We start from the raw sequence: 69060 nt of genomic DNA, 5'->3' as shown, positions 1-69060 counted from the left end.
CCTAAAAATCCCGGGAGATCTCGGTTGAGGAGTTCGGTTTTTGATATATAGGAGATTGATTCAAAGGAAGCATGGAGACTCTTCCTCTCATCGACGTCTCCTCGGAGGACGATCTCCTCATCTCAGCGTCTTCCAATGCCGTTCCAGATCCACCCTCCCGAGGTACTTTCCCATTCCATTTCGATCTTGTTTTATTTTTTTTATATTTTTACTCCGGTTTTTTTTTTTATTATTTTTCTTGATTCTTTTGGATCAAAATGGGGGAGATTTGAGTTTTAGGTTTTCTTGGTTCCTTTTTGAACTTAGATTCGCACGATCCGTTTGTTCTTGCGTTATCGAAAGGCTGGTTTCTTTTTGATCCTTTTTGAAGTTGAAATCCCCAAATTTGTTGCGAAGGGAATCGATTTGGTTCTTGATGCGTGTTGTTATAGGTTTAATCAAAAATTTCTTTGCAAAATCTGACATCTATTGGAGGAGTAATGGACCCATGGAGTGTTTCTGGCGATAGGAAGTCATGATGGTTTTGTAACAATGTTTTGGAAGTTATTAGATCTTGAGCAAACAAAACTTATGATTATGATGTTCGATCTATTGTGAAGCAAACCCAATGGTGTCTGGTAAATCATAGGGGAATTGCATGCATCATGTCAGATGCTGCAAAATGCATGTTTGATGCTCAAAGATATGTTAATTTTTAGCTCGGTGAGTCAGATATGTGGCTCTTGCAGAGGCGAGTATAGCTTGTGCTCATTACTTCCATAGATCTTGCTAGGGAAGGACAAAGTGCAGTAGCTTTTGGTTTTGCACATAAGTGATTATATATCTAGTCTTTTGCCCATCCTTATTCTTTTAGTCTCCATATGATACTGGGAGCACATTGTATATCTAATGATTTGCGCATTGCATTTATACATGCACCACATGCGCTGATATACTCACAGGGCATGAGTTTTTTGAGCTATCAGCTGAACATATTTCTCATTTCAGCCTATCAAGCACAGCATTTTGCTCGTGCTAAACTTTTATTGTAGTCTGTAGAAAATTCAGAGAATCTTTGTGTGGGTATCTGTTACTAGAGATCATCACCGTTGTGTTGAACTGCTGAAACTCTCCTACAGTCAAGCCCTCTATGGGACTACCTCCCTTAGGTACTGTTATAGCATTAAGCTGAGTGGTGACTCCTTTTTTTTTGATCTTGGGCAGACTAGTTAATGAAATGCCCAGCCTTGCATATGGAAAAGTCTCGAAGTTATAGTACCATGCAAGGCAAAATTTTAGCATTTTGTACAACAGTTAAATTGTTGCATATTGACTAATTTTATATTTTATTTCCCAATTTATTTTTGAATATAACTTACATTTTCTATTAGGTTGTTCATTGCATAGATTTATCATTTTTTGGTTTTTATCTTGTGTAAAAATAAATTAGACAATGGAAATTTGAGCTTTATAAGGTCGATAAGCGTATGTTTTCCTTTAGTAAAATAAGATTCAAAACAAGGTTGTGCATGGTTGTTCCATTCTTTCTCATGTAACCAAGACTTGGAGTTTTCATGATCAGCTAACCAAACAATTGTTTTCTGCATAATATGTGAGTGAGGCACATAGATCCTGAAGTCCCTGTACCATCTGCATGTTTCAATTAGTAGAACTTTTATAGTCTTAGTCTATAAAACTTTCAGTATTAGTATGTAGTCTTTAATAACATGATACAACATAAAAGATAAACTTAGATTCCCAATGGCTTATGCTGGAATTGCTGTATCTGGTTTTGCTTTGCTAACATGTTCAAAGATCTGCTAGAATATATCTCATGCTAGCATGGATGACAAAGTACATACCCAGCGGTTCCCAGTGAAGTTTTTTTTCTTTTCTTTTTGATATCTAAGCAAGCCATCCGGCCTTTGTTTACTACCAATTAAATGTAGTCCTCTTTCAGCATTCTAGGAATTTATTAACAAATTTAATGAACATAAAGATCGATTGATGCTTAAACATTCATGTATTTAGATTCTAGGAATGCTGTCTTTACATGACTGATTTATAATCTTGTTCGGCACCACCTCTTAGATTCTGCTTACTTCCTCATTGATCACCAAGAGATTTGTTTTAGCAGTTGGTTGTTGTATGTTGAGCCACCTTTTTTGATTTTTCTTGTGAAGGCACTACTGATAATAGAATTTGTCTGGTTTTCTGTTTAGTCTATTATTTATCCAACATTTAACTTGCTAGATAATTTTTGATTATGTATTTCCCCCCAATAATCAATTGCCCATGATTCATCAACTTTAATATATGATAAGTATCCCCTGCTCGCAGCCATATACTTAATTTACATGGTAAACTAGCTTAAGCTCAATTAATGACATTGATATTCAGTACATAAAGTTCTCTGGCCTATCATTTGTAAGAATGTATTATTTCTTGAACATTGGTGCTCATATCTAGCAATACATACTCCAAAGTGCCCGTAACCTGCCTGCTAGCAGTCCCAAACAAGCCAAGGTGTAAAGTTGACTGTTTTAAATTTGTGCAACATATGCTAAAGTGCTGCATTAAAGTGTCACATAAATGTGGACAGCGCGAAGAGAGCTGATCAGCTGTTTTTTCAGTTTCAATTGTAGAAGATTCATGTAAGAGTAAGACAGATCTTAAGTGTGTGCATCTGTATGTGTGTGTTTGTAGACGCATGCAGACACAAGCAGTTACATATATAAACCAAGGGCTCAAAATCTAGTTATTGCCGCTCCATGGTGTCACATAAAACTCACCATTGCAATTTCATTAGCTGAACATAATATCTCTCCTAGAATATACTATTTAGTGTTACAAAATCTTTTCGTAGTCGATGCATTCACCTATATAAATGGGTCTTTTATGATATTTAATTTTTGTTAAATAGAATGTAAAAGTAACTATTGTGGTTCAAATTTGGCCTGAGGGTGACCATGCCAGAGGAGTCGGGGGAGCCGCCGGTCGGGATGGAGAAAAAACGTCACCTTTCGTGCGCCGGCGTACCTACACAAAGCCTCACCATTAATTTCAGTGAGGGCCCTCCGATGCTTAAGTTAGCGTGGAGTTTTTGTTGGCCAAAGATCCTTTAGGCGTTACTTAATGGGGCTACTTATAGTCCCGCCAGAGGTACTCAGATGGCGGAGGTATGGCCCGTTCTCATCATGGGAGGAGATAGCTTTGGCCAGATGGCGTGCAACCAGGACTTGCTTGAGGCACACGGTGTAGGCCGTTCTTATGATCAGTATGGCGTTGTCAGATGTGGCAGGGCATGGCCCTTGACAACAAGTATGATTGGGGCAGCATGGCGTGGCCAGCAAGCTAAGCATGGTGCGGCGAGGTTGTAATGTACGGCCGTGTGTGCGGGCATGGGTGCCCGCATAGGTGCGCACGTGGATGCGGCCGTAGGTGAGGTCGGGCTCGCTTGGAGGCCGCAGTGTATATTTGGCGAGGTCAGCTCAGTAGGCGTTAAGGTTGGGCCGACTTGGGGGCCGCGATATATGTTTGATGAGGTCGGCTCGGCGGGCCCTGAGGTCGGCCTAGCCTTTCTGACTCTAAGGTTTGCTTAGTAGGGCGCCCCGAGCTCGGGTCGGGGCGCATCGTCGCATAGGACACCCCGAACTTGGCCAGGGCGTGTCGTCGTATAGGGCGCTCCGGGCTCGGGCCAAGGCGCGTCGTTGCATATCCCTACAGTCGAGGGAGCTTTTTGGCTTGCAGTCGACGTAGTAGGGCGCCTCGAACTCAAGCCCGGGACGTTATTATAAGCACCACAAGATATTGCTACAGGTCGTAGCAGCGGAGAGATCCGAATGAGGTCGGCCGGACCTTTGGCAAAATCCGAGATCGGACTGGCTCTTAGCAGGACCGAGGTTTGGTCTGGTCGATGTTGAGGTCTGCTTGGCCGGAATGGGGTGGTACGATCCATTTTGCCCCCTATCAATAACTTTAACGTAATATTAGGAGAGAGGAAGATGAAAGCATTTTCATGTTGTCGCTTACTGGAAAGCCCAACATAATAAACTTATAAGGAACTAAATGTGTTAATTACCCAGAACTTGTATGAGATCCACTATATCCAAAAGCAAATAGGTAGAGAGATAAAAGGAAATTGCTAGAAAAGATTCATCTATATCAAGTGTGACAAAAAGTTCTTTGTTGTTCTTAGGCTCTCACAGTTCACAATCTGGTTTTTGCAATCTACGTTAAAATAACGATGGCTGATTAGAATCTCACCATAGGATTGGAATCAACATGGATCATGTTATTGGGGTACCACCCCATGTATAAAGTCATTTTCCCATGATTTGTTAGGCTCTGTCTTTTCGGATGTTCTTAACCAGATAGATGCTAATGCATGAAACTAGCAACGTCCATGAGGCATTGAATTTCTAAGAGTAAAGGAAAATAGATCTGAATGTTTTGGTATCTAAAATTTAGAGGTGAATATTTTAAATTCCTGCAATCATGTGTCAATCTTTGGGCATATATAAGTCTTAAACAGAAGTTGGATAAAAAACTTTGTTTATTCCTGGGGCCTAAAGACAAATGTCCTTGTGTTCCATATAATTTTGGATTCTGATCTTATTTCACATATACTTGCTTCATTTTGTTAAAGATTTTTTGTTTTCATATATTTAAAAAATTCTTAAAATTTTAGAGATAATCTCATAATTCATGAGATGAGTCATTCCAGGCTCCTCTAAGTTTATGGTATGGTCCCAATTTCATCATTGAAATATAAATTTCTAATCTACAAGAATCTAAAAATCTGCAAGTCATGACCTACATGAAACAATCAATCTGAAAGGTCCATAAAGTCAGCTTAAATTCATTGCTTCATGTGGATTAATAATAGTTGAATTTAAGAAACGAGCACGAGAGCTTTGTTAGTTATGATGTCGCAATGTTTCCAGGTGGTTCAAATTCGATTTTTTTATAGTCGTTATGTTGCTGTCTTAACAAGAAGGTTATGAAGGGGAGCATATGTCATAAAAAATTGGTTTGGAGTGCATATGTCAATCTTTTGAATAAAATTTTGTTATTGTAAATTGACAAAATTGAAATTTAACCAACAGAATAGTTAAGCAGGCAAAAAGAACCAGTAGTTAGATGACCTTGGCTCTTTTTTCTTAGTTAACCTCTTATTTGACAGTGGCCACTGCCCTGATTTTTGTCATTAATTTAATTGAGCAGGCCTTTCAGAAAATCATAATGAAAATATGATTGTCAGTGCTGAGGAAGGGGAGGGTCCGGTGAAAATGAGCAAGAAATTGGAACAAGTCCTTGAATTATCAGAGTCTCCAGAGCAACAGCGAGTAAACTCTCGCAAGTACAACTTGCGCAAAAGTTTAGCCTGGGATAATGCATTTTTTACAAGTGAAGGTATCTATCTCTGTGCTTGGCAAAATCACTTCTTTCTTATATTGTAAATGCATGATGCACTCATTATTGTTTTGGATCTTAAATACATGTATGCAGGTGTTCTCAACCCTGAAGAGTTGGCTATTGTAAATAGCACTTTTGGGAAGGCTGAAGAATCTTCATTACCTGGAATTCCGGAAGATATTAGGAAGTCCACAGAGTCAACATCTACCTTAGATAGTGATACCTTGGCATTAGAAAACCTTGAAGTAGAATTGTTTGAAAATGTACGGGCTTCCATTCAGAAATCTCTTGGAAAATATGAGAATGCTTCAAATGTGGTAGACTCCTGCAAGACAAAAGAACATGGGGAGCTCAATGCACCATTCCTTGGTTGTGAGATTTTTCCACCTGTAAAATTGATAAAATGCTCATGTCTGTTACTGTCTAGTTTACTCGAATGGTCTTTTGTTTTATTTTGCTTTGTAATACTGTTTTCCCTTTTGTATCTATTGGTTGACATTATTTTTGATGTGTATATGCTAATACTGTTTTGCAGCATCAAATACAGTTGAATTATTATCTCAGAACAAGGTACGCTCTGTTCACGACCGCCTTGCTATTGTTTATGTGTGAAAGTGCATAGTTAGGTAATAATTTCTGTTACTTTAGAAGAAGCCTCCTATTGGGATGAAAAGGCATGTTGTCACCAAGAAACTTTCAGACCATACTTCTGAGTGCCCACGTAGCATGAAAGGGGTATGCCCTAATTATATTGATAAATTTACCTTTTTGTTTCCTATGGTTTTGCATGTGGTTGATCTAACACTTTGTTCCTTACATTGCTTGTATATAGACAGGTTTTTGCATTGTGTTGCTAAACTAACATTGCTTATTATTTGAATAAAGGCTACAAATAAAAGTGCAGACTCAAAACCATCATTAAAGCCACCAAGAGTTGTATCTCGAACAACTTTGCCAACGGCGCCAAACAAGTCAGGTTTTGGTCCTGGGAACATCCAACCAAGGAGTAGCATTGGGAAACCTTTTCCTGGTACACATTTTGAAATAAACTCTGATATTTCATCAAATATTTGGGCATTCTCATTCTGATTTCTGATGAATACATGTATGTCCATTCTGTTTAGTGACTTAGATTTTATGTCCATGTGGTGGTTGCAGGCAATTTAATTAATCGGCAATCTATTATAGTTCCTAAAAAGATAAATGGAGACTCATCCATTGTCACTTCTAATTCTGTTCGATCACCAAGAGCTATTTATGGTTCACCCTTAGTCTATCCCTTATCAACTTCTTGTTCATCGCATAGTGGTTCTGTTAGTAGTTCATCTGATTCAACAGGTAAATCTCCTTCAAAGACTACAAGGAAAAGAGTTGCTTCTAGAATTACAAATCATTCTCCACCGGGGTCAACCACTAAGAAAACCCCTGTGAAAGCATCCAAAATTAAAACCATGTCCAGCAATGCAAGTAATCCCCCAATACATCCAAAATCTACATTCAAGTTCTCAGCAAACATGTCTCCAAATAGTTCGCTAGACAGCGTGGCTTCAGAGTCATCTTCATCAGCCTCCATTACTGCAAAGCCCGGTATTTTGAGGGATAGCCTTGACACTGGATCTTTGTCATTCTCCCCTGCCTTGGCAGGTCCTGAGAGTATCATCGTTCATTCATCAGGTTTACGGAAACTATCCGCTGGTCATCCATACGTCGGAAGTGAAAATTCTGCAACCATTTCTCATAGTCAGTGTATCAGCAAAGGTTCTTCAGAAATTCGTGTAATTTCTGAACCATCGATTGGGGAGAACTCTAAAAGATGTACTAATAATAGCTCTGGTACTAAAAGCATAAAACCATCAGGACTTCGAAAGCCAACACCCAAGATTGGATATTTTGATGCGGTCAGTCCACAAAACAGTTTTCTGTTCTATCTTTTTCCACCCCTTATTCTTTTGTAATTTATGCACTTTGCTTCTAACTTGGAAACTGTTTCTGATTTCCAGGAGAAGTCCCTTGGGCGCAATGTTGAAACATTTTCCCAGCCTGGCAAGTTACGGAACATAATTAGAAGTACTGGAAACAGGAACCCTGTCGGGGTAAACAAACCGAAACCCAGTAAGCTTCAATTAATAAGACCTGCAGCGAAGAATGCGTCCACAAAGTGTGATCCTCCACGCATCCAATTGACAGGTCCGTCTTCTACTCATAACATGAAACCTGCATCGCCTACATATCTGCAACAACTGTCAGAACCTTCTGAATTAGGTGGCACTATTAGGATGACAGAAAATCATTACTCGTGCTCTGATGTTAGCAAGGTTTTGCCTCCTTGTTTGAGTGAAGAAAGCCATTCCAAGGTTTCAAAAGTAGCAAATGGAGTGGTTGATACAGATGAATTTGGTCAGTTTTCTAACCCGAGCTCTGGAGGGCAAACCTGTCAGGAACATTCAGAGTTTGTAACTGCATTTCCAATTGAAAATGAATCTATGATGTCTAATGGTAAATATGGTGATTGTATCGGCAAAGTGAAGACATATGAGCAACCATCCTGTGGGTACATAAAGCAGAGCCATATGGAAAGTGACTTGCATTCAGTTACCAGAAGCATTGAGAAGGAGAATTTGTTTCCTGCTGATGAAACTGATGGCAGGAGCAAAGATTTGCTGGCTAAGAATTTGATGCTGCCAATGGTAGAAAGCATAGAGGAAAAGGTATCCTCCCTCTCTCTTTCCTGAACAAAGTACTTGACTGTTGGCAGGGATCTGGAATTTCTATTTGGCTATGCCATTGCTTTGGAACAGAACTTTCATGCTCTACAAAGTTCATGAAGGTGAGTTCCCTTTCTGTTTATCCAAGTCCACAGCATCCCATATTGAACACAAAAATTCTCTTGGCATTTGAGTTCATTCAACAGTACGAATGGATCAATAAATTCAGACCTTGTTCCTTGGGCTTGATAAATGTACCAATTGGCTATTCTACTACTGCTGTTAATCTCTGAATAAGTGGTGAGAGGAAGGTATTTTAGATGATTTAATTGTCAAAATGATGTCATATGATGCAACTGTTTTTCTTGGTCTGGAGGTGTACTTGCTTGTGCTCTTGAAAATAGTCCACTGGGCCGTTGTGTTGTCTTGAAACGTGGGTTGTGGATAATATGTGAAGATTTGGTCTCTACATGCTTAAGAAACTACCCAACTTTGAAGGTAACTCCATGTTTAAGCATGCCTTTGATTTGATTCAAAGAATTTTGCAACTTGCCCATGTTCATATTATGAAACTTAGGATTCTAGAGTCCAGGTGCTGCTCTCCCATTACAGCATCTTGTCTGAAGTACATCAGCACCGTGCTTCTGTTCAGAGATTTATGATATGACAATATTCATGCATAGGCAAAAAAACATATTTCTTGAGGATAGACTCACAATATGAGTGATTCTTTTTCCTGCTCACCCTCAAATTTTGCCGTGCAAAATGAATACTTTATTTGGACTGCCACTGTCTTCAATTTGCTTGTTTAGAATGGCAGATGGGGGGGATAAAAAATGCTGCTTAAGGTCTCAGAAGTGTTCATTTTAAGTTCATATCGTACATTCCTTGTTCAATATAAAAAATCCGCCAGTGCCATTTGACATAATACAACGCTAGTTTTGACTGTCCCAGACTTTCATGCGGATGAAGTTCTGAAAGAGGAAAAGCAAATTAATGGAACAGGTCTTTTTGGGGGGTTAATGATAAATCGAAGGTGTGTGGCTTGCTCTGTATTTATCCATATTTGCTTGGAAGATAATTATTAGAGTAAGAATTTGAACGCAATCTTTTTGTTTATAGCGAGGAAAGGGGGGCAAGTTGGATGTTCCACCGCATTGAAAGCTCCTCTGCTCTAGAGTTTGGGCGCAACTATAATCTGTACAGCGAATTTTTGAAATTGTGAATCTAGAAATATCAGCACTCTTCTTTTCATCCAACAAAATTATCGAACCATATTTTCTTTTCAAGTGTCGATCATTCTCCTGTGGTTCACAAATAGGAACGAAAAGAGTTAATTACACGCACAATTCGTTCATCCCAGAAATAAGAAAACCCAACCATCTCCATTATATTTTTGTATCAGCGGTATTCAATAGCACATTCTTAAAATAACAAAAACATTATGCCTACATCTTCTGTAAATGAAAAATGAAATAATGTCACATTTTGTTACTTAATCAAAAAGCAACAGATCTCAGTTCCTTGAAAACCAGACCAATTTTAGCAGATCCCAGTTCCTTGAAAAAATCTCCATATCTTAGACGAGGGTTGAGAATACCCTCCGGACCCCTGGTAGCAAAATCAAGGCATATTAGTGCTCTTTATTGAGATTCTTCTCACCTACACTCACTAGTTGGTCATTGTAGGAGCCGCACGGAAACCATTGTACGGTTTCTGTAAAAAGAATAAGGCGCAACACATGACATGAACAAATAATAAAAGCATGCCAACCAACCCCAGGCATCACGAAGTTGTTGCCACCCATAGAATGAAACAGAACACGCTCGGAGCAACCAGAGATTCTTATTTGTTACGTTTCTTAGCTTCACTGTAAAGAATGACACCAATGACTGTGAGGGTATAACCAAGCATCCCTATCAGAGATACTGGGTTCTTAAATATTAAAATTGAGACAACCACGGCCACAGCACCTTTGGCATTTCCCAGAACCTGGAAGAAAAAAAAATGTAACAGTTAATCATTAGTAAAAAAAATCCTGATGCCTTCTGAATAATGTAATTTAATGGGTTGCTAGAACATGATTATATTAAACCACTCTCATGAAGAGAAATATGATCACAATTTTTCCACCACCAATGTAATGACACCTCAACCATTAGTTTGTCAAGTCTCGGGGGAGACTCGATTGGCTTCATATATCTAGTCATTACCAGATTCGTTCTCCCATTGAAGGAGGCAATCTGGACCTATCTATCCTGTTTACCAATCCTCACCTGTTAGGTCCACATATTGGGTAAGGGTGGGTGGCTTTGACCTACTGAAGGGGTCAAGCCAGGGCCAAGTCCACGGTGTCACTTGGCTAAGTAATGGTTTGCTACAGACACTCCATTTTTTTCAGTAGAAGCACCCACTTTTCGTCAAGTTTTTGGTACAAGAGAAAGATCACCAAAATTATGAGACATGGGAGAGCATTTATCATTGATCTGAGTCATCAAAAATACAGAACTTTTAGCTGCCATCGATTACAGCCTTAAACCTATACCATATTCCATTTGCCTCTCATATTGCTGCTTATTCCACCACCACTTCTCCCATCCTCCCATCATCACCTCCTATCCTCTCCAATTCCCACCTCCTCCCCCTCTCCTCATCCCACTCCTTGATTCCCTTTCCGCTTCTCTCTCCCAACCTTCTCCACATTTTAGTCCACCTGAAAATGATCACCTCCATCATCTCGCCTCACCACTGTTCACCCCCATGACACCAAACGTCTAAATTCATGCTGCTACCTTGCTTTAATTAAGCAGCACATTACCTTGTTCCACCAATGCCATTGGGCCCCAAAATTGCATTACTAATGCAAGCCCTGAGAGCCTCATCAGGATCCATCATGATTTTTTACCTCCCTTTCCCTCGAACATTTCCCTGCATTATTCTTTTGCTCTTCCTATCTTCCCTGTGCTCCCTTGCTGGGTAAGTGGATTGGGTACAAGTCGACAAAGTTGACCTGCTTGTGGGTATGGGTCAGCTTTGTTCGATGCACATATGGATCAGGATAGGTTCATGTCAGGGCTAATATTGACTTGATAGTGAAGGCTGACCTGACCCAAACAGATAATATAGATCCATTGTCACCCTTATATCATCATATGGATATGCATCCAAGTTATAGTAACGAGATGGGCGAAAGAAACATGAACGCCATACCAATATTCACCTTTTTCATAGCACCAAACCATATATGAATGCTTCAATATAATGCAAAGTTTCAATTTACTAAAAGGTATAGCGGAGAATAAGGGAGAAAGAGAAAAATAAAACTAACTGAATTAGATAAGAATTCAAGAGTCTAAACCAATTTGAAGACAATGCAACAAAAACTAAATGTTCAGTGTGCGAACATAAGCAATTCAGTTGTCAATCTGTCCACTTCATGACAGCTTGTAAAACCATGACTACCATGCCTGAACCAATGAATTGTGCAATATGGAATTTTTGGATGTTTATGTTAACAGGGTGCAGCTAAGCACATTAATATTGGTAACTCGAGGGAAGAAAGCAGCCGGAAAGTCGAGGATGGTTGAATTCCTCCTCAGATGACTGGTAAGGAATATTTTTACCGGTCTAGAGCACACCTACTCTACGCATTTTCCACACCTACTCTACGCATTTTCCACCGTGACGTTTCAGAATTGGACTGAGTTACATAAGCTTCAATTGAAAAAGTTACAGCATTATGACCATATAATTCACATGTTTGCTTATTGGAAAATCAGAGTGAAGAATTGGAGTGTATAAAAATTACCCATGAGAAAAAAAGGGACTTGCATTCTACATTTCAACAAAAAAGAGGTACAGGGAAGAGCATGCAACTGCAATAAGTAACAGTAATTTGCCTATTTTTAATTTTTAGTCCCCCTCACCATTCCTTTTTATGAAACACAACCGTCAAAAGTGTCATCATCAAAATCCCAAATATGATGGCAAAGACACGACGACAACCAAGGTAATAGAAAGGATGGCAGTGCTGATAACGAATCAGACATCACTGGTGAGAAATTGATGCACAATCTGTTTCACTTTGGGTTTTGCTATGTAATATTTTATTTTTATTTTTCTATAGAAGTCAAAAAGAAATCCTAGTTATTTTTCAGGAAGGTATAGAAGGGAATTATGTTTTTTTTTTTTTTTTCTTCTGATGGCTGCCATTTGCCTCTCTTCTACCTCTCCCCTACTACCTAACCAAAGTCTGGAAACTCAATTCCACTGCCACCACTATACCTCCATCTTTTTCCCCTACCTCGATTGTCAACAACCGTTTCTCCAGTTCCAAGACAGCTTTTCTGCCCGAGATTGTCGGCAGCTCAGGAGATGGTTCAACAGAGAGTGGTGATGAGATTTCCGGGAATTCAAGATTTGGCGAAGGTCTTACTAGGAGGGCACTCAAGGCAGATGTGGTAGCGAAGGACATTGATGATGCCAACTACAAGTAGGTGAGGTCAAAGTAGAGAAGGCAGGGTCTGAGGCTCGCTGGTCTAATCACTAGCTAACAAGATGGAGATTCAAAATCTTTTCCCTTTTTCCCAGCAGAGATTAAATAATTAGAGAATTTTTCCTTTCTCTTTCAATACATTTATCGTGATTGTCCTGAGTACTAGCATCACAAACCATCTATTTTGACATGCTGTCCATTTCGTAATGGAAGGATATGATTGGAAAAACTTTCCTACACAAAACTGCAAACATATTGTAACAAGAACTATTCAACTTAAGCAGTGTATAGGAAAAATTGAAATGTTTTTTTATTGTTATGCTATTAAGATACTTGAAAGAAGTGCCATGAAAAAGGAGAATTAGCAGATTTTATCAAACTAGGAAGGAAAGTTTGCTTTCCATTGGTGGCACTACAAGTTTTTTTAATTGATCTTTCATTTTTTTTTTGGTTTGGAATACAATCAATGCATATGTCACTACTATAATGCTAGGATGACAGCTTCTGTCCAGTAACAACCCTCAAAAACTATCCCATATTGGAAGAGACATTACTTGTTGGTGGTCGCCACCTACTAAAATCTGATGTTCCTTCCTAAAAAGGGATTGCTTTTGAGATTTCTTTCACAAAGTTTGTTATCATAGCATTCCTTATTATGCAACAAAACAAATATAAGCAAGATTCTTGACACCATCAATACAGTGGACTTTCCCACCCTATGTCCTTCTAGGCTCAATGAACCACGAATCTTTGTGCCAGTTGTGTCCAATACAACATCTAGTCTATTATCCATCTTATCTTTCAAAATCTGTGGCAGTTCCATTCTCTATATTGTTCCTCATCCATTGAAGGGACAATATTTTTCTGTACATAATCTCCACATACACGGACTCAATGAACAGAATTAATACCACTTAAGGATCTCACTCCCAATCCTCCCTATCTCACATCCTAGTTGCACCACACAAACTCGATCCTCACGCCCTTGCCCTTTAAAGGAAAACTACTTCAATATTCTCCCCAATTTATTGACGACCACAATAAACAAAAAAAACGTAGAAAGGAAATAAAGGGAAAAAATCAGGGATGGTGAGAACCAACTTTATGTGAGTCAATTCCCATGAAGAATCTTTCTTCCTCTAGAATTGGGCAACTTGCTACATAAACTCTTAGGCTATGTTTAGTTGTCAAGGAAAAGCAAAGAAAAATCATTGGAAGTGATGAAAGAAGGAAATTGAGAATTTTATCTTGTTTGATTGAGTTCAGAAAATTACAGAGGAAATCTGCTAACGCGTCTGCTATTAGTGGCTAGAAACTTCTTCAAACAAAACTTGGTAGAGAACCCCTAATAGTAGCGCTTTCAAAAGTAAAGGAAACACTATATTTTTATGGCATTTCAATGATTAACTGTTTCCCTAGCATGTACACATAAGCTTATTCCATGATCATATTATAACAATTACATAAAATTTAGTACCACGTGGTTCGTACATGAGCAAATGAGCAATAGGCTATTACATAGACACTGCAGTTAGAGCCTGCAAGTGCTTTTCAAGGAAAGAAATATATATTAGAAGTTGTATCACATATCAGAATATCACCCATTTGCACGTTTTTGACTCCTTGTATTCACCTTGATGAGATATAAATGAGAATTTGTGTTTTCTAATAAAGAAAAATAAGTAATAAATTAATGCAGAAATGGAAAGTGGATTAGCAAGCATCTTCAAAGTTTATTTCATAATTTGATGGCACAGAATTGTAACCACCAATTAGAGGGAGATGGATGAAGTAAAAGATACTGATATCAGTAAACTAATAAGCCAGGGGGCAAATAACATGGATTGGAAATAAAATATACCTGTTAAGAACTCTTTCACCTATCTGTTTACATAACATTCCATAAAATAGTAAGGTAGCAGGAAAGAGTGGAATTATATCAGCAAACCATACCTGGAGAGTCAAGGCACTGGTATGTTTGGTGACCAAGAAATTGGTCAAATTCACAAAATATGCCAGAGAAGAATTAAATAGCAGATACCAAATAATTTTGAAATCTTTTCTGGCAAGCGCTAATAAGATGCCAACCACGTTTTCCTCCATAATAATTGTTGCTGGAAGCAGGAACACTACTGCTATCGGAGCCATGTACAGAAGGAGATTCATAGAATTAAGCTTTTCCCTGATAGGTCATAAATATTAACAAGAGAAAATAAGTTTAGTACTTTTGTTTCAGGTTAAAGAATGAATTCAACGATGATGAAAGCATATCTGAAGAATATAAACACAAATGAAATAACAGGTGTCCAATGACATAGCCATGCAAGCTTAAAATTTGAGATATCTCCAAAATTCTTTAACAAGAAATGTATTCCCTACCCTTCAGAGGATAATAAAATTCCTTGCAACACTGACTTAAGTGCCCTTGCAGCAGTTGCACCAATGCACATAATAAACCCAAACAAATGAAAACTTGGCTCTCCCTGTAAATTCAAGACATAAGAAAGTCAATTTTTTAATCATTTCAGTCTTGAAGTCTTGCTGAACAAGCATACTGGCTATATAACGAGATACTGTGGAATTCATTGAATAATTCGCCTTGCCACCATGCGGAGATACACATTACAATGAACTATAGATATACCTACATGTCTAAAATTAGCATTACTAATTAACACTTTGAAGTCCGAACCATACTGAGATTATAGCAGCCAACAATTAGAAGGGTTAAGAAAAAAACTTTTAAACATCAGCCTAAGTTCACAAGACCATGCCAGCTAGCTGCTTAAAATGAATTTCATGGTTAAAGAGAATCAAAGACAGTGTTAAAAAATAAAGGGGTAACAAAACAGGTTAAACCCATCAATTTTTCTATATGCAGCACTAAGAAAATGGAACCAATCAAAATGTACCCAGAAACTTTACGTTAAACCACAGATCCGATCAACATGAAGTTGGCTACATGCTCAAAACGTGATCAGTTAAATTTTACTAATGTTTTAAAACTAGCTCTTAATCTGACATCGACCCTCTATGGCGATGGTGCAATGGTCGTAACAAAAGTGATTTTTGAGCAATGCCTGCCAAAACAATGTAAAAGAACATCTGGTGGATATCAAGAACTGCATCCATATTGAGGCACATAATGATTATGAAATGAGAATCATATCTCAATCCAATTCCCTTAACCGAACGATGCCGAACAACAAACTGTTTATGTCAATAAAGGACAAGTTGAAACTGTATTCCGCTTTATGTTCATCCATTGATGCAAGTCCATCTGAAAGGAGCACGGATGCCTTAAATGATAGTTATGACAACAAGTAATTTAAGGAAAAGAAAAAGGTATTTCACAAACAGACAACCAACAAAGAAAATACGACGGAACCCAACAGCCAAAACTAACTCAATATACTGAGTATAAGAGGTTTCTTCGACAGCAGCGGCCTCATATGTCCAAAGCAAACCAACTCATTTTACATATGCATTTGCAAACTCGTACTGCATTGCCCAAACATCCCGGACATATAAAATGTACCAATTCTACATGCGAGAAAGGTTATGGTTCTAGACTTACCAACAGTCCCATGGCTCCAATTGCACTGGATTTAGCAAAAATCTCTGGTTTATCAATCAAAACTCACGTAATATTCTAAAATTATCATATTTAATTGCATGGTGAAATACAAAACTAAACCATGGAATAAGTCAACCTATAAGCATACGAATAAAGGAGCAATCTTGCACGTGTTCGGGCAAGTAACTCACCCCGCTAGCGATGATGACGCCGGTGACGACAGGAACAAGCGTGAGGTAAGTGATCCAGGCCTCCCGGCGGACGGTTATAACGTAGGCGAAGACCGCCGTGAAGAAGGGCGTCGTCGCGCCGACCGCCTGATTGAAGGAAACCGGGAGATAGCGAAGGGAGACATTGCCGCTGACGACCGAGCCGCAGAAGACAAGACTGAGCGCCGAGATCTTCAAGAACTGGATGCGGGATCTGACGGTCTGCATGGGTACGACCTTGAGCCAGGCGATGGCGACGTAGCTGAGCAGCGAGCAGGATGCCATGTGGCACATGGTGAGGAAGATCGGGTACTTGAATCCGTAGTTGCTCAGAAGGTATTTGTTCAAAAGAAGCACCCCGATGTTCGACGAATACCACGCCGCAACCAGCCCCAGCGTGAACAGCCGCCCGGTCGCCAGCGACGCCCCCGAGCCGCCCTTCGCGCTCATCTCTCCCCTTTACTCCTCTATGGATTCAAGATCCAGGAAGAAATATAGATGGGATCCACGGGTATAAATAGGATTTGGGCGCTTTTTTCTTCACTGGGAGATGATTTAGGGTTTGGAAAATTAGGGTTCGAATTTTAAGGGGGGAGGATCGAAGAGAAGGATTTAATGAGATCTGTCCGAACGGAAATTGGGGGAGGAACAAGAAGAAGAGAAAGCAAAGAAATAGAGAGAGACGGAGCTGAGAAAACGTAGACTTTGTCCGCGGAAGAGAGGAGGGAAGAAGCTTTCCGTGGATTCAGTAGTTGGATCGCAAGCGCGGAGATCTTGAAGCGCTCTCGCTCTCGCTCTTTGTCGCGCGCTCTCGCTCTCCGTTTCCTTTATTACTAATTTTGTTACTGGATATAGTTAATTTTCTTATTGGATATAGTTATCCGGTTCAGCTTAATTAGTTTGCATATGGAGCCAATCACCTGTAACGCTCCTCTTTCTTTTTCATATACATAAAACTAAATTATATTGCAATATGAAGGTTATACTGCAAAATAAAATATGCTTAGCTCGCATGATCACATTATTATCTAAATTATTAATAATTTCTTGTTTCCCTTGGTTGAGTGATTCTTTATTTTTTTTTTCTTGTAAGGGGAATTAATTAGATTATTTTTTCGATGATTCATGAATTTGTTTTCAACATATTTAAAAATTATTCAGTAGTTTACATACTAAAATAAAAATATTATTCTTACGGTTGTTGGCATTTATCATCGCTGTCATTTTTGTACTTGCTTTCCGAGCAAACAAAGCCTTGTTTTATAACCTTGTTTTGTTTCTTATTCTTAAATCGATGCGTTCGAAGTTGTTGAGAAGGTGGGAGGAGGGTTCATGAACGGTGGTGGGAGAGAACCAGTCTTGGTAGTTGACCATGGTGCCACGCGGGTTGTCGTATTGGATTCGGTCCCGAAAGTTAGGTCCTGGGCCCAACATTTGTAGACTCCCCGGCTTGGCTTTGGCTAAGGACCGGATCGCTAAGGTTAGATTTTGTGCATTTAGACCAAAATCTTTTCATATGGATGGATAACTAAAGAAACGTGTGTGATTCATGCAATGAGAGTAGGTATATAAGCACTAGTAATTGGACGCACGAAATACACAATTAAGAAATAAAATAAATGTTACGAATCATGATATAAATACAAGTATTTAATTTACTGAATAGCTAAATTGTTTTATTTTACTTTTGCTCTCAATATTTTTGAGCCCATTTTGCCAGAGACGAATACTTTTTGGTTGTAAATTCCGGTGATGAGCACCTAATTGTAAGAGTTGGCAGTAAGGTCGATAGAATTGGTATTGGGTATCGTACTGGTTGCCTAGAGGAACGAGTCGGTACGAGCTTGCATCATGCCGTGCTGGATCTGTACCAACACAATAGAAGAGGTGAGAGAGAGGGAGAACGAGAGAGAAAAAGAAAGAGAGAGAAGGAGCAAGCCGACGGAAAGCCAACAGAGAGCTGAAGAGCCCTCGCGCAGAGGAGGTGAAGGTCGGAAAGCCGTAGCGTAGAGGAGGTGGAGGTCGGAGAGCTGCTGGAAAGCTGCGGAAGAAGGGCTTCCTCTGGTCCTCTGTTTCGTTCAAAACAGAAGCCCAAACATGCCCTTTATTTTTTGAGTTTGTAAGTAAAAGTCGGCAAACCCATTGCCGACTTTCACTTAAAAACTCCAAAAATAAAAGGAGTCTCTCCGGCCCCGAAATAAAACAGAGGACCGGAGAGAGCCCCTCTTCTATGACTCCCTCCTCCGCGCGGCGGCTCTCCAGCCTCTACTGGCCAGCTTCGACCTTCCTCTCTCCTCTTTTCTCTCCCTCTCTCCCGTGCTCTCTCTTCCTTTTTTTTTTTTTCTTTATCTTCTCCCCCTCTGACGACCAATCTCGTTTTTGTCATTGGAACTATCCCGGTCCACGACCGGTATGCCTCGGGATGCTCCGAACCGGGCGTCTCAGGGACCTATGCGGTGACCTGCAACCCATTGTGGGTGTCTCAGGGACCTATGCGGATTGGTTGACAGGTTTTTGATCTTCTCGCTGAATGGCTTTCTTTTTGGGCTCTTGCAAATGCAACTTATTGCCAGCCCAGAGATTTTGGTGCGGATAGAAAGATAAGGCAACATCAATGCCTAATGAGCTGAATGCTTTGTCTATAAAAAGGTGCATTGTCCATCATTAGTTTCCACTGGCACTCAACTTTTGATGAATCAGAAGGGAAATCTTGTTGACCTCCAATCTTCACTCTTAGTCACATGATTTGACTACAGAATCTCTGTATTGGCATTCTACTAAAACAGTAACCCTGAAGAACAATATACTTGGGAGGAAGTTAATTAGGAGGCACCGGAATCGCAGAAATGGAATACATGTTATTCAGGGCAGATAAGAACCATGGACAATTCTGGCTGAAACTATTAAAAGTTTACCATAAAATACATTGGTAAACAGATGATGACTTTGTTACAAATGGTGCATCATGAGGATGCAGGTTAGGGGGAATAAAAGAATTCAATAGGTCTAATGGAATAAATGAAAGAACCCCTCATCAGATTTGCAGGTTTCTTTGACAAGCCCTTCCTCTTCGACTACTCAGCTGCATCCTGTGACCTGTTCCACTGCCAAACAGACTGTTTATACATTAGAAACTATAGTAGTATTGCAAACAAGGCATATTTTGCTCTTGGGATTCACTCTTAATGTCATTACATGCAAAAAAATAGCCATTCGGTTGTTTACAACATTGTAAAACATCATATATGCTAAGCGATGGTATCCATATGATGCATTATGAAACACTCCATTGAATGACTTCTTTCTGTTACCAGAAAAATCTGACTGCCTAAATGCCACTAGCAAGCGGCAATTGCACACGACCTCGCAACAGATTTAAAGACCTTGTTTGCAACATCTCCTTGCTGCATGTCATAGAATTGCTGCCTTGGAAGAATGATCTTAACACATGTGTGAGTTACTAGAGATAAAGAAGTGCCTTGTAATTACAAATATCTTGTAGTCCTTGCATATCGAGATTTCCCCTCACTATTGCCACATGATTCGCCCAGCTAAAGATGCTACTTATTATTTGAGGGGTCAGTGCTATCTATTTCAAAAGAGATAGCAGCTGATGTGATTGGATCCCTACTTTACTTTCTTTCACATTTATGATCCTTTGAAAGAAAAAAAAAATTGCAGAACATTAGGCAAATACTTGCGTCACTATCTGCATTTTTGCAGTGACTACAGGACAGTAGCAAACATAAAAGATCCATACATTAGAATTGATCAAGGCTTCGCAGTGCCAAACATATGCTAGAGGAACAGAACAAACAGTGTTTTTCAATCTGATCAAAGTAAACCATACAGGTTTTTCAGAAATTCATAGATAACCACTCACACTGTCAGAAAGAATGGATAATTAAACATAAAGAACAGATAAAGATATTGCAAGTGATTATGTACACACACTCGCTTTGACTCAGGGTAGGTTACCAAATAATTTCCTCGTATGAAAATATCATCTTTTAGTAATTCCTGTTAGGCGGATTACTACGCTTATTTACTAGAGATTTAGCTTACAAGTTTTTTCACAAGTTGGAAGTGATAAACAATATTAATTGCTTCATCATGCAAAAAAATCTGTATTTAGTTGAAGAAGAGGGAATGCTAGTTTGGAATTCAGACTGGACATCAATAAAGCATTCATGTGTGTTGGTTCGCACAGTTCTTATGAAAACTTTCCTAGTGTTGCAAGTGCCATCATTAAGAACATATATCTAATGCACATCTCTGTTCTTTCGCATTAAAACAGATGAGCGTGAGTTGTAATCAAACTGTATCTGCTTCTTCTCATGAAGATCCCTCAAGTTATCAGAGAAGTAAATCTTTGTATTTTAATTTATTGTGGCGCATCGATCAACAGACTTCTTTTTTTTTAAAAAAAAACGACATCAACTTGAGGAGAAACTTCAGAGAGAGAAGAATGAGAACGTTTTATTTGTTCTTATAAGATTCAGACAACAATCCTATATATTGAAGCCTCATACTAATGAAAATTTTCATAAAGTATTCCTATCAATATATTTTAGTGAGATCACTTCACTGTCGAGGAAAAAATGTATTTGAGCCGGCAGTGTGATCAACATGCATGCATATCCATGTGAAATGTTTATAACCACAAAGAAAATGTTTATAACCACCAAGTCTTACAAAGGTAAATGAACTGAGTGAAGGAACAGTGACTAACTGAGCTGCAGATAGGAAAAAAGAGATGTATCTAGTTGCCAGTACCTGTGGTGGGAGGAGTCATTGGAGTGGGCTTGGAGATGATGGTAGGAATGGTTGTCATGGTGCCAGCGACTGCGGCAGCCGTCGGAGGGAAGAAGCGGGCGGCGACTCCCAACCCCTGGGGCTGATGGGGGTGGAAGTGGTACAGTGGGTACACCGGGAGCATTCCATTAGGAGCAACCATCGCTCCTTGTGCCGGGTGAGAGAACTGGCCCTGAACGTAGGACCCTGCCCCGGCCGAATGGCTTAGCTTCTGTCGTCACGCACACAGGAAACAGTGCTAAACTTAGATTTTTTTTGTATTCCTTTAACATCTATTTTATATAGCAAGCTATCCCAATATCGAGAATATGTAGAAAATTCAACGATCTCAGGACATGAAGTTACCATGTTGTAGCCGATGTCCGTCATGTAAGTAGGAGAGTACCTATGCACAAATAATACATTAGAAAAAAAATTAGTAATGAATAACGGATGAAGACTGAGGTTCTGAACCCTCCGGCATTTTTTTTCCATCAATATTAATAGGTAGTAGTTTGGATGAGGAGGCGGCATGGCTAGCCTTTAGGGTGGTGGAGAAAATGTTCGAGGCACTGCAGAGGTGAGCATGATGCCATGGCCATATTCTGCCACCCAGGAGTGCTTGTGGCTCGGATGCAAGAAGTTTCTTGGGCTTGAGTCGAGTTAGGTTAGATTGTGGCGTTGCTCGAATTTCTTGGACTGTTAGAATCTCTCTCTTTTTTTTTCTTGAACGCATTCGCATCTTCTATTGTTTTGTTCCAAAAATATCCCAAATCTCTAAATGACATGGTCATAGGATAGGGATGCTAATGAAATATTGGACCAGAGTCCTATCGATGAATGCTCTAGCAATTCAACAAATAAGAAAATATCTCAATTAAGCATTATTGTTTGTCATACATAATATATTATTATTTAACAATATCTCTATTACATGCAAAATGAATTTTCTCACAAGATCGACATATTTTTATTTTATTTTTATCTTCACCACCCAACTTGACCTTTTTCTCTATTACTCCAAACTATTTTTTGTTACATGGTTACAAACAAGTTATTTTTCTTTTTTTTTTCTTTCTTTTTTTATCTAACTTATGTGCATGGCAAGCACCAGTAAATTTTAATTAATGTATTCTAGCTTAATCCAATTGAGCTCAATATGGTAACAAATTCTTATTATTAGGATATTATGTTGTTTAGGCAGGCCCTTATAGATAATCTACTGTACAACTTTAATGTAATAATATTTTTCATCCATGATTGATCTTCTAACATCATGCTAGTGGATTTGTTGCTAAAGAAAGAAAAGAAAAAAAAAAACCTAATGGAAATATGGAACACCATGGTTCACCGGCTCTCAACCCTGTACCTCCACAAGAAGTTGCCATTAATACTCATGATCTTCAAAGTTATTAGATGGACGAGGACCATCATGAGTCTATCATCCTACTGCATATTGCTGTTATACATATATGTAAAACAAAAAATAGAAAGAGGAGAAAGTTTCATTCATTTTATCCTAGATCCGGGCCCATCTAATAATTTCTGGCACGATTCAGATGAAGAGTGGACCGTACGCACGTGGAAGAGCAAACACTCCAGCCTGTCAAAGCACGCGCATCTTCCACGCTCCGCATTGTGATGCGTAACGGACCGACCACAATCACCACGTGTCGAGCCACAGCGCAATCAGCGTGCTTCAGCTCTCATGCGCGCCGCGGGGCCCACTGTCTTCAACCTCGGGCTGTCCGCCTCCCGGACCCACCAACCCGAGACGGACGGACGGACAGCCGGCCGCCGGCAGCGCGCCCGCTTCTCTTTATCGTTTCTATTTATTTATAGCTAATCCTTAGCGAGGAGAGGAAGAGCTTGCTTACCCGTAGGCGGCGGTGGCGTAGAAGGGGTGGACGCCGTGGTAGTGCTGCTGGTGGTGGGGGAACGGCGACGGCGGAGGTGGCGGCGTTCCGGTTGGGTGGTAGTACCACGTTGCCGCCGGTCTTGGCGACACACCTCTCGATCCGGCCGCCATCGCTTCAGTATATTTATATGTATAGTAGATCACAACCATCCGACAAAACAAAATTTTTATTCCTTTTTTTTTAACAAAAAAGAGGAACGACGTAAACGACAAACTTGAGGGCAAAAAGAAAAATGACGATGCATACCTGGCAGGCGGTGGGCGGGGGTGGCGGGAGGGGAGGGACGGAGGCGCTTGGCGCCGAGGGAGGCCAGGTTGCAGTTGGCTCGCCGGCCGTTGATGACCGGCGTCGGGTCCTCGCATGCCTTCTTCGCCGCCTCGGCCTCCTTGAACGTCACCTGGTTGGTATAGTAAGTGGGGTTACAGCAAACAACGAACACTCCGTTATGTTCCAATAATGATCTTGATTTGATGCGATCTACTGACTAATAATACCAACTAGAGGAAACACGTACGAAGCCGTAGCCCTTGGATCGGCCGGTGAGCTTGTCGGCGATGATGACGGCCTCAAGGATCTCGCCGTACTTATCGAAGTGCTCGCGGAGCGCCTCCTTCTGCATCTCCCACGCCAGGCCCCCCACGAACACCTTCCTCAGCGTCGTGTCCCCGAACTGTGGCTGCTGCCCCATCTCTGTATCTCTCTTCTTCAACCAACCCTCCTTCTTGTCAACCTCTCTCTCACTCTTTTTGATCCTTTCTAGTTACAGAGAGAGGAGGGCAGAGGGGGAGGAACATGAGAGGTTGGTGAGAAGGGAGGCCGATATATAAGGAAGGTGGTAGGCAAAGGAGGGGATCGAATGGGGACAGGGTGTGCAGCTGTTACAGCTTTGGGAGTGTAATTGGAAAGAACTTAGTATACGCGTCATATGATGAAAAAAAAGGAAGTGGAAAAAAAGACAGACATAGCAAGGGAGAACAGCTTGGCTCGGCCTTGCCATCAACGTGAGTGCCCCTCCTTTTCATACTCAGTCGGTTCGTCCATATGACACGTGAGCATCTGAAGTCGTGTGCATCGTGATCTGCCGTAGGATATGCTTCGTAAGTTCATATCTGACGGCAGGAATCGATCTTAGGTCGGTGCAGTATTTGGTAGGCCGGTGGGAATACGCTGGCGTGGAAAATACAAGGATTCTATATTCTTTTTGTCATTATCCTCCTTGTCTCATAGCGTTACGTAAGAAAAATGGACGTTAGAGTTCTTGGGGCGACGGCCGTCGTTTTCCATATGGAAACGTTGTCGCCACCAACGGTTCTATAAATGCAGAGCCCCCTGCATGCAGGATCTCATGACGGCGTTAACTTTTCTCGTTGGATGCGAGGAAATAAAATTTCTGATTCAGTTATAATTTATTTATTTATTTATTTTAATACAACTGTATTTACACACAACAAATATAAATACGGCCAACAAAATTAAATAATAATAGCTCACTAAAAAGCTCCAATAAAAATCCTCATCAGAATGATGGGCGACAAAAAATGCAACCTTACCAGCCGCACTATTTGCCTTACTATTTAATTTATTAGCCATGCTGGTTGCAACACCAAAATTATTATGTTTAGGACAGTTTAAGAGCATTGTATTTGAAGCATCTAATAGTGATATTTTATCATGAGAAAATAAAAACATACAAACAACTGTAATATATGTAAAATTTCAGTAAAAAAAAAAAAGAAGAAAAACCGTGGTCATGTAAAAGAAATTAGTTGGTTGTGCTTTTGTATAATAAATTCCATGCCTCTTTAATTAAGGCAGAGTTCTCATTTCTCTCCCTTGATCAGAAGGAGAAGAACTTTTTGGGACATCCTTTTATCAAATAGAGAATATGGAACTCTAAATCATAATATTCCTTTTTATTATGTAGTATCTGTACATCAACATATAATAATTGGTTTATAATTCATAAAGTTGATAATGCAACTAAGGTACGGGGTTCATAGTTTTGTACTAAACCATATGTGGTGGAAATTTCTACCATGCCCTTTTATACCATTTCACTGTTGAAAGTTTAGAGTATTATGAAATCCAAATTGATCACTTTTAGCAACATATTTGGCCTATCAATATATATAGCAGCTAATCCACTTCAAGGTACCCTTTCACCAACCGGTCGGGGGTGCATTTTTGTTGCAGAACAAAAATTCATCTTTCTTTCTATGAATTCACCATTCCATCATCCACTGATTGCTTCAAAATCTGTGCAGATGGATGAATGATCAAGTTTAAAGTGCGTTGAGATCCATATGGTGGGTGATTCAAGGGTGGATTTACACGAAAGAAGGCAGGATTTCTTTCTCAACCATGAGACCACCGCAACCTTTCCAACATGGGATCAAATGGTCCCACGATCCCTGTGCAAGCGAATTGATAATTGCAACACCACCTCCGCCGAACACCACCCCAAAACAATTTCTTTGGAAACCTCAATCATCCGAAACAATAAATAAACGAAAGAAAAACATTGACAAGCATATACGACCAAGTTTGCATACAACTATGCAGCGTGCAGACAAACATTATCTCCACCAAGAGCTATCAGTTATTATGTAGGAATAACTATCAGTTATAAGTGGCCAAATCTAACAGCTAGCTAAGCTCGAGCGGGCCACATGCAGTCCCACGCAGGGGAATCCCATTTGTTTTCCTCCCTAACGCCAGCCCTCGTAGTGGTTTTAACGTGGGAAGCAACAAAACTAACACACACACACACACACACACACACACACACAGAAGGTTTATTATGTGAGGGAGTGGTCAGTTTGTAAGGTCCGACTGAGAGGAAAGAGAGGAAGACCGGGACCTTTGCATGGCTGTTAGTTAGCTGGAAGCCCAGAGACTTGAGCTGGCTCAGATGATAAAATAGAGGCCAGAGGAGACAGCTGCAGGTCGCAGTGCCTTTTGGAAGGCTATGGACCAAAAGCCAGCCTTTATGTTATGTGATGTTCTTTGTCTAAAAATAATGAGATTGCTATACGTAGATATGTCCTCTGTTATGATATCTTTATTCCTCGTGGGTGGGTGGAAGAAGGTTGGAGGTTGGGCCGCGGGGAGGTGAGCTGGCCGGCGGACATGAAATGATGGCCACGCCATGGGCTCTGCCTTTCTTTCCTTGTGTCGAGGATTCTTTCCGAATCCCATGGCGAAGCTTTTGAGATGTGCGTGCCTGTTTGGGATAGAGTGATGCTTTCATAATAAAAGACGCAGTAAAGAAGGCACATAAATGAACACCAACTCCTTGGAGGGGTCGCGGTTGAATTTAGATGGTCTTGTAATATAAGATAATAAAATAAAATGCTGTGTGATCTCTGCGATTGTGCGAGCACTTGCGCGACATGTGCCATGAATGGTAGATCTGGTTGTGCTTATATATCCGTCTTTCTTTATTATTTCTTTCCGATCAGACTGGCGTTCTTTAATGGCAGGAAACTGGGAGCAGGATCGATCTAGTTGTTTGGATTGTGAATGAGTCAGCGTCGTACTTCATATTTAAGCGCAAAGGTTTGGTCGTTATGAAGCTGGGCTGGAACCAACTCAAAAAGCCATGCATGTTACGTATCATGATTTAAGTAACCATGCCTGTGGCTTGGTTCCATTCGTCGAGCTTTGAACTCGAGTATTTGAGAAGCCAAAAGATGGCAAACAATGAACATTCCTGGGTCGTGATTGGGCTGGAAAGGTTTCTTGTGGGACTCTTCATTAGCATGTGTGTGCTGTACGATCTTCTTCAGATCATATGTCATGGAACATCCAATTGTTAGGGTATTCTCCTATGGCTTGAAAGCTAGCTAGCTTTTCACCAAAAAAAAAAGAAAAAGAAAAAGCTAGCTAGCTAGTCTTGTGCTCTTGTTTGGTTAAAGCGGAAGAATCCATTCTAAATAGAATAGAATCCTGTGTGCAGGATTATTAATTTGGATCAACAACCTGAACTCAGTCACGCAACTGCCACCGTGCATGAACTGAGATATGGGCATGAGCCAATTAGCTAGCCACCTCTAGAAGCAAACAGGGAGTGAGAAGACCCTAAACCAATCTAGTTTGTGCTTAATTTATATCAGGGCATGCTTGGTTGCCTGCAAATGGATGGACAAGAACTTAATTATCTGATATGGACAATAGGAATAAGCTTCTCACAATTTTTTTAACTCAAAAGTTTTTCTTAGTGAACTTGCTTTAGGTCATTTCAAGTCACTTTGGGATAACCTTTTTTTTAAAAAAAAAAAAAAAAAAAAAACTGACTTCCCACATAGTTGAAATTACTTCTTAGTGAACTTTGCCATGTTTCTTTCTCTCTCAAAAAGAAAAAAAAAAAACAGTCTGACGAGGTTGGATATACTTCTCTTAGAATTAAAACAACACTCTGACGAAAATAAAAGAACCCGCCGAGGGATTAAGAGCTGAAATTTGCATCGATCCGACCCAACGGCCTTGCAAAACTTAATCATGGAAGAACGACAGGAGACCGTGCCTTCCATTTTACAACCAACACCCACTGAGAGCCCCTAGTTCCATGAATTCGCTTATCCCAACACGTCATGGCCTGAATCCCAACAATGTGAAGGACACTGCTGGTTTTGGCGTGGTTCCTCCAACTTGAAATGCTCAAAATAAAAAAAGAGCAGTCCTTTCTCCTACAATGCCAGCTCCATGTCCATGAAGCACAGACCCTAATAGTAGCATTCGACATCATCAGTTGTCCACCATGAGAACTGGTGATTCTGTCACTCACCAACTGAAGTGGGAGCCATGCATGGTGGGCCTCGAGCCATCTGCCGGCATTTTAGAGCCTCAGGCTCCTTACTTTGGTGACTGTTGATACATGCCTCCTTCCAGCTATAGGTGCCACTGTCGCCAGCTAGATTCCCTAGGTTTGAGCACATAACCAAGGTTACTGTTGATCACGATGTCCCTGTGATTCCTAGCCAACTCGCAAGATTAGATTCTTTTCCATGTGCCAACTTTGCTTGAAGTTGAATGAGAGAGAGAGAGAGAATGGGATTGGCCGAATGCCTACGGATGGAAGGGGTTGGGGATGCAGTTTAGATCATCCCCATGCTGTTTCCATGTGAATTGAGCTGAATCCAACCCAACCTGCTTGTCAGTAAACAAGATCTGATTTAGTTTCTTTTAGGATGTGCCACAATTTATTTTTTTAATAATACAAGATGTGCCGCCCAGTTGGCTACTTTGTTGCTAGAATATGACCCTCGATCTCATTTCCAAATCAGCTTGTACTCTCCTGCAGTTCTCCACCATTCCTGCTATGATATGTCATGGGCTTCCCTTCTGCAAGTTGAAAAGCTTTATAATTAAGATGAAGGCAATCACTCACCATTATGTTGTAAAGATATAACTCAAAGACTGTCGTGACTTGTATGCTGTAAATATATAGGAACTACGAGTATCCAAGTGATTGAGAGGATACACATGTAGAATGCCATCTATGAACCGAGATGCTCGATGGATTCCTGTGATCAAGGGAGGGAAGCCCATCCATATATATATGAGAATCCTTTGTGACCTTAATCGCAGGAAATTCTGAGACTTGCACATGGAAAGTTTTTGTTGGTTGTGCAAAGCTTATAACTAAATTCAATGATGTTGTTGTAAAGATATAAGCTTAAATGTTATAGCTTTAGTTATAACTAAAGTTTATAACTAAGTTGTAAGATCCTGGAATCGTCATGCCCCACAAATAAACCTCAGCTGACCTGCGGTGCTTCTTTGGTAATTGGGTAGCCCAATGATTAAAAGGATGGATTTCTTCTCCCAGGCAGCTGCATAAGTATTGGAAGAAGTATGGATCAGGATGGATGGCCTGCTGAAAGGTCCACACCAAGACCAAGTTGTCAATCTCAGCCCAACTTAGCCCAGTCCCAAGGGATATATAAAACGGAAAGAAAACTTATCGCCACGGAGTAATGGGAAAGAAAAGAATAAAAAATAACAAATTCTATTGACACGGTTACTTAGCATCAATACTGATATTTTGATATGAAAAATTATCATGGCAAAATCTAATGGTTTAGAGGCATATCGCTGCATCATTATATATATCGGTGATGAAAAATCTAAATTGATTACCAGTAAATCAGATCAACATTAGTCATATACCATAATCTTTCTGCAGCAATTTGCTTATCATATTTGTACAGTGCATGTAGCAACCAAAAGGCCTTTATTTTGCCCATGTTTTACTTGAAATTAACCACCACTGCTTGTTTGAACGAAATATAAAAAGAAAATAATGTGATAATGTCAGTTTTATGTGTTCTTTCAAATAAAATCCTCCCTTAATTATAACATATAACCCCATAAACAAATATAATATTGTTAATTTGTACCTTCTGCTATCACAAAATGCATTTATGCCCACCTCAATATGAGAAAATCATAACAAGCAACGTTTCAGAACTAGTTCAAACATAAGATTTTCGTGAAAAATGAGTATCTTAATGCTTGAACTAGAACCAGTGCCCGGCATGCCAGGACTACTTCAAACTTAAAATTACACACACACACACACACAGAGACACATATAGTATACATATACATATATAATCTTTTATTTTGATGAGTGATGTACTCTTATGTTACAACCTGCAGAGAAACACAATCAAGGTTCTTGCAAAACCTCCTGAGCCACTAAAAATTGTAGAATTCCATTACCGGTCATCGAGTTGCAAAGACCAATGCTAACTGTGCTAAATCAGTTAAAAAACTAAATCCAACACGCCAAACAACATCTTACCATCTCAATTCAAGATCATTCCACACAAAGCATTGAATTTTTACTAACAAAATTACTATACACACCAGCAAATCAATAGTTGAACGATACTTGAGGGTCGGAGCAAAGAGCGATGTAATCTTCCACATCAGGAAGACATGCATATTCGTTTTCAAGGGAACTTTTGAATTGAAAGTAGAAAGTAAATGCATAAGCATAAAAACAACAAAGCCTGACATCATAAAGTATGGTTTGGCCAAATATTTCATACATATAGCTAGTCCTATATAGTCTTAAGTAATGATCATCCCAAAATAATCTTGTTACTTGAGCACAATATGATGATCAAAATTACTGCACAGCAACAATAAACAAGGACAGACAGGTTTAATGTTCCAGGGCTTAAATGAAGCAGTGACGCCTGAACAAAATTCAAGCAGATTAAACTTTGTCCCAACCATAGACAAAACAAAACAAATTATTTACATTGTTCAGGAAAACTATTCATCTTGCGATCACTAGATGCAGAGTGCAGATTAACATTTCGAGTGGCCCACCATGTGTTTTGATACCATGACATAATGAAACAAATCGTTTGCATTATTTGGGAAAACCATTCATCTAGTGACCGCTGTATGCAACAGATGCAGATAACCATTCTGAATGGCCCACCATGTGTTTGGTACCATGACATAACTCTGCTAGTTGTACCCGACAAACATGAAAACCATTGCATGCAGATATACATATGCATTTGCTCATTCATACATACAATATGTGTGTATGTTGCATGTGCACATACATGCACGTACAATTATATAGAAAATGAAGCACTTGCATGACAAACACCATAGATGAGGTCAGGATCTAGGTTGGTGCAGGATATGGCCTCCAAACAGGCATAATTAACCAAAATGCAACATGGTTATACGTTATAGATTTTCTGCCTCAAATTCATTGGGGAATTTGAAAACATATCTTTACAAAAAGTCCACAAAGTATAAAACCTTTCAATCAGGACAGGGACAAAGAAAAGCCATGCTCAATGAAAATCATTAAAATAATCAACAACAGGGCACAAGCTACAAAAAATTCATAAACAATCTCCTCACCAAACATATTCACGAGTACATAAAAAGGCAAAAATATGATACACTTCATGACAACACAAATAACCACCATATTTTACAAGCAATAAACAACATCACTTGGATAAAGTCAAGCACATTTGGCATTTTTCTTTTCAAAAAAAAAAGCCCTCTACATAACTTTTAAAACCACAAACAACTTTTGTAGAAAAGTGTCTTTGGCTATGTTCAAAAGTGATTAGCAAGCACAAGCCAAAAAAACAGCTTTCAGGAGAAGTTTTATAGTTTATTTTAGAAGGGAAACATTTGACTTACACTTATAAACTAGTATATCATTTCTGGAACATATCGAGCTTGATTCACTCAAAGGCAAAAGCATGGAGGAACAATCGAATCAAGTAAACCCAAATAAAATCTGACTCATCACAAACTCAACTTGAACCTATAGCTTGAACATGTGGCTAGGATCCCAGTCCTTAATGTAGACTGAAGAATAAACAAATTGATAGCAACAGAATAGGATCACCATTATCTTAATCAATTAGACTTGATATTGCTTTGTTTCTGTGTATGTGCTAAAATCCATATGACCATATCTAACTTATGTGAGACACAAAATCAACTTGTTGCACCTTTTCTTTTCCAATGCTTTATATCTTTCTTTCTCCACTCTGTTATTAGAAAATGCTTTGACATTATGCTTTTCCCAAATGACAAATATGCAAAGAAGTGTTACATTTTAAAAACGATTCTATCCAAGTGCTGACTTACCCTTGTAAAATTGTAAATGCAATACCAAACAAGCCCTCAGAACAAAGATAAGAGGCTACATTATACTTCTTCAAAGAGCATTTGACATCAATCATTCTCTTTTTTTTTCAAATTAACAAACGTAAACATATAAGACAACCTACAAATATCTCTAATGTAATATAATAAACAAAATGTATCTTTACTAACAAGAAAATATTTCAGCAACCAACCACAAAAGATTAATCATCATAAGAAATTAGCCAAGTACAATTTGTCCCGTGAGAACCATAGGCTAGTAAATTGTGCAAAACTTTGCACCTAGGCTATTGATTCAATAGCATAGGTCCGCAAAAAACTACAGTCATGCATCCAAGGTGTACTTAAATGCACCAATGGGGTCAAGTACCTTGAGCAGCTACTATGTAAAAATGGGTTCAAGTTGCTCAGCTTTGACGGCAAAACTCAACTCCTTCAAGCAATATAGTCCACAGTAAAATGCTAAAGATGATTAAAATAAACCACAATGATGGCCGGAAACATGTACAAGCCATAAAGATACAGGTTCCCCGCAATCCTAATTCCTGATCATAGTTTCACATATTGACATGAAAACCAAAGAAAATCCTTCAAGACAGCCTTTGATATCCTTTAACTAGAATTAAAACCATACAACTTCAGTCAAGATGTAAATATCTGAACATAAAACAGAGTCGACCAATGAACTAATACTATAATTTTCCATCAAGAGTTGGATTACTTTAGTTCCTACACCTTGCACCTTCAGAGTAGCATTCAACTTCTTCAATCAATGCTCACCTTCAAGTACAGAAATCAAGGTTCAGAGAAGCACTGGCAGAAAGTAACATTTTCAAAACTTGGCAAGTCGAGAAAGGTAAATCTTATAAATGAAAAGATCAGTTTACATCTATACAAAATAAACACCTGTATTACCCTTAAAGCACAAAAGTATTCTTAGACCAAAAAACAAGTTAATTGTTGTCACTCTATAAAGCAGAAAAACATTTTGACCATAATCCTAGCAGTTTCCCCACCAAGTTTCAACAGCTCACTCAGACATTCCATTGCCCTGCAGTTCAACATGCATGTCATCAACCACCATGGAATCTTCTTGACCTGAAACAAAATAACATTCTGATGAGCATAAATTTTATGAGGTTAATTTATATTCCCAGTAAAAAGCAACTGAGACATGAGATGGACATACCTGAAACTTCTAGACTGACACCTTCAACGGGTGAGGCATCTTTTTTGCCTTATGGAGTGCTATTTGGGGATGTTTTTGGCATTGATGGCAAGTACCTAAGCCGATAGCTGACATGTGCCGGCCCAAAGATGCTGGATTTTCCTGCACTATTGAAAGCTACTTCTGCATCAGCACGCCTCTTGAAGACAACTTTAGCACAGTTTGCCTTTTTCAGAACTTCAATCTCTGCTTCCCTGAGAGGTCCATAGCGACCAAAAATACTGATGAGGTCACTTTCAGAAGGAAGCGCATTCGACTCATTAAAATTCAAAACCAGTGCAGTGGGCATGCACTCCTCAATAATTTCCTCCGAATTGTTCATTGGTCTTTCAGCTGCCACTTCTTGTCCATTGTCAATGCTTGCAGAACCGACTTGCAAATGTTGCGGAGTGTCCAACACAGGACAGGGAACAGAGAATGATATCTCCTCTGCAGGCTTCTTTTTCTTTTGCCTCTTCATCTGAGATTCTCGTTTTCTTTTCCGGTCACTAGATACCAGTTCTTTTTCAGGCATTTCTCTAAATACAATATCGGGCCAATAAGAATCCTGCACAAAGTCAGGCTGGGACATCTCCGAAGAGGCTGACATAGAGCTGGTCGATTTTCTCCTACCCCTTTTAGCCCCCAACACCTCCACAAACTTCTTATTTTTGAAAGAAATAGACGCAAGTGAGTCCCTAAAATCAGTGAAGAAACTGACTATCATGGACAGAAAACTGTATTCCTGTATGGGATCCCTAGCAGCCAAGCAGAGCTGTGACAGCATTTCACTATGGGAGGGGATGTCCTTTGAAGCACCTCTTTTTACTTTTCGAGTCTCCACATGTGTATGAGGGTCATTCACAGCATCACCTCCTCTACCGTTCACCTTGGCCAGGCTCTTCTGGAATGTTTCACCCTTGCACTTAAGAAGGATAGGGGGTGATCCTGTCATCAGGTCAGCAACTCGACGCATGCAATCTCCAACCTTGGAATATTTTTTACGAGCTGGAGATCGTGATTTTGTTTCTAAATCCCCTAATGAGTCGAGCCTTTTCTTCTTACTCTTCCCAGGGCCGGTAGAATCAGAATCAACAACTTTATGTTTCCTACCTGATGAACGTGAAGATGCTCTAGCTCCAGATCCGCATCTACCACTATCTCCATAATGAGGAACATTTTTCTCTTCCATCAGTTCAGACAGGCTCTTCTGCTTTCTACCATCCTCCAAAATATTTTTCTGCTTAGGAGGTCTCCCTCTACCTCTTGATTTTCCCTTCCCAGAAATAGAGTATGAAGAAACTGGAGCTGAGAAATCAGCAACATCGTTATCCAATTTTCTTTTCCTAGCTGGTGAAGCTTCCACAACATTCTCCAGCCCTCCACCAATAACAAATAAAGGAAGTTCAGTGTAACCTTTAGAACGATAAAAGGACTTCAACTGAGCCTTTGCTATCAGGAACTCAAATCTATCAGCTCCTCCATTCGGGAACTGAGCTAATGCTCGAATATAATCAAGGAACTTAGCAGGTTGAAACGAGCTTGCAATCAAAGAACTGTCAATGGCAGGGCTACATGTCCCTTCCCGTATCCCAGCATTCTCGACCTTCTGGTGCTTCATATCAGCACAGGCTTCATCAGTTAAACAGTGGCAAGTCATCCCCAACTCTATCCGCTTTGAGACTTCCCCCAGGGCATCATTAACAGCAGTCACAAAGGCATCCAAACTGCTTTGCTTTTCCATCTGCATGAAGTATGTCTGGAAAGGCTTCAGGTGGGATTCATCACACCAAGCAAAAGTTTTGTCTCCAAAATATGTTACCAGATAGTGGTCCATCTTCTCATGCTTCAATGCCATCTCTGATGCATCCGAGGGATCAAAGATCTGTCCAGGCCACCATGGGTGGCCCCTCACTTTACCCCAGACCATATCCGAAACCCAAAAATCATCCTTCTTTTCATCTTGAAATGCATAGTAACACATGACATGCTGATTGTTCTCTGCATCAGATGCTCGCTGCCTTTGTTTCTCTCTGCTTTTTGACATTTCTCGTTCCCTGGCTTGCACATTCTGGACCCCACAGGTACCCATGTCCATAATAAAACCTTCCATATTATCCTCCACTTTAGGAACCTTTTCGTCAACTTCCAACCTTTGAACCACCTCAGTCTTTTGGCAGCCGCCATTATTATCAGGAGAAGCATCTTCGAGTACATTGGACAGAGAAGCAGAAGCAGTGGCCACCTCTACCGCCTTAGATGCACCAATTTCCACTCCCAACTTTGAATCCCCTTCAGCATTCTCATCACCGATCACCACATCGAATCTTACATCAGCCGTAACAACATCCTTATCATTCACCTTCCCATCAACCAGAGGCACCTCTGGGCTCTTTGCTTCCGCTGCGTTAACACCCTTCGCGACAACCACATCAGCTGCAACACAGTCTCCAATTCCACCGTTTCTTCCCGCATTTTCCTCTACTGAACTCCCATCCAGACACTCTGCCTCGACAAAAGGAACAGCCAAGTCCAAATCTTTCTTAACAACATCCATCTCTGCCATCAAAGCCTCACCAGCACGTCGCGAATCGGCTTCCTGTACTCCTTTCCCAGCACGACCATTGCCTTCCCCCTCAAAATCAGGTTTTGCATCCACAAAGGAATCCTTCGCCTGCGCGCTCTGATAGAAACCTTGGTCTCCACCACCCAAAACCCCATCTCTATCTCCACCGCTCGATGTTTTCGAACCATCCGCCCCGGTTAGGGTTTCTGGAACGGATCCACCGGAGGCATCAACGATGGGAACAGACGACGACGCCGAAGAGGGTTCTTGGTGCTCAACCGCGGTGGCGGCAGAGTTGAGGTCGATGCCACGGGCGGCAACCACCTCGTCCGCCGAGGTATTCGAAAACATGAATCCAAAACTTCTGCAACCTTTCACGCGGGATTTAGAGATAGAGAATCTGTTCAACTAAAACCCCAAAATTTTCTCATTTTTTCCCCAAGCGATAGGAGATTGGAGGAAAAAAAATAGAAGAATAAGAACCCTAGATATTTTTTGAAACACAAAAAATGAATTCAAGAGAACGCAAAAAAAAAAAAGAAAAAAGAAAAAAAGAGCAGGGGTAAAGGAGTAACGTTTGTGCGTACCTGGTATCAGGTTTGCCGCTCGGAGGAGAACAAGTTCATTTCCGAGCGAGCTTTGAACCATGTCCAAAACCAAGAAGGGTCCGTGTCTTTTCAAGAATGGGTCTTTTTCCTTTTCTTGTACCAAAACAAAAAGAAAAAGAAATGGGTCTTTTTCTGGTCCTCCAATCTATCACGTTACAGCATGGGTGCAGCAGCGGATTTGATCGATTTATTTCACTTGATGGTTTATGTGGTCTTTTGTACGTGAAGTTTGACCAACGAGATTTGATCCGATCGGTCTTTATTCTTTAAGAAGATACGCGAGTTCCATCTTTAGATCGCGGCACACTTCCGCTATTAAGTTGGTGCTGTGTTACTTTGTGGAGATATTATTAATGCTTCTGGCAGCAGCATGGAGATGAGCTCCTTTAGCAGTTTTGCATCGGTAAATTTTTAGTAATAACTAAAAAAAAAATAATGATAGGATTGCCCGTATGAGATGATACTGAATGACTAAACATCAAGCTTTTGTCCACCGAAAAATTGTCTACATAATATTATGATTAATTTTAATTAATATAGATGGCGGGCTCTCTATGCCCCGCATTTTGTCTTTAAAAAAAAGGATAGACTAGTCAAAAAAAAAAAAAAAAAAAAAAGCAAGCTGCAAACCCGTGTTGATATGGCGATTCGGCTACAATTATTGATTGTATTCAGTAGGATGTAGAAGAGGTGGATAAGCACCACCCGCTGCTTTCAGACTATGATCAGTGGTGGAATGTTCTTGCAGGCAAAGCACATGTATTATGAGACGAACGGAGCAGTAGACTGAATATCCTCGTATGTAGCTAACCATTTTGGAGAGACCCTCTGGCTAGAAGAGAGGGGATTCTTTGGCGCACTCAGGGGTGGCCCAATACATTCGGAGGCCTAAGGCGAATCTAATGAACAAGGTCTCTTTTTTTTAATAATTAATTTTTTAATAAATATAAAATATTTAAAAAAATGATATGAAAATAGATAGCGATCAAGTATACTATTTCAACAAAAATATATGAATCTAATAAAAATAGACAAAAAGTCATTTTAATTTAATATAATTCTTGAATGAAAGCATATAAAAGCAATTACTCTAAATAAAGGACCATGAAACTGATTAAATAACTGAGATAATGCTTGGCAATACTCTTTACCGTGTCAAGTAAGAGCCGAATAGGAAAAGGTCATCCTATGGCACTTCATGGTCAAGATAAAGAAAAGAATTTATCCATAAAGAAACCTCTCTATGAAAAAAAATAGGGTCATTATGGAAAATTCACTCCATTTAATTAATAAAAGTCCCATCCCACCATCTCCCCTTCAAGTGAGTACCCAAGCAGCAACTGCAACATCACAGCACAGCAGCCATTCAACCCCCTCCCTCCTTTTCTCTCTCTACCACCCAAGAGGGGAGAAGAAACCGAGAGGAGAAAACTAAAAGAATCTCCACCCTCCAAGAAGTCCATCTCCAATCCCCCTGTCTTTCTTCCGGATGGCCCAGCTGGAACAGGAGTAATGTGAGGGAAGGAAAACCAAGACCAAAACCAAAAAAGAGAAGGGATGAAAGATAAGAGTGGCTTCAGGCCTCTATCAAGCCAACCAAATCCCTCCTCTCTCTCTCTCTCTCTCTCTCTCTCTCTCTCTCCACCCAAAACAAAACTACTGTCCCCAACTTTCCAAATTGACCCTCTGCAGGCCAGGAAACTCTCCACCGCCCTTCCATCAAGAGGGAAGACTCGTAGCCAGCTCCTATTCCCGTTTTATATAGAGCCTTTGCTTCCTTTTGGTCAGCCTCCGAGGGCTTCCATTAGCCCGGGGCCTTAGGCGACTGAGACGGTCGCCTAGAGCTCGGACCGACCCTGGGCGCACTCTGAGACTTATTATTTTCTTAATTTTTTTGGTATACTTGTATCTGACATGTACGAGATATCCGCTTTAGCGCAAAAAAAAAAAAGAAAAAAACATCAAAGACTTTGTGGTATTTGAAGATTGGGTTTTTAGTGCAAACCCATTTGGTTTAGAATATTTTTTTAAAAAATACAAAATAGTATTTTTATAGAAATAAAAATTTTATATTTCATAAAAAATATAAAAATTATGAGCTACTTTTCTACTCATTAGAAATTGATATTTTTTCCATAATGCATCAAAATTTATGAATATAATAAATATTTAATACAATTTCTTTAAAAAGTTATATACTCAACTAAATATAATCCATTTTTAAATATATTATTTTTTATGGTCAACTAAAGATGCTAAAATTATTTTTTAAGCATTATATTTTTAAAAATTATTTGTTTAGAAAAATATTTTAATATATTTTTTGTGAACCAAATAAGTTTTTAATTAATTTAAAGAGTTAAGTAATGCAAAGGCTTACTCCATGGTTAGGAAAGGAAGTTGGGACAAGGGATTCTGGGGAACTTCCTGGTTGGTAAGCTCACGGAAAGGTCATAAGAACTCGACTCGCAGCCCAAACACACCACCAGCATTGCTAATATACGACACAACCAGCGGCCCGTGGCGGAGCTCGGAGCACTACCGGTGAGCCGGAGAGCAACGGTCGCAGGGCAAAATTCTAACTTGGTTAACTCTCGCTCGGGGAGTGGCGACAAAACCCACCACCTCGTTGGCTCCAACCTCAAGCTTTACTGCTTTGGCTCGAGACAGGCCCTGGTGCTCCACACAAATCCCGTATCAGTTTAGTCCCCTTAGCTCGCTCCGGGAAACGAGGAAGAGTGGGTGGATGGATGGATGAGGCATCGGGAACTGCGAGACGGGCATCAGAAGAAGGCGCAGGAGGAGAAGAAGGGGAATGAGAAGAGAAACTCCCGTGTTTCTATCTCAAAACGAAGGAAAACCGTGAGTTCTTGCTTGGTTTTTCGTCATCTTCTCACTTGCTCGGCTCCCAAACTGCCTCCTTTCTTGGCATTCTCTCTGTGAGATGAGAGGAAACAGAAGAAATGTGGGAAAAATGCGAGCTTTTTCCACGCGGATATTTTGCGGCGAGCTCATCTATATCGTATAGGAAGCTCGAAAGCCTCCCCTGTTTTTTCCGTCTCCTTTTCTTAGTCGGAACAAAGGTGCAGCAACAGGGGAACTGTGGGAAAAATTCCGAGTTTTTTTTTGAGCAATTCCAATACAAGAGAAGTCATCCAGAATGTATGGAAAGTCTTTCTTTCTCTTTTATCTCTTTGATATTTTTTAAAGTTTGTTCTGTTTGGGCTTCGTCCCCGAAAAGGGATTTTTTTTTCTGCACCAGAAATGATAATGCCGGCTCTTCTGATCTCCGCATTCTTCTTTTTGTAGGCTTTTTGAGGATTTCCTGATCGAAAAGTAAACTGTATAAAAGAGAAACGAAAACCATAAAAGAAACGTCTTTGTTAAGTTCTTATATATGTTTTTCTTTTAATTCGTCATTTGATCAACCTTTTCTCTCTGGTCTCCTCTTAGTTGTCGAGTTCTTATGTTGGCTTCTCTTCTCCTTCTCCTCTCCGTTTTCTTCTTCTCCTCTGCTTTTGTCAATGCTTTTTATCTTTTTTATTTTTTTCTAATTTATCTTCTATTTGAATATTGAACTATTGGAACAGCTATTTTTATTTTAAAGGGAAAAAAGCCCTCCCTTCTTTCATCCATTCAGTAAGCAACAAGGGTTAATGAATTCAAAGAAAGTTCATTTATTTTAATATTTTCTTGGAAATTTTCCTTGTTTACTATCTGTTGATACTTATTTATCATTATTTTTTCAAAAGAAATGCTATTTTATTGGATGCAAAAGAAAAGAAATGTTCTATGGGAGCTGAAATGTTTGGAAAAAATGAAGATATCCTTGTAATCCTCTTTGTGAGATGGTAAAGGAAAACAGGAAAAAATGAAGATATCCTTGTAATCCTCTTTCTGAGATGGTAAAGGAAAACAGGCTACAGTATTTATTTGTTTCGTTGGTTCTTTGGATATACTTGCTATCCGATGGGCTGCACGAGGCATTTCTTTTGTTCCTGTGCAATAAGCTTACCTGATAAAAGCTCTCTTTATGATTTGCTATGTTTTTTTGTGGTTGCAGGTCTTGGCTCGTGAAAGGGAATAGACTGAGTGGAATAGCATGCAGACACCCAAGCTCAGGTCTGATCTGCACTTAAAGACTTTGTTTTTTAACACTTGGATGCTGGTTTCTGAACAGTTTAGCTTGGTAGTAGCAATGGGATCCAAGATGTGCTTGTTTGTATCAACTTGAGTGGACAGTGTCAAGTGGCCCCTCTGTTTCTTTCTTAATATTTTTCATTTGGGAGATTCAACCCACCCCATATGTGTGTAACTGCAGACGGGTCTGTTGGATTTGTCTGATTGTGAGTTAGGGTGGTGGCCAATGCATAGGAAAGCTTACCGCATTTACTTAACATGGGTGCTTGAATATGCTCAAGTAATGGCTTCTTACCTTTCTTTTATATGAGATTCTTCTGCTCTTCTTTATTTGTTTTGCTTGCCAGCAACTGTGGTTCCTTCCCTCACAATGATGTCTTTTTCTTTTTCTATCCCTTTGTGAGGACCCATGCGAGCGCGTGTTTAATTCTACATCGGTTATTCGCTGGAGAGATTTTGGATACTTATACAGGACTAAATAACCAAAAAAATTTCTTCCGGCTAACCTTTTTGGGTGAGGCCCTAGGTTGTTGCAAATCGTATCAGAGCGGATTTGGCCCATAGTCCATGTGGGCTAGGGACACTGCAGTATGGGCTCATTGAGTTTGACCATGTGCCGATCGTGATGCTTGTGCTTAGATTTTAATGGATTTAGATTCTTAGCTCGACGAGGATGTTAGGGCTTAAACGTGGGAGTATGTGAAGACCCATGCGAGTGTGTGTTTAGTTCCACATCAGTAATTCGCCGGAGAGATCTTGGGTACTTATACAAGACTAAAGAGCCTAAAAAATACTTTCCGATTAACCTTTTTGGGTGAAGTCCTAGATTGTTATGCCCTTGTTTAGAGTTCAATAACTCCTGTTGAGATCGACAAGTCTGCTCATGATTAGTTGAGATACGAGAGTTCTTTCATCCTCTTTTAACTTTGAGACTTTCATGTTGCATTTGTCGCTAGCATGAGTTGGTATATGGATCTATAAAAGTCAGTAAACCAACATGAACTTTCTAGTTAGGTCTGCACAAGCATTAGGCTTTTGTTATCTGACAAATTGTGATCAGCATCTGTAAATATGGGGTTTTAAAGTGAGTTTCTGTAAACGGTCGTGGTATCTAATAGCAAGCTCTTAATTATCTATGAGGGAGAAGGGGTTTGATGAAGGGTTATCAATCAACCATTGGCTCACTATGATGTGATGGAACAGGAGTTTTAACTTGTGACAAATCAGATGATTTTGGAATGTGGGGCCTAAATTCATGGCAGGTACGATGGGTACACTCCATTTTATGCTTGATGCAATACTGTTGTGTCCGTCTCCTGTGCATATTATAAAGTGAGACCAAAGGCCAAGCACATATTTGAATTGTAGGCACTGTACTTGCCCATTCCTTTTGTCCATTCACTCGAGCATGGCTTGCAATAGTCAGTCCATACCCCTACCTGAAGAATCCATCTGGATACTGGATTTGATTTCAGGATTGAGTCAGCACCATCCAATCTTTATCTTTTATGCTTGAAATTGGTCTCCACTTCTATGGGTTATGTAGAATCACAATTTTACTGGGGTTTTCTGCTACGATGGAATGACTGATTGATGGAAGAGAGGAGGTTGTTGATCAGTAAACTTTACTGGTAGACCTAGGTGAAATTACCCTATTTGCTGGTTCACTTATATCTGTGTTGCTTTTTCTGAAAACACTTGTATGTAAGTTGCCACCCTCAACACTGAATCATGTATAATAGTATATAAAGCATATAATTTGTCTTCGGCACAAATGGATCCTAGAAGCATCTATGTCCAAATGTTTCAATTGTGCCAACGGACCTGCAATTATATTTTCACTTGTTACATATGAACTCTGTTTTTTTCTTTTTTTTTTTGAACTGCAGCAATTTTGCTTCTCGCAATCCCCAAATTATTGCTCCAAAAAATTAGACAAATGTGCTGCAGGAATTTTCTTCAATTTTCCCAACAAAAATTTTTGTTTGTTGCCGATGACAAGCATTTATAGGTGTTTTCTGAAAAACTGACTTCTTTTTTGCTTGAAGCGGGAGCGGGTCATCAGAAGTTCCTCAAAGAACTTCTCCAGCCACTCCTAGATCAACTTGTGCAACCAAGGCAGGAGGACATGAATCCAACTCTTCTGCTTCTGCTTGCACTCCTACAAAGCCCCCAACTGAAAGAAGTCTTAAAGTTGCAGAGCACTGGTCACCCAGGACTCCCGTAGCTGAGGTAATGACTAAGTGAAGCTGCCTATTTCCTGAACAGTCTGTAGGATATCTTCCACGGTCATTGTGTCTGAACACTGCATGCAAGCTTGCAACATTTTATCCTGATGGAAACTTGAATCTACTGCTCAGGTTTCTGAATGGCAATCTCAATTGCATATTAGATGCTTTGAGCACGTTATCTTATGATGTCCCCAAAAATGATACTGTAGCTTGGAAAGGTAGATGACATTCTATGAACTTACTGCATCGATTTTGGCTTTCTAAATACTACATATACACGAGTCTGTTTTGAGAGCTGATCGATGCCTAGATGGATGATATCATTAGGGTTTATCACCATTATTTTGAGGTTTAGCACCAATTTTTTAAGGCTATAAATTTGTCGGATTGACTTGCAACAGACTTGACCATCCCATTCAGTTGCAATTAAACCCAAAATTGGATTCCTAAGTTGCACAATGCCTGGCCAAGTTACAAGAATAATGTGCCTTACGACGCTGCTAGCAGCAATATGTTGCTTTCACTGGGATAGGATAAATCAACCTCAGATACACACAGGATAATGTAATGATTTTAAATGTGACATTCAGCACTTTGCATTTGTAGAGTTATGGATCCTTAGCTTCACTGATCTTTTTTCTTTCCTACTGCTGTCTTCTCTCCTCTTTCTAGCTGTAGTGTATGTTGCCATTTATTTTCTACTTAGGGAGTTGATATCTCTGCATGCCATACCTCTGTAGCACAACAGGCGACCAGACACCAACTAAATGTTCATATCATAGAAGTCGTTTTGAGGTCAGTCATCTTTGATTTCTTTTGGTGAGGATTATTAACTTCTTCCACTTCTGTTCTGAGGTCCAGAAGAAGCGTCTGAGTAGGATATCTGAGCTGGAGTTTCAAATTGCTCAGCTCCAAGAGGATCTGAAAAAGACAAGGGATCGGCTAAGTTCATCTGAAGAAGTGAAGAGACAAGCCAAGCGGGATGCAGAAGAAGCCAACAAACAGATACAAGACATATCCGCAAAGCTTGAGGATTCCCAACGCCAGCTTGTTGAGTTCTCCACAGCAGAAGAAACTCGGCTCCAGGAACTACGGGAAATTTCTCAGGAGCGCGATTGTGCATGGCTGTCTGAACTTGAAGCCATCAAGAAGCAGCACTCTGTTGACTCTGCAGCTTTAACCTCTGCCATGAGCGAATCCAGAGGTTGAAACAGCAGCTTGAAATGGCTATTAAATCTGAGGCTGTCCAAGCAAAGCAATCTGCAGAAGCTCATGGTAAGCTTCTGGCCTTGAAGCAAGACATGGCAGAAACAGTTGCTACCCTTGAGAACCTGAAGATTCAGCTTAGTAATACTGAGAAGACAGAGGCTGAAGCGCAAGCAATGGTCAGTGAGGCTCAACAGCAACTGGAAATGGCTAAGATGGACGTTGAGACTCTTAATTGTGAAAGAATGAAACTTGGAGAATATCTGAGCTCTGTGATATTTGAGCTTGAAGAATCCAGATCTCAAGTTAATTCACTGGAGGAAATTGTGAAAAATTTGCAGGCTGATAAGCTTGCTGGGGAAGTTGATCGCAATGAACTTGTTGGCAAATCTGGGGGTGGTTGTTGGGAGTCAGAAGTAGAAAAATTGAGTTCTGCACTCGAAGCAGCTGAGATCAAGTACCAAGAAGAACGTATTCAAAATACAGTGCAGATGCAGTCTGCTTATGAACAGTTGGAGCGCATGAAGACTGATTGTGGACTGAGAGAAGCTGACCAAGAACTGGTGCTGAAGAACTTGAAGACAAAGATTGCTGAGTTGAATGGAGCTCTTGTTGACAAGGAATCTGGACTTCAGAAATTAGCAACCATGAACAAGGAACTGAATGCAGAAATAGAGAAGGCTCAGGTAAGACAAATGGATTCAGAGTTGGAAGCAAAGTTAATGAAGTCAATTACTGACATCGCTGAGTTGAAGGCAGACCTCATGGATAAGGAGACAGAGCTGCAGGGTATTTCGGCGGAGAATGAGATCCTGAAATCCGAAATGGAAAAGAAAGAGGCAGAGAGCCATAAGAGTTATGAAGCAGTTACTGCTGCGCTTGAGTCAGCCAAAGCTGCAGAGCAGGAGGCGACAATGAGGCTTGGATATGTTACCGAGGAGGCTGTCAGAAACGGTAGGAGAGCGGCAAGGGTGGCCGATCAGCTGGAAGCAGCTCGAGCAGTGAATTCAGAAATGGAGGCTGAACTGAGGAGGCTGAGAGTGCAGTCCCATCAGTGGAAGAAGGCAGCTGAAGCAGCGGCAGCTGTTCTTACTACTGGCAACCAGGGGAGGTTCATGGAGAGCAGAGGCCCATTGGACTCCGGGAACAATACTGCTGCTGGGAAGCTGAACTCCCCGTTTTCTGATGGCTCGGATGAGGAATCACCAAAGAAGGAGAAAAATATGCTGAGGAAGATTGGTGGGTTGTGGAAGAAAAGCCCAAAGTGAAATGCTTACTGTCTACGCATTGGCACGTAAATTACTTCCATTTGGTTCTTATGGCTGTTGTTACAATGATCAGTTGTTTCATTGTGCTTTCTTTTTTGTCCTTTGCGACCTGGCAATCGTGGAGAAGTGATGCTGAGGAAAAGTTCACTGCTAATAATGGATGGATGATACAAAAAGCTTAGGTGATAAAACTGCTGGCGGAAACTCTTATTCCTCCAATTTACCTTCCGAAAAAAAGGGCTTTGGCTTTAATTTGCTGTTCTTTCCACCAGCTGCAAACTTTTAGTATTTATGCCACCAAGGTAGTAGCCTGGTGGTAAGGGGGCGATAATTCCGCCCAAGTTGTCCGGGTTCGAAACGCGCGGGCGTCGATTAAATTAGGGGACCGGATGCCCTACGCCCGGCTGGCTTGTTGGCGGTTATGCTTTCCTTCCACTTGTACCAAGGTGGCGCTGGGGTGACGTACCCACACGTGAGGCGGTGAACCCAGTGGGGTGAGCCCACGGGTCGGGGAAGGCACGCGAAAACCTGCGACCTGTATCGAACATTCCCTGGTGGAAGGGGGGCCCAGTAATGGGGCTGCTACGCGGGTGGGCTGGTCCCTCCCCCTCCCCTCCTATTTTTGACCAAAAAAAAAAAAAAAAAAAAAAAAACTTTTAGTATTTATCCTTATGGTACTTCAAACAAAAAGCTAAGGATAGCGGAATTTGTGTGCAAATGTTAATATATTTAACATCAACCTCCATGGGACATTTCAATAGTTTGTAAAGAAAAAAAAAGAAGCAAAAACATAAAAAACAACCACCATGCCAGACAAGCTCGCAGCCAAGACTGTAAATATTTAAGCATGATTTAGATTGAATAATGGCTTTGGCAAGCTTGAGATTATTTATCAAGCGATACTGCATGCCTTGATGGAAATTAATCGTCCAGGCTACTCTCCAGGTTCTCCAAATCTTCTCAACTGTCTTCATGTCCATCAGATGCATCAATGTTTCTTGTGTGCGAATGCTGGAATTCGTGATCTTGTGATTGAGATATCAGCAACTTCTTTAATCACCAGTTGATCAACCAAAGAAGAGATTATTACAGCGATGAGTCGTGGGAAGACAAATTAGTTTTAGGTCGAGGAGAAAATTATTGTCGTAAAGATGGTTGCCGTCCACGCGACCCTTCATCTCTTTCCATATTAATCAGGTGCTTGCCAAAAAATTATGTTAGGTTATTAAAGAACAAAGGTTTCATGCATTTGAAACGTGGAAAGCGTCGCCAAGCTTTATTTTAAAGGGCAATTCAATCATTTAAAAATAACATGATAAACGACGTATTATTAAAAAGAGAACAGATCATGGAATGTTCAATAGGTGCACTACTCGACGTAACAACATTTCCATCTACATAGCATCCATCCACTCATAACATTATCCTACCAACACATATATGGCATATATAATACCCGGTATATACCCCAATATGGTCAGCAAAAGGTCTATCCAAAACTCCACCTGCAAAAGTCAGTCATCCAAAAAAAAAACGACATCAACGTCCAAAAATACACTAAAGTATTATGTCAAAGAAACACTAGAATCTATATATAAGTATACTGTTTCTTTTCATGACTCAAGACTCAATAAAATGATTTGATCTACTATATAAAGAGCAGTAGAACCATAGAGGTGACGTACTGAGCCTATGATGCAAAAGATGCTGACAAACTTACACCACATCCATAGCGGAGGAAGACTCCCACGGGCGGCAAAAGTATGGCCAGTAATACTTCAAGAAACGTCTCGGATCCCATCTCTTTGAACCTATCCTTGCTGCGTTGTACCTGACAGCGAGATAAGAATGAGGATAGGAGTTCTGGTGAAGGAGAAGAGGAAATGGGAAGGGGGATTCTGGGAGTTTTCGAAGCATGGAGTTTCAACGGAGTTTGTTTATGGAACTGGAACGTGGCAGGTGAAGGTAGTCTTTGAATGACACGTGTGCCACTTGTGCGACACGTAGCCACTTTAGATCGGGAGCGGAGGAGGGTCGGTTGATTGCGCTTTGGGTCGAATCGGAAAAATGGAGTATTGGCTGGATTGAAAAATTAGTATCGTACCATACTGATATTTTGCTAGTGTGGCACCTGTATGGAATTTGATACTAAGACGGCAAATCTTAACTTTAATTTTTTTTTCATTTTTATTATGCAGTGGGTCAAAAAACTTTTTGGTTTCTTATGAGATTATATGGCTAGAAGTGGTAGGTTAGCTTAATACTCCAAGATCTTCAGCCAAAATTGGCCATGCATTCCCACTTTATTTGACTTTTTGATCTTGTAAGCCTATCGACGGAAGTTTCTCACTTTATCCATATTTCATCACGATCGAAAAGAAAAAGAAAATCTTGTAAGCTGCTCTACTATAGATTGTCCATATAAAGTCACAATGTCACAATCTCGATCACTTTTTTCTGGTACAAAGTTGGGCAGCTTAACCGGGCCTAAAGTCCTAAAGAGTATGGAATATCAGCATAGCTTTCTATTACAAAGTCTCCTTTTATAGCTTCAGTTGCAATTCAATCTGCCCGTTGTCTTCTCAACAAATATGATTAACTTGAAATGCAAAGCACGTACTTTTCCATAACATAATTGTATTAGATCTAGTCTCCCTCAAGCCATATTCGAGTCATCTGGTATTGAAGATAGGCACGTCTCAATCCAGCCCATGCTGCCATTATTTCAGCAAAGTTTACGGAGCTTGCTGGAAGTAACGTGCCTTCTGATGGTCCTTTAGAACATTTCCTGCTTTGGAGCCTCTAACTACTACCACATCAAAGTTAATTTTAATAACACCAAGGGGAGGAGGGGGTTGCCAATACACATACCTGCTGCAACTTTGATCCATAGATCTGAGCAGAATTATTAGCGTAAGAAGAAATAATTTCTGCCATATAACAGTATGCAACTCTTGCAGCCATCTGAACTAGCTTTGGGTTTAGTTGTTGATAAACTCTTTCATTCCTTGCTGTCCCAACTTTCAGGCCATGTTAGCTGATGTGGGGTCGGAACCCCGACACCAGCCCGCACACCGAACGAGCAGGGAAAGCATCCGCGTCCTCCCCGAGGTATTGTCCGCTCTGGGATTGCCGCTTCGGGTCTGCGGGAGGTCGCCCAGGGCCGGAGCCCAATGACAGTCCCAATGACAGTCCCGAGCCCTGCCGGCGCGGGGGTCCGCGGAGGTTGCCACCTACCCTCACGGTTTTGTCCCGCAAAAGGGCCCTCGGTGAGAAGAGGTGTTTGCACCCCCCATTTAAGGCACAGACCTTTCCGCTGATTATCCGATGTGGGACTAAACTGGGAACCCCATCCCACAACACAGCCCCCTCAGTGGGAAGGTCTGTGCGTGGCCGAGGCCCTTCCTCTAGCGCCATCTGATGTGGGGTCGGAACCCCGACACCAGCCCGCACACCGGACGAGCAGGGAAAGCATCCGCGTCCTCCCCGAGGTATTGTCCGCTCTGGGATTGCCGCTTCGGGTCTGCGGGAGGTCGCCCAGGGCCGGAGCCCAATGACAGTCCCAATGACAGTCCCGAGCCCTGCCGGCGCGGGGGTCCGCGGAGGTTGTCCCCTACCCTCACGGTTTTGTCCCGCAAAAGGGCCCTTGGTGAGAAGAGGTGTTTGCACCCCCCATTTAAGGCACAGACCTTTCCGCTGATTATCCGATGTGGGACTAAACTGGGAACCCCATCCCACAACATTAGCCATTAAGGATCTCGGCTTCCTCTCGACCGGGGTGTCTGCTAAGATGTTTAGCCACATCAACAAAGAGGAAGGTTGAATTTGTTGGCTTAACAATACTGAAAGATACTACCAACATTGGCTAGGAAATTAACATTCTACCACGTACCATATGGTTGCAATTTTCATGCCTAAGCACAAGATTGCTACGCTCTAAAATTACCAAGATGATTTTTTGGTGGATTTAAGTGATGCCCGGATTGGGCTTCTCTGAACGTGTAATCTCACCTACAAGGAAACTGCGTTGCAGGAGAACTTCTCGAGGATGCTCCGGAGACCGTTGACCCCCAAAAGAAATAGTAAAATTATGGTTTGAGATGGTTAAGTGCATTCGCCACCAAAAGAAATAATTGAATTAAGAATGCTTTGAGTTGGTCACCAGGGGACGGAACATTCATAAAGAACTCTGAGGAAAATTACTTTTGTGGGAAGCAAATTGGTTGGAAACTTCGGTGCCTTTAGGTTAAAAGAAAAGGTGAAGCATCAATACTTTTCTCAACATGATTTTGCCGAGGATCGCCATGAATCTTTTACTTCTCATTACTCTTCACTCTATTTTTCCTTCTTTTTTTTTTTAATGTATAATAGCAATAATTTTATTTTAGATCTACAGTGAATCTAGTCCACTTAATAATCTTTTTATTTCGACTGACACATAACGCATAGGCTATACATGGATTTGGATAAAATTTAATAAGGAATAAGATAAGAGGAGGGCGGTGTTTGATGTTCATTTTTTCAACTCCCCCATCCTGCTTTATTATTTAGTAGACTTTTCCTGGAAACAAGAAGACATAAGGGAGGCAAGGAGGGATTCGGCCCACGTGGGTGTGGTCACCCCCCTACTTGCACCGGGAGGGGGAAAGGTCACTCGCGTGGTCCCCCTCCGCCACCCCCTCCGCCATCCCTTTTTTTTATTCCTTTCTTTGAATACCCTCGTTCAACTACTCTTCCAACTCGAACTTGGCTGCAGGCTCTCCAAAGATTGCGTGGTTTCTTTACCTCACCGACCAACACGAGATTCGGGTTCTTTGGATCTGGTCAGTGGCAGTATTTTTCAGAATTCTCAGCCAAGTGATACGTTAATCAAGGCTTAAGAAAAGGTTAAAGAGGATAAGGATGTAGAAAACCGAGGGAATGTATGAAGAAAAAGCTGTCCAGCTCTATCGACAGTGTTCCTGGAGGAAGAGTGAACGAAACAAAAATAAACAAATAAGATGAGTTTCTTCTAAGCTGCAATTCTCATTAAAGACATTTTGAGCGTGTCTGGTTTTCTCGGACCTCAAAGTTCTAAGTCATATATTGCATTCATTTCAAGAATAGAAACTCTTTCCACTTTTTCCAGTTCATAGCCCGACACTTCTCTAGTCCAAGTAGCTAATTGATCAATACCCCCACTCTTATTTGCTCAATTGTTTTAGGCTGTCAATTTTCGGGTACCAGCAAATTAGAACGGTTTCCATTGAAAAATCTCATGAGACTGTCCCCAAGCTACAACTTCAAAAGAGATTGTTGAATGTGAGACTGTCCCTCCCCAGCGACCAGAATGCACTTCGACTCATAGTTTGACACAGTATAAGACTAAGGACAAACAGAAGCACTGTCAAAAGCTGTTGTCAACTGTAACAATGTGGTTCCTCCAATTGACCTATGCGCAATCATTTGAGAGAACAGCTCCAGGCACCTGGTTACCTCTTAATTCTGATTAAAGCTTAGAACAAACTCACCTATCAAAGTAAAACACCTATTAGTATTAAAAGAAGACCAACATTTCATTCGTCAGTCAGAAATACAATACAATGGACACCAACTCTGGCCTCTCATAGATAAAGGATGACCTATAATTATTAGCTCATTTGTGAGTGTGTAAACTTAAAAGCATCGTCTGAACTCCATTAACCTGTCAAGTTCCAAAAACGCCAGAGAAAACATACTACTCCCCAAAGGCCTCAACCCCACCTAACCATGCTCCACCCTCGCCCATTGATAATATAAATACTTATCTTTACGGCGGCTGTAGCCCTCATCCTTCCGCCCTCTCTCTTGCAGTCTTGCGATAGATTTTCCCCACCCAAAGCTAGCACTTGCTCACCCCCACGCTCCCCATTGCTCCATTTGGCATCCCCTCTGCATCTCATATTAATACAAAGAAAAACAGGAAGAAAAGAACGAAGGAAAGAGAGAGAGAGAGAGAGAGAGAGAGAGAGAGAGAGAGAGAGAGAGAGAGATCTAAAGATAGACCAAAAAAGACTCGCTGTTGTTAGTACTAGAAGTATCAGCAGAGATGTTGAGGGGGAGCACAGGGATCATAGGAGTGGTGAACTTTATAACGTTTCTGGTGTCGATTCCGATACTGGGAGGAGGGATATGGCTGAGCGCGAGGGCCAACAGCACGGACTGCCTCCGGTTCCTCCAGTGGCCTATCATCATCATAGGGGTGACCATCATGGTGATCTCCCTGATGGGCTTCGCAGGCGCCTGCTACCGCATTTCCTGGCTCCTCCGCCTCTACCTCTTCGCCATGTTCTTCGTCATCGCAGCCCTCCTGGGGTTCATCGTCTTCGCCTTCGCCGTCACCGACCGCGGCCACGGCCAGGTCATCATGAATCGTGACTTCCTCGAGTACCAGCTCTCTGACTACTCCGGGTGGCTCAAGGACCGCGTCTCCGACCCCGGCTACTGGGCGAATATCAGGGCTTGCCTCCGCGACGCCGGCGCCTGCAAGGGGATGGCCCACTATGTCCATGATCCGACCACGGGGATGCTGGTGCTGGAGTCCGCCGACATGTTCTACCAGCGCCATCTCTCCCCTATCGAGGTGCGTTCTTTTGCTCTGTTTGTTGATTATTTAGGGGAAAGATTGGGTTTTTATTTCTTTTGAGCAAGAAAGATTGGACATTTATTCGTTTTGAGCAAAAAAAAAAGTTTGGATTTTGAGGAGCAGGGGATCGCAAAGGTGGGATTTTTGGGCGTGGGTGTTCTTTAATTCATGATTTGGGGGTGATTCCCCTTTTGATTCATTTGGTGTAGCATTGGATCATGGTTATCTCTTTCTCCTATCATTATAATGATTTGAATAACAACTGGAATCTATATGGATCCATATACTCTGCATGGCAGACATGATTGTTTTTTTTTCGTTTTATTTTTCTATGTTCTATCTTCCTCTCTCCTTCTGTTCTTTGAGTTATTTTTTAATTGTACTCTGCTAGTATCTACTGTTTTAATTTTTTTTTTTCTTTGAGTAATCACAGAGCACTTACTGACTTTCTTCTGACTTGCTAAATATTTTTGCTTATTGCCTTCCCTCTAAAGATTTCTTTATAGGTATAAGTGTAAGAAATGGATAGCTTAGCATGTAAGTCTTCTAGTTGCTAAACAAGGCTTTTAAAATTAGAAGGTCAATAACTCAGTATAACTATGTTGTTTCCTCTAGGGATGGCAATTGGGTGAATATAGGTTGGGCAGGTCGTTACCCATACCCATCCTGCAATAGGGAACCGCCGACCTATATCTATCCGAGACCCACCTCGGGGCAGGACGGGGCTAGTAGAGTTAGACAGTATGGATTGGGATGGGTTGAGACATATAAAGCTGCAAAAATTATTTTTTTCCATATAAATCAACCAAATAAAAAAAATTTAAAAGTAAATCTCAGTACTGCATATAATATTAAATAAAATAAGAGTCAAAGATATGGAATGTATGAAACGAAATTTTCAATAATAATAGAAACAATACGGAAATATTGTTCTTTTGAAAGTCGAATATCTCTTAAACTAAGAAAAACAATTAACTAGAAAAAAAAGGAACAACTAAGAATGTATCTTGTAGCCTTACATATGGGTTAATCTTTTTCATGATTGATCATGATACTTTTCTCCCTATTATCTTCCTAATCACCATAATCATCAAGGCTTGTATGTAATCGGATTGGGTTCGGGGTAGATATTGTCGTTATCCGCACCTGCCTCGAATCCATTACGAGTTTTAAAATGAAAACCTGCCTGCCATCAATAAATGGGTTGGGTAAAACTCACCTTGTTCAGGTCGAGTAAAACCTGCCCCATTAGGGTTGGGTTTTGTTGGGTTGGATACTCGATGGTACGGAGTAAATTGTCACCTCTATTCCCCTCATTCTGCTATGGATTCAGAAATCCTTTTTTCCATACTAGACATTAGAAAAATGCTCCCTAAATAAAGTTAGGAGGATGCATTCAACAGTTATGGGCATCAACAACAAACTCTCCATCCCATCTACTTGACTATTAATTGAAATCTGGAACATGGTAATAGAGGGAAAGAAAATGAAACAAGAAAAGAAAGTCCAGCTCTTTTCTACTTTATGATGATGTTAGCTCTCTGTGTTGAGAAAAAGGGTACTCAAAGAACACAAGAGCTGCATCATATGACAGAGTGACTATGGAGGTTCCTTTCTCCACTTTTGCAACAAACAGGAAGGAGGACCACCATTGCTGCATGATTGAGGAATGAGGTTGTTAATGTCTTGCCAACGGTGGGATCCACCACCATTAAACATTGAGAGGGAAGCTTCCAACCAATAGAAGAAAGACCCAGGGGGGGGAGGCTGGAGTGGCTTTCAACTCCTGCCGTCTGTCTTGATGGCTAATTAGATAAGGCCAGCAACATATGTTCTTTTGTAGTGGGGAGCATCCCTGTCATTTAATCCTCCCTGCTTCTCCTGCCCTCACACCATAACTGTTAAGGATTCTTTTAGGTTCTTCGGTGCCACGGAACTAACTTGAAAATGATCTGAGTCTAGTTTAAGTTTGGAAGGAGCTTTTGTTGGCTTTAAAGAACACACAGACCAAACTCTAGGAAGGTAATAGTTCTTAACATTACTCTTAGCCAGGAGATATCATATGCCATTGATACAGGATTGGTACGTTTGGATCAATATATTATTGTTCATAGCTTGAAAATGTCATATGATGGGCTCTCAGCCTAAATGAAGTAGTGCATATGGTAGATAGAAAATTATGATCCATCACAACTTTCGCCATGGAAAAGATAAACTTTGCAATATATGATGCCACTTCAATGATCTTCACTTTTCTAATATGAGTTGAGCTTCATTATATGAAAAAAAGAAACCAAGATGGTGGCATAATTGAAAAATCAGTCCTTCAATTAAACAAACAGCAATGGATTTTTCAGAAGTTTGCATGGGATAAGGCTTAAGAGTGATGTTATCGCCAGACCTATTAACTTGGTGGTTTCTGATGCTTGATGATGCAGTCTGGGTGTTGCAAGCCGCCCACATCATGCGGCTTCACTTATGTGAATGAGACTGTGTGGACTTCTGGAGGAGCAATGGCGGTGCCTGATCTTGACTGCAACAGGTGGAGCAACGACCAGCGGCAGCTGTGCTACCAGTGCAACTCTTGCAAGGCTGGGGTTCTTGCAAGCATCAGGCATAGCTGGAGGAAGGTCTCCGTGATCAACATTGTGGTGCTGATTATTCTTGTGATCGTATACATCATCGGGTGTGCTGCATTCAGGAACAGCAAGAGGATAGACAACGATGAGCCATTCGGAGTGAACATGATGACTAAAGCACGGCCTAGCAGGATGCAGTTTTAACCAGGCTGTCGGATATCAGTTTTGCGTACAGAAAAGAAATTGGATACTTAGAAGGTTTGGTGTATGATCTCTTACTTAAGGTGTCCTTATTTCACCAGCAATTGCTTCTTGGTCTTTTAGCAGCCTAAGGAAGAGCAGAAGCTTGAATCAAAATTCTATGCGCTTGGTGCTTGTTGTATCCTTCTAGTTTTGTTTGGGTCCATTCTGTTTGAGTACAGTACAAGCTGTCTACTGAGAAACAGCTGAATTATTTCATCCTAGTCTCCTAGAAGTTCTGTTTTAGCCTCTTCGAGTGGCTGTGCTTGTGTTGAATAATCATACGTTAATTGCATGCTTTATTTTTTTTCTGAAGTAGCTGAAGTTTAAGATTCGCATTACTTGAATTGTATTGAATGAAAAAGATTTATAAACTGAAAGAAGAATTTTCTGTAGATACTTTCTGGAGAACCCTGATGCCAGTGGAAAGGGAAAACTTATCCATCTGGTCTCCCTACCTGCCAGGGAAGCAGCTTCTCTGTGAAAATGATAATATTTTAAAGCATGGTCCTCCATATTGGATGTAAACATATATTTCCCTCTAACTGTTTCAATCTCAACAACCAACTGTACTGATTGCCAGTGCTAAACTGAAATGTTGAACATTGAAGTTGGCTCGGTTTTTACAAATGAAACTTTTCATGTAGTTTTTTAGTTGTCTTGAGCCTCCTTCCATGCATTTTCCATTGGTCCCGAGCACTTGCAAATCCAACTACTATAGTTGGTGATTATTTCATTTTACTTTCATTTATGCGTATTCATATGCAACTACTGGCTCTAAAGCATATTAAAATTTGCAAAATAAATTAATAGGCTAGAGTTGGAGTACTTTGGAACAGCCAAGAGCATTCACAAAAGGTAATTATTAGAATGTCAGTGCCCCCCACCCCAACAACAAAACCCAAAAAAAAAAAAAAAAAAAAAGAATTATGCTTTAATGTTAATAAGCTCTTTATGCTATTATATGACACAACTATATATTTTTGTGTCCGCAATTTTGTATCAATATTAAGTTTCTATATGAGTTACATGTTATATATTGAATCTAATGTCAAATCTGCCGAGACTAGTTCAGACTTGAGATTTGACTCATTGTATAAACCCCCTATAGAAACATAATTCAGTAACGAGTCCTTTTGCTACCAGGGCTAATTGGTACCTAATTTTTCTGAACAAGGGCTAATTGACACCTTGTGGTATCGCTTTGCCATACTTTGGCAAGAGTGTCATGCATTCACCAATTATCTAGTACTGGCTCCAGTGCACCCTGGGCGAGCTCAAGTAGGCCGAACTTTGACATCTTGGACCAAAGCTTCACGGTTAAGTAAGACAAATGAAAGGGCCGGGCTTGGCCTCTCAATTGGATCAATTTTTGTCGATATGGCCTCCATGTGGATCCATCAATGGTCTTTCACCTCCGTACTTGGCATCGACAGCATGCAATGTTTTAAGGATATTATCATTAGATACACTGGTGATGCAATAATCCTTACAGAGACACTGGAAAAATTCATACGATCATCATCGATGGTACGATAGATGAACATCTTCATCTTCTATGGTTTGACTAACTGTGAGGATCCGGACGGAAGTATATTTAGTCCCACATCGATTATTCATCGAGAAGATCTTGAATACTTATATAAGACTAAGAAACAAAAAAAAATACATTCCGGCTAGTCTTTTTAGGCGAGGTTCTGGATTGTTATAAATGGTATTAAAGCGGAGCTCGCCCATAACCTATGTGGACTAGGGAACACTGCAGCACGGATTTATTCGGGCTGACTACGAGTTGATCGTGGTATTTATAATTAAATCTGAATGGATTTAAACCCTTAGCATAACAAGGATGTGAGAGTTTAAATGAGGAGAGTATATGAGGATTCATGTGGGCATGTGTTTAGTCCCGCATCGGTTATTTTTTGGATAGATTTTGGGTATTTATATAGGATCAAAGAATTCAAATAATACCTTCTGGCTAGCTTTTTTGGGTGAGGTCCAAAATTGTTACACTAACATAATCATGCTCCATGATTTCAATACAAGTACAATAGTCTGGCCAACTCATTATTTTGTGTACCAAGATCCGCTAATTAGCTTGCCCATGAAGTCTCTTGGTAGCTGCACCAAAGAGGATTCAAATTGTGGTGGCCCTTACTGAGTCACTATTCCTAGCATAGTGGAACCATGCAAGAAAAGAAGGCAGTCTCCCTGCTATGTGATTAAAGAAAAGAGAAATTCTTTATCAAAGAAGAAATTAAAAATCGAACAAGCAAAACAATGGTAGTTTTATTTTTTTTACCAACGATTTAAAACTAGAGCAAGACAAGTAAAAAAAAAAAAGGCAATCTAACTTCTCCACAAAATTCAAACTCAAAATTTACAATTATGAAGAATAGCATGTGGACCATTTCATGCAGGTCCACTAATTTTTCAATAAAAATACTACCATTCATTTTTCTAATAAATAATCTAAGTGTTTAAACCATTCAAAAAGCGCAGTAAAGTTACAGGTCAACATGATTTTAAACCAGAGATAAATCTTTACTGGAGTGAACAAAAAAACGTGAAAGCTTTTAGAAGTTTTTAAGGTTGTTCTCTGGATGCTTCCACTTACGAACTTATGGCAAGAGGGTTATGCCCATAAACCTATGAAAAATAATAATAATAACAAACAGTCACATCTTAGCTGCAGCATGTAGTGGGTGCAGATGTATCCCTCTCAACCTCTTCTTTTGGACCCCGGCTAAGATGGGCAGGACATCTTCACCCACCAGCGCCAAAAAGCTCGTAGCCCACTTCTGTTGTTTACCGTTACGCACCAAATTTGGAACATAACACGACTGTTAGCACCGGCCCCAAGGGTTTCGCACAAGCTGCGCCTCCTCCGGTCGCGCCTCAATGATAGGTATTTGAGCTGCTCGGGCAAGAAATTGCGATCCCTTATTTTGTTTTTTTTTTTTTTTTTGAATTTTGAATGAAAGCCAGCTAAGCCTATTGTCTTTGGTCCAGGTCGGGCCCAGTTGGCCTAATTTTGCCATTCTTCTCCCCTCCAAAGAGTTTTGCCTTTGAAACTTGATGGACTTTCATTCTTTAAGTATGATGAACCTTCTTATACTATTTCACTATACTTTTGCTGTGCAACTCAGATCTAAACAGACTCTTTTAACTTTCTTATCTAAGAAACAGAATTCTTAAACAAAATATCTTAAACAAAATATCTATAAGAATAACTTTCTTAAGAGATATAGCAACATATAATGACTAATTCAATTCTTCTGATATGTATTTCAAATAGATAGAAACTTGGAAGAAGCAAAAGAATAGAAGAATCATAATCAAATAGTGCATGAACATTTATGGAGTTGTTTAGAATGATCCCTGTCACTAATTGATCACTTGCATTGGCATCCTGCCGGATCAAAGCGAACACCCATGCATTCCCTTATTTTTGTTTATGGTCGGCTAGTTTGGTAGGTTTTGAATTATCTTTTTTCTTGATAGGGCAATCTTCTGCCATATGTCCTACCTTGTTGCATGAAAAGCATTCTTCCAACTTCTTAAGACAAGGTCCATCATGATTCTTGCCACAGTATTTACAAGTTGCAGCTCTATGATAAGTATAACAACCCAAAGCCTCACTCAAAAAGGCTAGCTAGAAGATTTTTTTTTTTATTAGGGGGGGTGGGGAGGGGGGGATTCCTTAGTCTTTTATAAATATCCAAGATCTCCTTGGTAAATAACCAATGCAGGACTAAACACACGCTCTCATTGATCTTTACATACTCTTCTGTTCAAGTTCTGACGTCCTCGTCAGCCCCACAATTGGCCTGTGGTCAGCCCCAATGGGCCAATGCTACAGTATCCCTTAGTCCACATGGCTATGGACTAAGTTCGCTTTGATATTATTTATAACAATATAGGTTCTCACCCAAAAAGGCTATCTGGAAGAATTTTTTTTTTTTTAGGGATTCTGTGGTTCTGTATAAGTACCCAAGATCTCTTTGACTAATAACCAATACAGGACTAAACACATGCCCACACGGATCATCACATTTACTACATGTTGCATGGTTTAAATTGGAACTAAAATCTCCATAATCCAGCACTGAAATCTAATGCACTTTAGTTCACTCCCTGACTTGTTTATATTTTGTGTCAAACCTCATTTTGACAACAATATTCAACCAAACTTAGATGAGTGTGCTATTTTTATCTCCTTTCTTAATTTGAAATCTCTTTTATGACATTTAAAACTTCCTTAATCAGCACTAAGTCTGAAAACTTCCTAAATGATCGGCCGCTCTTCATGTTCCAAGAGAAAAAGCAAGAACAAGGTGGGGTACTTAATTATCACCTGGACCCATCTTATTTGGCTGCAAGCTCTTTAGAAAGGGCGGAAGAGGACCTGCCATGTTCCTGAAAGCTTGATACACTAACAGAAGGAGAGATATCAACTAGTCTGAAGGGTCCCATGCATATTGGCTAAATGTGACGGCAACTTTTCAAACAAAGCGAATCTAGTTCACATTTGGTGCATGCTATTAGGTAGATCTTCCTTTTAATTAGTGGCATACGCTGCTAAAGTTTTCTCATTACCTTATGCTGACATCTCCCTTCAATCTTTTCTTCTCTAACTGGGGCAGGACTTTGGCGATCCTTCTATAAGATTAATTTGCAAATGAAACTGGTCAAACGGTTTCCTGCAAGCAGACATAATCTAATGCAAAAATCGGGTGGTTGCTCCATCATTAGAGATGCATTGATTGGTTGTCCATTTACATACTCGTGGCATACATTCTCTCAATCAAAAGGCTGGAGCACTGACATGCTTTCCTAAGAGATTCTTGGGGACTATTATTACAAGGATGATGGAAACAATGAGGCAAATTCCCTTTTGGAATTAAATGGATTGCAGTTAAAAGAAGTCTGAGCCATAGTCCAAAAAATTCCCTGGTTTCTAGAGGTTGGAGCAGTTGTTTAGCACGAAGCTAGCAGTGTAGAACTGAAAAGGGACTAAGACTATTGATTAGAATGTTGCAGTGACATTGACTTGAGGAAGAATCTGCCTTAAAATTGGTGTGCAGGATGTTGGCAAGTTCTCTCACAAGATACAATGACTCTGATATTCCTGAACAGTGCACCCTGAGGGGGCCGTAAACTTGAAGCTACGAAAAAGTACCTAGAAAGCACCCAAAAACGTATATATGAAGATAGAGTTTGCTGGTTTTCTGTTTATTTATGCCAAGCAAAGGACAATTTTGTTAAATAAAAGACTTATATAAGTTGGTGGTCTTTTTCTTCTTTCAAAACAATGGAAATTAATAAGTGGAAGGCCACCAATGATTTCATAGAAATTATGAATAATTACTCATGTTATATAAATGCTTGCATACTGCCTTCACATCTTCCTCTAAATAAAAAGTGGCATGAATATATACTTCGGTTACAGCTTCTTCTTCTTTTTTTAAGAGATGGGATGGAAGGAACCCAGGTTAAAATTGGGTGAAAGAATACTCAAATTCAGCTGGTCATTGATATCAACCCTCAATGACCTTACCAACTACACTAGTTGGCACCCTCCATTAAGGCTATAGTCTTGGCTATTAGAAATTTGAAGGTCTCTGGCTGAAGCACTAGTGCTCTCTAGAAGTATCCAACTTTTCAAATCACATGGCTCATTTTATAAGTATTCATGTCCCATAGAGCCCTTCTCTTGGCCAATTTGAAAAGCAGCTCATCATAACGTGCCATTGGCATACGGCCTAGCAAAAGAAACCATCTATTTCGAGACTAATTAGAGACTTTGGGGCTGTTAAATTTAGACCAAGTCTAGTTTAAAAAATTCTATGATCTCAACCTACAGGGTCAGCCTCCTAAAAGAAGTTCTTTGGAATCCTGTGTTTGTTTCATACCGACTTTCTACTAACTAGGCTGAGGTGTATGAGTTTTCTCTGCCCACCTTCCCCACTAGGCTACAGGAGTTAATTTGTTCTCTCTGACCCAGATCAAACCCCAAGTCCAACGTCCACCAAGGAAAATAGAGAAAGTTGGTGGACTTGTCTTTTGGTACGAACCTATTCTTCTTTTTAGATTGGTTTGCATACATTTGAAATGCTTGGCCCTTGGGGACCACGTTAGGGTCAAATCTGCAACATTTGTTATGCTTGGAATACTGAAACCTTGCCCACTTTGCCTCGATTATATACTGTTATATATATCCAGGGACGACTTTTGTTATGCCCGTTCTAACTATAGATCGAGAAGGCCTCTTTCATTGACTTAGAAGCTTCACTAGATCCTGTTAGGTTTGGTGGAGGTGGTTCAGCTTAACTTATAAGCTGGCCTAGCATCAGCGTGTTCTAGCTGCCGAACTTTAGCCGCCAGCGTTGCGTTCAGACACACAACTAAAATGACGTTGGAAATTGCATGGAAGTTAACCACGCGTCCAAGAAGTAATGCGTTATTGTCTTTTTTTCTGAACTTGTCGCGTTGAAATATTTAAGAACGAGGCATTAAACCCAAAGGTCTTGGTGCCAGCGTTTACAGACATGTTTGTACTTCTAGTAGCTTGCCTTGTCTTCACGCAATTGTAATCAGGTCTATTCAGAAATGCTTAATACTTTTTCTTGCTTAGAATAAATGCGTATTGTAACGGCCTACTAAGAAGAGGAAGCCAAGTAGAAGACATGGAAAAGCCTATTCATCTTGCAAAACAGTAAAATCCATCAGGCAGCCATGGTGTCAGATGTGTATGAACAGTATGTCGTAGTTACTGCATCTTTGCTGAAATCTGGAACGAAACCATCATTATTATAGCTTTTTCCGCATAACAACAGGAAAAGCTGGTGGCTAGCTAGATTAAGACCTTGCCACTCGAGGTCGACAGACGTTTTGCATCTGCAGAGTGGGCAATTTTTTAACCAGTCTAGTGAGGAACCAGATGTAGGTTTGAGAGAGAAACCGTACTCTGAGCACTGACATAACATAATTATTAAAGGAAGGACGAAATTTGGTTTGTGGGTCCCGATCTCTCTACCAAACAGGTGCTCGATACGAGAGCGAATTGGCTTGCACCTAATTCATCAGTCCAATCATGATCAGTAATTTGGACCAGAAGCTGGCTATACTTCCTAAAGCTATAGGAAAAGGACCCCTTTCCAAATGTGTTTCTAAACTCCCAAGGTTCCGTCAAGGAAACGTAAGCGAACGTGCCGCTGGATCGACTTATGGACTGTCTGCATCGGCCTTGAGATTATGGAAGCAGGCGAACGTGGAAGGCTTCAAGCTTTCACTGCTTGGATTCCAGGTTTTTTGTGCTGAATTTCCTCGTAAAGGACACGAGATTAATCCATGGCTAAGATTGTAGCTTGCTTGCTCGCAAAAGAAGCATCCTGATTGAGTCACCAGCTAGTTTCTTAGAGGACAAGTTTACAATTAGGAAGTCAATAGTATGTTTGACAAGGAACTCATGAACTTGGACTACAACCGCAACATCATGCTCACCAACAAGTCTCAACCCCTTACCCTCCTTCGATTTGGGAGGACTGGTAAAGGTAGAAGCCGATCTAATTGCCGACAGTGTTAATTATATTAAGAGACTGTTAGTTATTCTTGTTCTACTTTGACCATACAATAACCAATCAGTGCTATCTCCTCGTCACGGTTCATTTTTCTCTCAAATCCCTTCTCTCCCCACTGATCTAATCAGCACTCGAGATCTTGGATCCATCTGCTCAACTCATGTCCAGAGGGGTTCCTCCCATATCGAGCCGTGGCTGCTGTCTGCGTCGAGGTAGAACGCATCGACGACAGGGCCGGCGGCGAGGCCGTCGACGGGCTGCGAAGGGATGCATTGCTGCTGGGATTGAGCCATCTCCATGCAGACAAGGGCGATCAGGTGTGCGTGCTGGGCTTGCATGGTGACGAGGTCGGCTTGCGCTCGGGCCAGCTGAGCCTGGAGCTCGCTCACTTGCTTCTGGAGCTGGCAGATGGCCCCCGCACAACCATACACCGGGTCTCGGATCCTCGCGTTGGCCTCGTACACCATGCTGCTCACTGCGTCGGCCCTCTGGCTCTCCGGCAGCTCCTGTTAAGCATTGGAATAGATCGAATAATGGTTAATGCGAGCTTACTTGTCTATTATTGAAAGCGATGACTAAACAAAGTAACATTCTGCATGTAATTAAACAAATTAATTAGTTTAATCATCCAATGCTACATATAAAAATGCCGCAACAATGGATTAGGTTGCAATATTCTTGACTCTAAAAGTCAACATTAAATATATAATTTTCTCGAGTATAGCTGGCAGTTTGATGATGAATCAAAAGCTGAGGAGGAGAGAGCAGCTGAAATGGGAAGGGTGGCGATCGATCGATCAGTACTTAGTTACCTGCAAGAACTTGATGATGTTGCTAGCGCCGAACACGCGATGCGCCGTGGTGAACTTGAGCGGCTCGGTCGGAGGAAAATAGGGGGCGAGCACGCATTTGTCGACGCACCTCCGGCGGAGGATCTTGCAGGCGGCGCAGGGGCTGAGCACCACAGGAGGAGAAGTTGGAGGGAAGGAGGGAGGAGAGGAGGTTGGAGAAGATGAAGGAGAGGAAGAGAAGTGGTGGTGGAGGAAGGTGGTGGTGGTGTCACTTGGCTCCATGGAAAGCACAACGGGAGAAGGCCGAAGAATGACTGGTGGACTCTCTTTCGGAACGCGGTTGAGTAGTTCCTTGAGGCCAGGAGACGAGATAAATAGAGAGGAAGTGGGAGGGAGCTAGAGAAATGGAGAAAGACTTTGGAGGCAGCGATGATGATATGAGGTAAGGATTGACGAGCCCTGACCTCAGCCGGCTGGAACTTTCTATTCCAAGCGGCGCGGTTCCGGTCGCACCCGACTACCGAGGGGATTTTTGGGCCGTATGGTACGTTTTGATAATTACTGGCTGATTAGTGATTACCAGCTACTACTTTAGCTTCGATTCGCCGGATAAATTTGCTTCTCGTTAGACCGGGGTGGAAAGGGATGGATGGGATATTTAGTTACAGACATCAAAATTTGGTAGCCTGAGCTCCTTCTCTCAGAGAGGCTGCACACCTGTCTTGCATACATGGAAAGAAAACGAAATTGAGGTGGTAACGGGCGTTAGAAGCGAGGCGAGGAGAGGGTAGAGAGAAAAATTCCAAGTATTTGAGAATGTGGCATGCATGTGCCCAGATAAACATGATAAAAAAGTCTCCAACACTTTAAGACTAATCCAATGCTTATGGACAGAAAAAATGTGGAAGGACAGCCAAAATTGAGACATCGCCATGTTTCATGTCAAAATTCTATGATGGCCACCAAATTACGCATCGGTGCTGCTTCTAGCAACCACTGACACACTCATAGAGGCTAGAGGCTACTGTAAACATGGCCGTTGTCGATGTCACATCTCTTGAATTTTATCCTTCCCCTTAATTGGTGAGCAGAGTTCTTCTAGAGATAGAAGGATGGATGGAGAGGAAGAAAGATAAATTTATTTAATTATTATCATTATTATTGTTATTTTAGCTTACAAGATGCATGGAGGAGCAAAAGAGAGAGATCAGAGAGAGACACGGAAAAACTATATTTGAACCCCACCTTGCATTGTAGTTTGTTTTAGTGAAATGATTTTAGTTTTCCATTACACAACTGGCGTAAAATAAACTGGCTCAACCACGTTTCAAATAAATTGAATTTCAACCATATGTTTGACCTTGCTCCTATAATTTTGAAATTGTGACACTAATAATGTTAGATTTTGACATTAGTGATGTAATATGGTACTTTTTTTTCAATAGAAGATGCTGGGAAATCCCCAAAAATTTCATATCGCATGGACAACTATATAAACGATATTAAAATATGATCTATACCTTCTTCGGAACCAAAAAATATTGCCCGAATCAAGCATAACCTACTCTTGCCTTATGAACTAAATCGATGATGTGAAATTTTTATTTTTTTTTAACCAACATGTCACACCTTTGCGACTTCAAAAGGAAACTTCTCTCTTTTTCTCCCTTCAATTGTGACACGGTGATGTCATGCATTAAAAAACTTACAATATTATAATGGATGAGGAAAGGAAAGAAGTTCTTTTTGAGGAGCAGGTCAAGAATTATTTTATTGTGCTATATTTTTTTAATACATTATCTTATTATGTTAGATCAAACGCTAACTCTTACCTACTCTTAATTTGTCATTTCCTTTTGAAAATTTGCAGTAAGCCATGGTGTTCAACGGCAGCACATTCTTAATCGTGAGCATGTGCTTTAAAATTCTCAACTATAGGCCCCATAAAGCATGTAATCTACCCAGTGAATTACTGAAAGGAGTTGATGATGATACCCAACCAAGTTCCTCTATATCATATTTCGATATGAAGTCCCTTTTAGATGTCATTTTACTATGTCGAAATTCATTCTTTCGCTGTGTCATTGGCCAAAGCAAGAAGAATCTTCACTCTTTTCCGAAAACTACCCACCTAATTGCTATGAGATGGACACAAATCCAAAGTCAGTAAATTCTATCACTCTCTAACAACTGGCCTGGCCAGCACAATATGAGGTTAGAGTCAAAATGTAGCTGAAGAAGCTTCAGCTCGTTGGGCACGAGAAAGGGACCTGCATCATTTCTCTAACACCTCTTTCTTCCATTTTTTTTCTTACTTTTAAATTTATCATCTTTAAGTCTCTTATAGTAGAAATTATATTCTACACCGCATGCATCATGCAGCTGTACAAACAAATTATTATCCGCTCTTTTCTGTAACTTATAGAAACAAAAAACTATGATTGGATGTAATTTCTTCTCTTATATGGGTTTTTTTTTTTTATTTCTTTCCACAGGGTGGCCCGTTTTCCTCCGGTTGGAAAAGGGAGTCACGTAGTCCTCTCCCGTAGTGTATGGGTGGAAGGTGAGTTAGGTGTTGGAATTCCGTTCCAATCCCAAGTCTGCCGTGCTTTTTTTTTTTTTTTAATTTCTTGTTTCGATGCCGTGTGGACCCATCCATCCGCCATGGAAGGAGTTATCAAGCGTGAGTGGGAGACCATTCACTGCCAGTTTTTACTTTCAGTCAATCTTAAGCATGGATGCCAAGAAAAGAGACATCATCGGTCATCGTATATCTATTATTTAATTCTCTTGCTTGTTTTATAACACCTCCTCGTGTGACACATTAATTGAGCATGTTATCTTGCAAATGCTTGGATAAATCTTATCTGCTATCCATAAGAAATCTAGTCCCGAACACGTGGCCTTCTATCTCCGGCGCGGTTTGCTTAATGCCAAATGTGGGTCCAACCGGAAGGTCCATTAGATTTTGTATAGTTGTATAATTGATCTTCTAGATTGCACTCTAACTCAAGTCCTCGCTCAAAGTAATATACTAGTAGAGTTTTCCGTTCATTGTTTGACAATCTCCAATCCTAAGAGCTCACAAGCTCCTACAATGGGCACATTGATAAACATAAAAAATCTACCAACTTGAAGCCCAACTATCAGACCTATAAACATTTGAAGATCATGAATCTGGTCACAAAAACCTTGATCAGCTCATGACAAGCTCGAATTTGTGCTACAATGTTTCTGAATCTACATAGACTATAATTCAGTTCTCGCCCAATTAAATGGCTAGCCGAGAGTTATCTGTAATGTATATAATATCATTTTTTTAATTATAAAAAATGAAATAAATAGTACTGAAATTAATTGTACTTCATCTTGTTCCATCAATTTGGATGTGAGTGAAATTGTTATGTTTTAAGAACTGCACCAAAGGCGACTATGTAAACTATTTTTTCTTCTTGATGTTATTTTAATTGCATGGATGGTAAGATAACAAAGATAATAACTGATCATAGATGTCCTTTCAGATATAATATTTTACATTTTTATATCATATATTTCTTTTGTGTTTCTTGATTCATAAAATAATATTTTGGGTTCACTAAGAAATTAAAAAAAATCATAAGTGTAACAAAATAATTTGTTAAATATGTGATTTATATTCAGAGCTCAACCCAGTAGCCGCCGGTCATCTTTAGATCTAATACTGGGTATGGGCATAAAATCTTAGTTGTGTCTCCATTTGGATTTAGATCTAAATACGAATTTTGGGTTTGGATATGGATTTAAACCTGACTCAAACTCGCATGGGGGACACTTGCTATGCACAAGATGCAAAGATGACCTATATTGTTGTTGTGGTTCAAATTTGGCCCGAGGGTGACCATGTCAGAGGAGTCGAGGGAGCTGCCGGAGCATGGAGGAAAGGGATAAGAGCCACCTCCCACGATCGGCGGTGTACTTGCACAAAGCCTCACCGGTGGTTCTGATGAGGGCCCTCTGACGCTCAAGTTAAAGTGAATCTCAGTTGGTCCAGCCAAAAGTCCCCTAAGTATTGCCTGATGGGGCCATTTATAGTCCCAGTAGGGGCGCCCAAGTGGCGGAGGTATAGCCCGTTTTCATCATGAGTGGAGATGGCGCGCAGCCAAAGCTTGCTTGTGGCGCGCAGTACAGTCCGTTCTTGACGACGATAAGGCGTTGATAGTCGTAGCAAGGTATGGCCAGGGTAGCGTGGCGCTATCCTTGACTGTTGTGGGCCAGCAAGCGAAGCATGGCATAGTAGTGCCGTAGTGTACGGCCACATAGAAGGGCGTGGGCAGGCACATGGGTGCAACCGTTGGCAAAATCGAGCTCGTCGAGAGGTCACATCATGCATTTGGTGAGGTCGGCTTGACGGGTACTGAGGCTAACCTAGCATCCCGGATTCCGAGGTGTGCTCGGCAGAGCGCCCCGAACTCAAGGGTCAGAGCGTATTATTGGAGAGGGCGCCCCGAGCTCGGTCGGGGCACGTCGGCGAATAAGGAATGTGCTCCGAGCTTGGTCGGGAAGGGGAGGAGTTGGCGAATGCAGGAGGCGCCCCGAGAGAGCTTGGTCGGGGCGAGTCGGCGAATACAGGGGGCGCCTCGAGTTTGGTCAACAATTGCTAATCCCAGCTATTAAGTCTAATATGCAATGTTGATATTTTCCTTATCAGGGGGCGCCTCGAGTTTGGTCAACAATTGCTAATCCCGGCTATTAAGTCTAATATGCAATGTTGATATTTTCCTTATCAACTTCAGCCTTCAGGACTCAAAATTAAGCTTTTGGTCAGTTATCATGGTATCAAGCCTCAGATTTGCTATAGACGATGAACTCAAAATTAGCCTTGTTACTGTAGTTTTGTTAATTAATATAGTCTTTTCAAGCTTAATGCTCTTGCGTTCTTTGAATTTTATTATCAACTCTAACTTAAAGCCGTCCATTTACTTGGTATAGTAACTTTATAAAGATCGTTCTGAAGCACAAATATCTTCCACCAAAAATGATTCTAGAATCCTTTCTTTAATAAAATGAAAGGAACAGAAAACTTTACAATGAAGCTAACATGATCCAATTAAACTTAAACATTATTAATTCCAAGCATTAATCCAACTACATATGCTAGTCGCTCAAATCTATAACTGGAAAGTCATATCATCACTATAATTGGAGAGTTATAGCATCACCCTTCAACTTAGAATCATTCCACGTCACGAATTCTGATATTTGTGCGGCAGTAACCAGCACCCGACATGCACTTATCTTGCTCCTTGCATGCATCACAAGTAATTTATTAGTATCTGCTTGATTAATTAATTATGTTGGGAAACATTTGATGATAGAACCCTTTATTCGTTCTTTGGTCAGAATATGATCATCATAGAGAAAATTTGGTGGTTGGCATGCTTAATCAAGGCGCAGCTTCACGGGCCAAACCCATCATGGATTTTTTTTTTTTTTTTGATGCATCGGCTGCTCACAATAATCTCGCATGAGCACTGCCATTGGAGTCGAGAAAAAGGTGCAACCCAGAGGTGGGGGGACAGATGGTTCACACCAGGCATATCCAATCCATCACCGTGCTACGTGCCCTCAGGCCCACGCGGGATTTCCCTTTCCGCCTGGATCTCACCGCAGTTTCCAACTTGGCAAAGCACTTCCAGATAAGGCCGGACATTGATGTTGCCACCACTGAATGCTGCAAGGAAAGTCTCATGCATGCACTCTTCTCTCTCTCTCACTCGTACACACACGCAATTTCAATCCTAACAAGTATCACTCTCCTTTATTCCTTCATGCAGACAAGATGGTATGATCATACTGAGAAACCCCTTTTTTCCAACCCCACTTCCTTTTCTCCTGTCTCTCACAGAGCTTTTGCATCCATTTCTGAAGAGAGTGACTGGTTATACAGAAGAGGGGTCGGGTGTGTCAAGAATACACAGGAAGGACTTCTTCAATGGTAAATCAAATCTTGAGAAATCTTTCATAATTGTAGTAGCTGTTATTAGATAATAGTTTATTGCATGATACGGATTGTATCTTATTTTATGGATGCACTATTACAACATATTGTAAATGCTATTTTATAAATGAACACAAACACCACAGCAACAGTGGCGTGGTTTTCCAAACATTCTCATGGGCAAAGGCAATGGTCATTCCAGCAACAACATCCGCCAAATTTGCAAGCAGAGGGATATTCTGCTACGGTGTATTGTGTGCGATATACTCGTAGCGATAATCCTGCCCTTTTAGCTGAGGC

General features: G+C 40.6%; 8 protein-coding genes across 20 annotated transcripts in view; 3 read left to right on the top strand and 5 right to left on the bottom strand.

Moving 5' to 3' along the window:
• The window catches only part of LOC103706647 (copine family protein 2-like), a 9100-nt gene extending 128 nt beyond the window's left edge, over positions 1–8972 (top strand). Inside the window, exons 1-9 of one of the 7 annotated variants that reach the window (XM_017842664.3) lie at positions 1–162; positions 5206–5394; positions 5491–5769; positions 5933–5967; positions 6046–6132; positions 6283–6427; positions 6556–6984; positions 7072–7295; positions 7398–8972. The exon at positions 1–162 is cut by the window's left edge and continues 128 nt beyond it. In XM_017842664.3, coding sequence (XP_017698153.2) covers positions 72–162; positions 5206–5394; positions 5491–5769; positions 5933–5967; positions 6046–6132; positions 6283–6427; positions 6556–6984; positions 7072–7295; positions 7398–8129 — 2211 coding nt within the window. In that variant the 5' untranslated portion in view covers positions 1–71 and the 3' untranslated portion in view covers positions 8130–8972. Of the gene's footprint in view, positions 163–5205; positions 5395–5490; positions 5770–5932; positions 5968–6045; positions 6133–6282; positions 6428–6555; positions 7296–7397 lie in introns of all 7 variants that reach the window. The other 6 variants (XM_039133043.1, XM_039133044.1, XM_008790814.4 and 3 more) reach the window with 6 other exon arrangements.
• Positions 8973–9468: 496 nt separating this feature from the next.
• Positions 9469–17223, bottom strand: LOC103706648 (probable sugar phosphate/phosphate translocator At3g11320). The gene is made up of 4 exons (XM_008790819.3): positions 16366–17223; positions 14977–15080; positions 14551–14779; positions 9469–10094 (listed from the first exon to the last, which is right to left on the bottom strand). The coding sequence occupies exons 1-4, from the start codon at positions 16831–16833 to the stop codon at positions 9948–9950; spliced, it is 948 nt and encodes a 315-aa protein (XP_008789041.1). The 5' UTR covers positions 16834–17223; the 3' UTR covers positions 9469–9947.
• A 1967-nt stretch (positions 17224–19190) lies between these two features.
• LOC103706649 (probable RNA-binding protein ARP1) lies at positions 19191–23994 on the bottom strand. Of its 2 annotated transcripts, none has more exons than XM_008790822.4 (6): positions 23611–23994; positions 23343–23493; positions 23055–23208; positions 21544–21583; positions 21160–21409; positions 19191–19487 (listed from the first exon to the last, which is right to left on the bottom strand). In XM_008790822.4, exons 1-6 carry the CDS (start codon positions 23782–23784, stop codon positions 19462–19464), a joined length of 795 nt encoding a protein of 264 aa, XP_008789044.1. In that variant the 5' UTR covers positions 23785–23994; the 3' UTR covers positions 19191–19461. The 2 variants fall into 2 exon arrangements, with proteins under 2 accessions (XP_008789044.1, XP_008789043.1); XM_008790821.4 differs by having other exon boundaries at positions 19191–19499; positions 23611–23990.
• An 8221-nt stretch (positions 23995–32215) lies between these two features.
• LOC103706650 lies at positions 32216–36330 on the bottom strand. 6 transcript variants are annotated; one of them, XR_003385650.2, is made up of 3 exons: positions 32971–36104; positions 32777–32858; positions 32216–32540 (listed from the first exon to the last, which is right to left on the bottom strand). XR_003385650.2 is itself a non-coding variant. In XM_008790823.4 (3 exons), the coding sequence occupies exon 2, from the start codon at positions 35882–35884 to the stop codon at positions 32999–33001; it is 2886 nt and encodes a 961-aa protein (XP_008789045.2). In that variant the 5' UTR covers positions 35885–35941; positions 36121–36330; the 3' UTR covers positions 32264–32858; positions 32950–32998. The 6 variants fall into 6 exon arrangements, 3 of the variants coding, with proteins under 3 accessions (XP_008789045.2, XP_038988970.1, XP_008789046.2); XR_003385648.2 differs by having other exon boundaries at positions 32950–36101; XR_003385649.2 differs by having other exon boundaries at positions 32795–32858; positions 32950–36101.
• Positions 36331–38657: 2327 nt separating this feature from the next.
• On the top strand, positions 38658–45221 carry LOC103706734 (interactor of constitutive active ROPs 2, chloroplastic-like). Its single transcript, XM_008790948.4, has 4 exons — positions 38658–39003; positions 40205–40263; positions 42330–42513; positions 43374–45221. The coding sequence occupies exon 4, from the start codon at positions 43736–43738 to the stop codon at positions 44984–44986; it is 1251 nt and encodes a 416-aa protein (XP_008789170.2). The 5' UTR covers positions 38658–39003; positions 40205–40263; positions 42330–42513; positions 43374–43735; the 3' UTR covers positions 44987–45221.
• A 1122-nt stretch (positions 45222–46343) lies between these two features.
• On the bottom strand, positions 46344–46882 carry LOC103706651 (salt stress-induced hydrophobic peptide ESI3). Its single transcript, XM_008790825.3, has 2 exons — positions 46707–46882; positions 46344–46491 (listed from the first exon to the last, which is right to left on the bottom strand). Exons 1-2 carry the CDS (start codon positions 46785–46787, stop codon positions 46408–46410), a joined length of 165 nt encoding a protein of 54 aa, XP_008789047.1. The 5' UTR covers positions 46788–46882; the 3' UTR covers positions 46344–46407.
• A 3836-nt stretch (positions 46883–50718) lies between these two features.
• On the top strand, positions 50719–54724 carry LOC103706652 (tetraspanin-3-like). The gene is made up of 2 exons (XM_039133041.1): positions 50719–51587; positions 54029–54724. The coding sequence occupies exons 1-2, from the start codon at positions 51054–51056 to the stop codon at positions 54371–54373; spliced, it is 879 nt and encodes a 292-aa protein (XP_038988969.1). The 5' UTR covers positions 50719–51053; the 3' UTR covers positions 54374–54724.
• A 7080-nt stretch (positions 54725–61804) lies between these two features.
• Positions 61805–63222, bottom strand: LOC103706653 (LOB domain-containing protein 1-like). Its single transcript, XM_008790827.4, has 2 exons — positions 62805–63222; positions 61805–62498 (listed from the first exon to the last, which is right to left on the bottom strand). Exons 1-2 carry the CDS (start codon positions 63063–63065, stop codon positions 62151–62153), a joined length of 609 nt encoding a protein of 202 aa, XP_008789049.1. The 5' UTR covers positions 63066–63222; the 3' UTR covers positions 61805–62150.
• Between the last annotated feature and the right edge of the window lie 5838 nt (positions 63223–69060).

This window comes from Phoenix dactylifera, chromosome 13 (genome assembly GCF_009389715.1).
Source record: "Phoenix dactylifera cultivar Barhee BC4 chromosome 13, palm_55x_up_171113_PBpolish2nd_filt_p, whole genome shotgun sequence".
Lineage (NCBI taxonomy): Eukaryota > Viridiplantae > Streptophyta > Magnoliopsida > Arecales > Arecaceae > Phoenix > Phoenix dactylifera.
This window is presented reverse-complemented; position numbering and strand designations above follow the sequence as displayed.

What these genes read in the sequence shown, in the direction of transcription:
- LOC103706648 (XM_008790819.3), bottom strand. Translation starts at nt 16,833, where the DNA reads ATGAGCGCGAAGGGCGGCTCGGGGGCGTCGCTGGCGACCGGGCGGCTG. An exon ending in ATTTTATTATCCTCTGAAGG is followed by an intron (nt 14,780 to 14,976) that starts GTAGGGAATACA and finishes ATGACCTATCAG; the next exon opens with GGAAAAGCTTAATTCTATGA. An exon ending in CCAGTGCCTTGACTCTCCAG is followed by an intron (nt 10,095 to 14,550) that starts GTATGGTTTGCT and finishes TTTTTCTTCCAG; the next exon opens with GTTCTGGGAAATGCCAAAGG.
- LOC103706649 (XM_008790821.4), bottom strand. Translation starts at nt 23,784, where the DNA reads ATGGGGCAGCAGCCACAGTTCGGGGACACGACGCTGAGGAAGGTGTTC. An exon ending in TACGCCACCGCCGCCTACGG is followed by an intron (nt 21,584 to 23,054) that starts GTAAGCAAGCTC and finishes ATTTGTGCATAG; the next exon opens with GTACTCTCCTACTTACATGA. An exon ending in AATGACTCCTCCCACCACAG is followed by an intron (nt 19,500 to 21,159) that starts GTACTGGCAACT and finishes ATGTATAAACAG; the next exon opens with TCTGTTTGGCAGTGGAACAG.
- LOC103706650 (XM_008790823.4), bottom strand. Translation starts at nt 35,884, where the DNA reads ATGTTTTCGAATACCTCGGCGGACGAGGTGGTTGCCGCCCGTGGCATC.
- LOC103706734 (XM_008790948.4), top strand. Translation starts at nt 43,736, where the DNA reads ATGGCTATTAAATCTGAGGCTGTCCAAGCAAAGCAATCTGCAGAAGCT.
- LOC103706651 (XM_008790825.3), bottom strand. Translation starts at nt 46,787, where the DNA reads ATGGGATCCGAGACGTTTCTTGAAGTATTACTGGCCATACTTTTGCCG. An exon ending in TCCTCCGCTATGGATGTGGT is followed by an intron (nt 46,492 to 46,706) that starts GTAAGTTTGTCA and finishes TGACTTTTGCAG; the next exon opens with GTGGAGTTTTGGATAGACCT.
- LOC103706652 (XM_039133041.1), top strand. Translation starts at nt 51,054, where the DNA reads ATGTTGAGGGGGAGCACAGGGATCATAGGAGTGGTGAACTTTATAACG. An exon ending in GCCATCTCTCCCCTATCGAG is followed by an intron (nt 51,588 to 54,028) that starts GTGCGTTCTTTT and finishes TTGATGATGCAG; the next exon opens with TCTGGGTGTTGCAAGCCGCC.
- LOC103706653 (XM_008790827.4), bottom strand. Translation starts at nt 63,065, where the DNA reads ATGGAGCCAAGTGACACCACCACCACCTTCCTCCACCACCACTTCTCT. An exon ending in ACATCATCAAGTTCTTGCAG is followed by an intron (nt 62,499 to 62,804) that starts GTAACTAAGTAC and finishes AATGCTTAACAG; the next exon opens with GAGCTGCCGGAGAGCCAGAG.